We start from the raw sequence: 60,948 nt of genomic DNA on the forward strand, positions 1-60,948 counted from the left end.
CTGATATTATCAGGCATTATTGGCCTTACAGCTAATCTCTCTGAATATTTGGATAATATATTACAAAGATATATGTAGGGAGCTTTGGAATACATTAAAGATACCAAAACTATCCTACAGTGTTTAAAAACTATTAAGTCGGAATCACACTACATCATGGGAACATTGGATATAACATCTTTGCATACAATTATAGATAATAAAAAAGTAGCAAAGCTGTGGAGTTTTTTCTAAAAAGAGAGAAGGATGACCTAAAAATACCATTTGAGCAAATAAACTGTTATGCACACGCCCGGGCTGACTGGCATGTGCGTGATTTAGTGATTCCACTGTGCCATGAACCGGAGAGTGCCTGGAGGGGCGTAACTAAGTATCTACCCGATCTGACCAAGGTCGCACGACGGCTAACGACGCCGTGCACCAGGGAGGAACCGAGCAGAGGGACCAGGTGCTACTCCAGGCCAGACCCCGGACACGGCTGTTGACCCACACCAGGGAATACAGGAACAGGCAGGTTAGGCTGGCACACAGACAGGTGGGTATTGGCTGGCATGCAGACAGGTGGGCACTGGCAGGCACGGCTGGAGTGCAGACAGGAGGGTACTGACAAGTACGGCTGGCGTGCAGACGGGGAGGTACTAGCAGGTTGGAGCACAGGCTGGATAGGGTCCAGTACAGACTGGGATTCAGGAACAGAACCGTAGATGCGGTAGACAAGCAAAGCAGAGAGGAACCGCTGGAGCGGTGGGCAAGGCGGCGCAGAGAGGTACCACCGGAGCGATGAGCAAGCAGAGCAGGGAGAAACCGCAGGAGCGGTGAGCAAGGCAGAGCAGGCAGGAACCGCCGGAGCGGTGAGCACGGCAGAGCAGGCAGGAACCGCCGGAGCGGTGAGCAAGGCAGAGCAGGCAGGAACCGCCGGAGCGGTGAGCAAGGCAGAGCAGGCAGGAACCGCCGGAGCGGTGAGCAAGGCAGAGCAGGCAGGAACCACCGGAGCGGTGAGCAAGGCAGAGCAGGCAGGAACCGCCGGAGCGGTGAGCAAGGCAATGCAGGCAGGAACCGCCGGAGCGGTGCGCAAGGCAGAGCTGGCAGGAACCGCCGGAGCGGTGAGCAAGGCAGAGCAAGCAGGTACCGCCGGAGCGGTGAGCAAGCAGAGCAGGGAGAAACCGCCGGAGCGGTGAGCAAGGCAGAGCAGGCAGGAACCGCCGGAGCGGTGAGCAAGGCAGAGCAGGCAGGAACCGCCAGAGCGGTGAGCAAGGCAGAGCAGGCAGGAACCGCCGGAGCGGTGAGCAGGGCAGAGAGGACAGGGCTCTGTTCACACTGAACAGACTGGAAGGGAAAAGCAGAACCAGATACACACAAGGTACTTGCAATGAAGTAGCGAGTGGACTCTAAACTCACAAACGGAAGTACAGCGACAACGAGTAGGAGTTAGGTGCAGGTTCAGACTCTGCAGAAAAAGGGAAGGTACGGTCATAGAGAAAAACAGGTAACAGGCTAGGAGAGTGTTCAGACAGGAACTGAGTGTTCAGACAGGAACTGACACTGCAGCGAGATACAGGAGCGAGTCTGGGTATGCGGCCCCCAGAATGGCTGACAAACAGGCTAGAAGACACAGATACCAGGTCTGGGAATGCGGTCCCCAGAAGGCGGGACGAACAGGCTAGGAGCGTGTTCAGACAGGCCTGGGAATACAGCCTCCAGGAAGGCGGACAGGCAGGAAAAACAGAACAGGACCTGGCACATCAGAGGCAAGAAGCCCTCTGAGGATAAGAGTTGCTCAGGCACCAGCTTCAAGGTGGAGCTGGTTTAAATATTCAGTGACAGACAGCAATAGGCTGAGGACGCATTAGGGGTGTGCCCACAGCAGCTACAAAAAACAGGAAGTAACCGGGCCGCCGCCCTAAGCAGTCAGAGCAGAGACAGACAGCATGAATAGAAGCCAGGCTGGCAGACTGGACTGAAGATCAAGTTTGCGATCTTGCATAGTTAGAGATTGTGCACCATGCAAGCCCACCACCAGGTATGTTACATAAACTACATTAAAAAAGCCATCAATTTTATTCTCACACACAATTATTTTAAATACGGAGAGCAGTTCTACCTACAGACATGGGGGACTGCGACGGGAACCAGATTCGCACCGAGTTTCGCTAATCTGTACATGGGTAGGTGGAAGGATATGTTCCTCCCTCCCCACCAGGGGCTCGGTGCGAATCTGGTCCTCTGAAAACATTTTATAGATGATATTTTTTTATTTGGTCTGGGGGAGAAAGATCACTTGAAGGGTTTATAAATATCATCTGTCGGAAAAATATTAAGAAAATATTAACAATTTCTCTCAAACCCCTCTTCCCTCCTCCCCTATAGTAATTGTCAAAAGGGAAGAGCTGACACTTGGCCAGTGGCATCTATGCAAATTAACACACACATGAGAAGTGCATTGTAAGCAAATGCTAGCCCAAAAGTACCATACAGCACGCCCCATTCCTAGATTGGACGGCAGAATTGTCATTCACTGCGTCCAGACACTCAAGATGAATTGTGACAACCCCATTTGTTTATGTAGACTAGTTGGCCCTGTGCTATATCATTAAATGTGGCAAGGCCATGTCCATGACATCGCTATGCTGTAAATTGAGGTGCTGTACAAAATATCTGCACTCAGTACTGCCTCATCTTTGGATTCTTCACTATAACCATATGCATCAGAAAGTCCCAAAATCATCCCCATTGCATCCACTGGGTTCCACCTGTATGGTCTAGAAAATGATTCTATTCTGAAAACATCATCTTGTCCTGAAAAAAAACAAGCCACCATATAGCTCCATCAGCAGAAAAATTAGCACCAAAACATAAAAAAACTATATAAATGTGGTATCGCTGTAATTATACTGACCCAAAGAATAAAGCTGCCTTATCAATTTTACCACACGTGGAACATAAAAATAAAAAACAAATTCCTGACTTGCTGGTTTTTGTTTATACTGCCTCCCAAAAATCAAAATAGAAAGTGATCAAAAAATGTCATGTGCCCGAAAATAATACCATAAAACATCAACTTGTCCTGCACAAAAAAAGTCACTCAGGTCCGTCATCTGCTATCGGAAATATACGGGGCTTCCATGTTACTGGTAGCACAAATGCTCTGAAACAGCACTATGAATCCTTGCCCCCCAAAAGAAATTCAGCAAATTCTGCGCTCCCAAATCCAAATGCCCCCTTCCCTTCTGAGCCCCAGTGTGCCTAAACCACATTTAGTATCCATATGTTTGGCAATTCTGTAGTGATGAGAGCCCGCCTAACTTACTGGTGCGTGTCTCCAGAAGCATGAGCTGGGCACTGCAAAGTACTGTTCACTACAACGACAATTTGCAGTTTTTACTCAGGAACATCCACTGCTGCTGATTCCTGGAAAACACCCATAAAGTCAAAATCGTCACTACACCTGTAGATAAACAGGGGATTCCTCCACTGTGGGGTCCATGCATGGCACTACACTATGCCTAAGTTGGGCATGGTATTCCTTAACCACACTTTGTATTTGTAGCATCATGCCTTATTTTGTGATCATTCACTATTTGTCCCTTTGTGGTTTGATGTTTCACAATCTTTGTGGTCTGTAGACTAATATGGTCATTTGTGGACCTATGGCTGTATATAATTGAGTGTACATTTGTGTGTGCTATGCATTGACCTCTTTTTGTATCCACCTTTCTGGTTCCACAAATAAGCTGTGAAAATTATATATCATCACTTGATTAAAAATATCTAAAATTGCACACCTTCTCTCCTCTTTCTTCGTTTTCTTGTTGTTATTCCCAAAAGGTATAATTCCCCAAATGGGGTCATATGAAATGGAGTCTGCGAACTATTCTAGGAAAATCTGTGCTCCAGGAGGCAAATAGTGCTTCGTCCCTCTCAAGTCTTGCCTTATGGCTAAGCAGTACTGTATAGCCACATATGGGGTATTTCTACATTCAACAAAAATATTTTACCCTTTTCCCAGGGTGAAAATGTAAAATCTGGGGCTAAAACTAAATTTTGGTGGTAAAAATGTAATTATTTTTTTCTTCACTGCACTGCCAAATGGTATAAAATTTTGTGACCCACCTGTGGTGTCAACAGGATCATTGCACCCCTAGAAGAATTCATTGAGGGTCTAGTTTCCAAAATGATGTAACTTGAGGGGGTTTTCCACTGTTAAGACACACCAGTGGCTCTCCAAACGTAACATGACACCCGCAGACTATTCCATCAAGTCTGCGTTCCAAAATGTCACTCCTTCCTTTCTGAGCCCTGCCGTGTGTACAGTAGTTTTCCCTTACATATTGGGTATCGGCCTAATCAGGAGAAATTGCACAACAAATTTTGGGGTTCATTTTGTCCTGTTACCCTTATAAAAATAAAAAATTGGGCTAAAAGAACATTTTTGTGGGAAACATTTTTTTTATTTTTACGGCTCTATGTTACACACTTCTGTGAAGTTCAAAGTCCTCAAAACATCTAGATAGGGGTCTAGTTTCCAAAATGGTGTCACTTGTGGGGGGTTTCCACTGTTTAGGCGCATCAAATGTGACATGGCGTCCGCTAATTATTCCAGCAAATTTTACATTCAAAAAGTCAAATGGCGCTTCTTCCCAGCCGAGCCCTGCCGTGCGCCCAAACAGTAGTTTTCCCCCAGATATGGGGTGTCATGAAAGTTAGCCGCCATCTTAGGTATGATACGTCATACCTGAAGATATTCCCTATTGTCATTTCTAAAAATCCCTCACACAGCTCCTACCATGTCACATCTCTCCAGCCCCTGGTAAATAGAGCAATTCGCCCCCCACCTCTGGAGATCAGTCTCCAGGAACTTCTTTGATATGGTAAATAGATGGGCCAGCTTTGTTGTGTCCAAGCAGGACAGTCAGCGAGACCCTAGGAGTTAATTAACACCTTGATGTCACTTGAAACCAGAAGCAAACCATTTGTGCAAGCTTGAAAACCTCTCCATTGTCTCAAGAAACCATGTGCTTTCTTTGTGGAAAATGGCCGCCAAAAGCTACAGATATACCATCAATTCATAACCACACGATACAAGTTAGGGAACCCGAATAAAATGTATCATGTGGGGAAGGTGCCCGCGGACACAATCATGGGACTTATAAATCCATGAGTGGCCTGGAAAGCAAGATATTTAGAAGAACCATATACAAGGTCCCAGGGGAGGCATGTGTAGAGTCAATGGCTTCCCCAGAAGAGTAGGATCACGACGAGACCTCTGGTGATACGATGAGATCACCCCATTGAAAGTTATGGGTACTTTTCTCAAATGGAGCCAAAATTGGCATTGGTTGTGGGGGCGGGGCTTAGTAAACTGACATCACCAAGAGTGGGCGTGACAGGACTCTAGTATAGCCGACAGCCAGAAACCCCCTTCAGTTTTGACCCAGGAGATGATGTGAACAACTTCTAACGTCGGGTCCAGGTCTCTGAGTGGGAGGAGCACCTTTGCCATGTGCTGCTGAGGCCTGGACGACTGCAACTAAACTTAAACTTGTGGGATAGCAAAGCCTCCCTTGCACCACAAGAACGGTAACTGATTTATCGTTGTTATTCCTGTGCTATTTATTTCTAATTGTTATATCTCTTATTCTGGCCAAATACCGTTGTATAGTTAATTGTATAGCATTGTAATCTTGTGTATTCTTATAATCGATTAAATCATAAATTAATCGTGGGCTGTATCCTTTACTCTGCATATACGAATCCATTGGTCCGGAAACGCTTGGCTGAAACGCTACTGGGTTGGTTCCTGACCTGATACAAGTCTATTAATTGACCGGGCTTGTATCAAACAAGAACTGGTGGCAGCATACCATCTGGGGGATTTGAGAAAGGCTGGCAGTGATGGTCGGAGGTGTGGATATATATTACTGGCGCAGCCAGGGAAATATATATACCGCCCTCACTGCAGAGGGCCTCAAATACCCAGTGGGCTACAGGACGGCCTCTCCGTTGACCACTCACTCTAGGTGCAGTACCTTGAATGACCTGAGAGGCAAGGGGGCGCCAGATAGTTGTGCCTGTATCGTGACGTCACGGATTGGTGACGTGTAAGGGACAACACACCACCGTGTTTTCCCCCCGCTGGTAGCAGCTTCCTGGCACTACTTACTCTAGGTGCAGTACCTTGACTCACCTGAGAGGTAAGGGGGCGCCAGAGAGCTGCACCCACCGGCCGGCATTTCATCACATTGGTGGCAGAGCGGTGGGATTGCAGAGTATAGTTTACGTGGGATCCCTACTCACAGACACTAAAGACTGCCAGTGGTAATTTCCAATGCTGGAGTCTTAAGGTCAGCCCAACACTAGACGGTCAGAGTAAAATTATAACAAGGTGTGTGCAAACTCAGGGTTGCAGCGGTGTCAGTGACCCAAGGTTACCAAGATGGCGGAAGGCACCAGGAACAAGTTGAAGGAGAAGACCAATGCTTTGGTCGGTGAGCAGGTGGGGGAGGACAATGTTACTCATGGCGGGGAGGAGCTCCGCTCGGGCACCTCAAGGAGCCAGTCCCCAGTATTCGGTCCCGCAGTGGACTGCCCACTACCTGCCCACCACAGTCTGTCCAGCATGGATGCCGTCCTGCAATCGGCCCTGGCCAGTCAGCGGTCTGGGGACACCGCCACTTTTCGGCTCCTCATGGATGAACGCATCAACTGGACCTGGCTCAGTGTGGATTCTTTCCGGCACCTCCAGCACAGCAGGAGGCGAAGACCTGTAAAGTCCGAGCCGAGGACTTCCCCCTGCTTGAGAAAGATGGAGACCTGGACTCCTTTCTGTTGGCATTCGAAAGGACCTGCCTTCAACACCAACTGGCCCGGGATCAGTGGGCAAGATACCTGACCCCCCGTTTGAGGGGTAAGTCCCTGGATGCCTTGGGGGACTTACCTGCCGGGGAGGTACAGGACTACGACAGCATCAAGCAGGCCCTGATCCTGCAGTACAACCTCATTCCGGAGTCGTACCGCCATAAGTTCCGGAGCCTGCTGCGTGGCCCCAAGGACACCTGGACCGATCATATGCGGGCGCTGTTGAGAGCCGCAGAGCACTGGACCTCGGGTCTAGTGCTTACTACCCGCCAGGAGATCCAGGAACTATTCGCCATGGAGCAGTTCTTGTGGAACTGCCCGGAGGACCTACGACAGTTCCTCCGTGACCGAAAACCAACGGGGGCTTCTGCTACAGCCGCCCTGGCAGATGAGTATGCCAATAATAGGGCGCCTGAGCCGAAGAAGTCTGACAGCAGCACCTGGAGAGGGGGTAAGCCCAATCCTGCCCTTTTCCCCCAGCCCCACAACACAAGGGGTGTATCCCCCTGTTGCCCTCTCCAGGCAAGGAACAGACGTAAGACGTTGTCATCATTGCAACAAGCCAGGACACTTTAGGGCTGAGTGTCCCCAGCGCCAAAAGGCCCCATCCCAGTCCCAGAGAGCGCCCAATGTTCTGTGTGTGGGAGGGGGTGGTGGTAGGTCCCTGGACAATATCCAACCCGTCACCATAGGCCGTTCTGCGGTCATGGGACTGCGGGACACTGGCACTGAACAAACCCTGGTACGGCCTGAGATGGTGTCCCCTCAAGATTTTGTACCGGGAAAGACCCTTTCCATCTCCGGGATTGGAGGCGTGGAGCTGGCGCTTCCCGTTGCCATGGTGTATTTGGATTGGGGTGCCGGGAGGGGGATGCTGGAGGTGGGAGTAACACCAAATATTCCCGCAAATGTTTTATTAGGGACCGACTTGGGGCGGCTAGTGTCGCAGTATGTACCCACTGAACCCCCAAGTTCGGCTCCCCCAGAATGTCTTGATTTATCTGCTTCTAACGCCAATGATGTTGTATGGAGTGTGTCTCCTGCGGAGGAGGAGGGAGTGGAACCTGAGAGTAACACACACACAGACACAACACAAACAGGGTTGTTAGTGAGAGCAGGTGAGGAAGGTGAGGTTGGCCCCAGAGGTGCTCAGCCAGCGCACGGGGACCTCTTGTTCTCCGGTGAGGGAGGAGGGGGGCAGGATCCTGTAGAGGGAGGCTCAGGGATGGAGAGGAAGGTTGCTACCGGCAGTGTAGGGCTTCCAGGAGAATCCAGGCGGCTGAGTCTAGGGCCTCTGCAGGGAAGGAAGTGAGCCATGGGGGGTGGGGGTGTCCCAGGAGAGGAACCGCCAGGTAAGACCCCAGAACAGGAGTTCCCCACGTCCGGGATGTCGACAGGCCTAGGAAGCATGCCTGATCTGGCGGCTTGGTCAGAAACCGAGGGGAAGAGGGCACTACCCACGGTCACAGCGGTCATAGCCGCTGTCACCAGGAGTGGGAGCGCCAGAGCCCATGGAGCCTCGCAAAGGTCCAAAGGCTTCCCCATTTCTGACCAAGTGGCAGCTGGGTCAGACAGCGGCCAGTAGACATGTCCGGAGGTGCTGACGGAAGATGTGGCAGTTTCTTCGATTCCTGCCCCATTGAGTCAGGAGTTTGGGGCTGCGTTGGAAGCCGACGACAGCCTGAAAGCGCTCAAGGAGCGGGCGGCACAGCCTCCCCAGGACTCAGACGGCGAGCATGAGGCCTGGGACCAGGGACGGCTGTACCGGATGACGGTCCAGCAGGGTTCACCGAAGGCGTGGCCCAGGGACCGACAGTTAGTGGTACCCTATCCGTTCAGGGCGGAATTGTTGCGGCTCGCACACGAGATTCCGATGGCCGGACACCTGGGGATCGCTAAAACCAAGGCCAGGATAGCTCAGCATTTCTACTGGCCTGGGATGGGAGCCGAGGCGACGGCCTACTGCAAGTCGTGTGTCACCTGTCAGAGGGTGGGGAAGTCGGGGCGGCGCTCCAAAGCCCCACTGATACCTCTGCCAATCATTGGAGAGCCTTTCTCGAGGGTGGCTGTGGATCTCGTGGGACCCCTGCCCACTGGCCCCCGCGGGAAATGCTTCATACTGACTGTAGTAGACTACGCCACCCGGTACCCGGAAGCGGTAGTTTTGTCGTCCACTAAGGCCGACAAAGTGGCAACCGCCTTATTGGAGATTTTCTCCAGAGTAGGATTTCCCCAGGAAATGCTCACCGATCAGGGGACCCAGTTCATGTCGGAGCTGATGGAGTCCCTATGTTAGCAAATACAGGTGCAACACCTGGTGGCCAGCCCGTATCACCCACAGACTAATGGCCTGTGTGAGCGGTTCAATGGCACCTTGAAACAGAAGCTTAAGATGTTCGCCGACTCCTACGGGAGCGACTGGGAACGTCTTCTCCCGAACCTGCTATTTGCTTACCGGGAGGCTCCGCAGGCCTCAACGGGGTTCTCCCACTTTGAGCTCCTGTACGGGGAACCCTGGCTCTGGTGAAGGAAGCATGGAAAGGGGATTTAGCCACCTCGGAGGTGTCGGTCATCGAGTATGTCGCGCCACCGGGACAGGATGATGGCCTTGGCAAAGCTGGTGCAGGACAATATGGCCCAGACCCAGGCCGATCAGAAGCGGTGGTACGACCAGAATGCTTGTGAGAGGACCTACCAGGTGGGTCAAAAAGTGTGGGTACTAGTCCCCTTACCACAGAACAAGCTTCAAGCAGCCTGGGAAGGTCCATACCTCGTGCACCAGAAACTCAACGCCGTCACCTATCTGGTCACCCTGGACCACGCCCGTGGAAGGAGGAAGGCCTTCCACGTGAACATGATGAAGGCTCATCATGAGCGGGAAGAGTATGCCCACCCAGTGTGCAACCTTCCCGAGGAGGGAGAGGTAGAAACCCTCCTGGATCTGCTCACCCAAGCCAAGGCGGGTGGAACCATCGAGGATGTGAAGGTTGGCCACCAGCTCACGGAGGACCAACGGTCCCAGCTGGAGCCCACCCTGCACTCCTTCCGGGAGCTGATCAGCAGCCTGCCCGGAAGGACTGAGATGGCTGTTCACAACGTGGTCACCGGCGATCAACCCCCGATCCGGCGTTCAGCATATCGGGTCTCTTTCGAGGTGCAGGAAAACCTGCGCCAAGAGATAGACGAGATGCTGAAGCTGGGGATGATCCAGGCATCCAACAGCGCGTGGGCCTCACCTGTAGTCCTCGTTCTTAAAAAGGACCGAACTACGCAGTTCTGCGTGGACTACCGGGGGCTCAACGCAGTGACGGTCCCCGATGTGTTTCCCATACCACGCATCGATGACCTGCTCGATCGTATGGCCGGGGCCATGTACCCGACCATCATGGATCTGAGCCGAGGATACTGGCAGATTCCCCTGACCTCCGTGGCAAGGGAAAGCTCTGCCTTTATCACCCCTTTTGGACTATACGAGTCCACGGTGATGCCATTCCACATGAGGAATGCCCCTCCCACTTTTCAGCGGATGGTCAATACGCTGCTTGAGGGACTTGGAGGGTATACGGCTGCGTACTTGGACGATATTGCAGTCTTCAGTCCCACCTGGGAGGATCACCTAGAGCACCTGCGGCAGGTGCTCGGTCGGATCCACCGGGCAGGCTTGACCATCAAGCCGGAAAAGTGCCAGCTGGGCATGAGTGAGTTCCTCTACCTGGGTCACCGGGTAGGCGGGGGTTTTCTGAAGCCAGAACCTGGAAAAGTGGATGCCATCGCATCCTGGCCCACCCCCAGGACCAAAAAGCAGGTGCTGTCCTTCTTGGGGACTGCCGGGTACTACAGGAGGTTCGTTCCACACTATAGCACCTTGGCCGAGCCCCTGACCTCACCAAGAAGAAGCTGCCTGTCGCAGTCGACTGGACTGTCGCCTGCGAGACAGCCTTCAGGGCACTCAAGACCGCCCTAAGTAGCTCCCCTGTACTTCAAGATGCCGACTTCGACCGGCCATTTGTGGTACAGACCGAAGCCAGTGACTTTGGCCTCGGTGCTGTGCTAAGTCAGGTCAACACGACAGGCCAGGAACATCCTGTCTTGTACCTGAGCAAGAAGCTACTGCCAAGGGAGGTGGCCTACTCCACGGTGTAAAAGGAATGCCTGGCAATTGTATGGGCCCTGCAGCGTCTGCAGCCCTACTTGTACGGGAGCCATTTCACCGTGGAGACGGACCACAACCCCCTCAGCTGGTTACACACGGTCTCTGGGTCGAATGGAAGGTTGCTACGCTGGAGCCTCGCTCTCCAGCAGTATCACTTCTCCAGAGTCAATTGTTTCCTCAGAAGAGTAGGATCACGGCGAGACCTCTGGTGATACGATGAGATCACCCCAGGGAAAGTTATGGGTACTTTTCTGAAATGGAGCCAAAACTGGCATTGGTTGTGGGGGCGGGGCTTAGTAAACTGACATCACCAAGAGTGGGCGTGACAGGACTCTAGTATAGCCGAGAGCCAGAAACCCCCTTCAGTTTTGACCCAGGAGATGATGTGAACAACTCCTAACGTCGGGTCCAGGTCTCTGAGTGGGAGGAGCACCTTTGCCATGTGCTGCTGAGGCCTGGACGACTGCAACCAAGCTTGAACCTGTGGGATAGCAACGCCTCCCTTGCACCACAAGAACGGTAACTGATTTATCGTTGTTATTCCTGTGTTTTGTATTTCTAATTGTTATATCTCTTATTCTGGCCAAATACCGTTGTATAGTTAATTGTATAGCCTTGTAAGCTAGTGTATTCTTATAATCGATTAAATCATAAATTAATCGTGGGCTGTATCCTTTACTCTGCATATACGAATCCATTGGTCCGGAAACGCTTGGCTGAAACGCTACTGGGTTGGTTCCTGACCCGATACAAGTCTATTAACGGACCGGGCTTGTATCAAACGAGAACTGGTGGCAGCATTCCATCTGCGGGATTTGAGGAAGGCTGGCAGTGACGGTCGGAGGTGTGGATATATATTACTGGCGCAGCCAGGGAAATATATATACCGCCCTCACTGCAGAGGGCCTCAAATACCCAGTGGGCTACAGGACGGCCTCTCCGTTGACCACTCACTCTAGGTGCAGTACCTTGACTGACCTGAGAGGCAAGGGGGCGCCAGATAGTTGTGCCTGTATCGTGGCGTCACGGATTGGTGACGTGTAAGGGACAACACACCACCGTGTTTTCCCCCGCTGGTAGCAGCTTCCTGGCACTGCTTACTCTAGGTGCAGTACCTTGACTCACCTGAGAGGTAAGGGGGCGCCAGAGAGCTGCACCCACCGGCCGGCATTTCATCACATGGGGTATCAGTCTGCTCAGGAAAAATTGCACAACCAATGTTGGGGTCCATTTTCTCCTGCTTACCCTTGTGAAAGAAAAAAAATTGGGTCTAAAGAAACATTTTTGTGAAAAAAGTTAAATGTTTATTATTTCTTTCCACATTCCATTATTTCCTGTGAAGCACCTGAAGGATTAATAAACTTATTGCATGTGATTTTGAGCATCTTGAGCAGAGCAGTTTTTAGAATGATGTCACTGTTGGGTATTTTCTGTCAAATAGACTCTTCAAAGTCACTTCAAATGTGATGTGATCCCTAAAAAAATGGTTTTGTTGATTTTGTAGGAAAAATAAGAAATCAATAGTCAACTTTTAACCCTTATACCTTCCTAATAAAAAATTATGTTTAAAAAATTGCGCTGATGTAAAGTAGACACGTGGGAAATTTTATTTATTAACTATTTTGTGTGACATAACTCAGGGCATAAAAATTTAAAGTTTGAAAATTGCTAAATTTTTCCAAATTTTTGCCAAATTTCTGTTTTTTTTTTTCACAAATAAATGCAAGTCATATCGAACAAATTTTACCACTAATATGAAGTACAAAATGTCACAAAAAAAACAATCTCAGAATCAATAGAATCAATAGGATTTGTTGAAGCATTACGTCATAAAGTGACAGTGGTCAGAATTGTAAAATTTGGCCTAGTCATGAAGGTGCAAACAGCCTTGGGAGGTAAAGGGGTTAAAAGGTGAGTGTGGATCACACTGCAAGGGTGATTAATCCTAGAATTTGGTGTCTCTCAGAGTAAAAAATATCTGCTTGAAATAACAGTGCTGGACTACATGATTTAAGCAGTCCGTGATTCTGTTAGCAGCAATCAGATTTTCTTTACCTCTATTTTAATTTACGGGTACAATTACAGCGACATCAAACTTATACAGAATTATTTTACTCCTTTTCTGGTATGTCAGTTATGTCTCTATATTCTGAGAACCACAACTTTGAAATGTTTCTTTCACCATAGATGTTAGAGAAGCTTATTTTTTTTCCATTTTTTTGCAGAATGAGCCAGCATTTTAATTTGTACCTTGTTGAGGTACATATGTCTAAAAGCTTTTAAGTGCTTTTAAAATGAGATGAAGAAAAATGAACACTCTGTAAAAAAAAATGTAACATTATTTACTTTGCTGTTTAAACAATGTGATTATACTATGGGTTGGGACATCACAATACTAACGTACTTTTTCTTTTCTGGCTTAATAATGTATTTTTAAGAAGTAAATAAGGTTTTGGTGGTATTTCATATGTATTCAAAATTTATCTTAGGTCTCTGTGTCGACACGGCATTTAATCTTAATTATCTAGACATCTATTTTTAGTAGGACAGGATACACTGTCATATTTTCTGAATATGTTGACACTTGAGATGATGTTTGCTAATATGTTGATTACCATTGTATAAGTCTGTGAGGCTTGTTGACCTGCAGAGCAGTGGGAGACAAACTATGCAAATTGATTAAATGCTCAAACAATGAAAGTTGAGCCCCTGCCATCTTCCACCTGACCTGTGGATGATGACATGAACCACAGATGTGGATATGAAAAGGATCCCTATCCTTCTGAGAGAGATACTCTACAAAAGAACAGACAGGACACCATGGCTTCATCCAGGGGAACTTTACAAATCCACAGAGACTCTACAGAATGTCAGCTTAGGGGACCACGGCCTCAGTAGGAAGAACACAGATCTGCTCCGTTGACCATCACTGACCCCCATGGATATGTTCAAAGAAACCAGGTTGGGACCATCGGTCGCCTGGCCCCATAGAGATGTTTGGTGAAGCCAGGATTGTGACCCTCTGGTCAGCTGGCCCCATGGATTTGTTCGGAGAAGCCAGGTTGGGACCATCCTGTCGCCTGGCCACGTGTCTCAATGGACTGTCAGCTTCCTAAGCTTGTGATTAGAGCCTCTCTGTGGGTGCCCGCCAAAAGCGGGCTGCCACTTGTGGGAGAAGTTGGCCCTGGAAGCCCCGAAGTTGCAGCTGCTCTAATCCCGGCAAGTCAGCAGAAAGAAGGGTGAGACTCTGTAATTTGCACCATCTTGAGTATTTGCTGGGACCATTTTATATATTTATTGTCTGTTTGGTGGTTCAATAAAGTATTGCCAGTGTTTTACCCTCACCCTGTGTTGTCTGAATTGTATTATGCCCACGGAAAAAGGAGAGTGGAAGTTCAGTGGGATGAGCGCTGGTAGATGTGGTCACGGCTCAGGCCAGAGCACACACACCCCTGCCCCCCCGTCTCCACAGTCTCATCCACACATCAGTTATTTTTCTCGTACGCAAAAAACTGTCCAAGTTTTTCATCAGGATTTTTGAATAGGGTCATCAGAGTTTGGTCAGAGAATTAGCTCTTAGTATTAGAGTTTCATCAATTTTCATACATGTAAAAAAAACTGTTGGAGGTTTCTCAAGCTTCTATTATCAAACAGTCCTTGAAAAATTAAAAACACAAAGATGACATCCGAGTGCTGTCCAATTTTTTCACAGCTCCAAAGACTTGAACTTGTGAGTTTGATTCAACACTCGGATCGATATTGGACAAGTCTCCCGTGGATTACTCAGTCAAAGGGTGCAGTCAGACTGTTATATTGCTCGCGCGAAGATGGCATCGCAATCCTCAGGACTGGCAGTCAGCTATATTCACCTGAGCGTGACAGCATGTATTTAACTGCTATTGCTATTTCCAATAGGTGGCACTAGAGTTCTAGTCCTCTTCCTCTCTGAATAGACAATTTTTATATTTCTAAGCAGCTATCACGCTCAGGTCAGGAGAGCCGACAGCCTGTCTGAGGATTGCGATGCGATACTCACGAGAGCAATACGGCAGTCTGACTGCACCCTAAAGAAAATAAATTGGACATGTGAAATTCTCCATTTGCTATCATAGATATCAGTGCAATTTGTGAAAAACATGGATAACGACTAGTGTTGAGCGATACCTTCCGATATCAGGAAATATCGGATCGGATTGGATCGGGCCGATACCCAAAAAGTATCGGATATCGCCGATTCCGATACCGGAAACCAATGCAAGTCAATGGGACACAAATATCGGAATGAAAATAAACCCTTTCTTTCCTTGTAGGTTAATTCTACATGAAGGAAAACAACTAAGAATAATGTAGAATGTATTGGGGGAGGTGGTTGCCCAAATCGATGAGAACAGTGCTCACAGTGAAACATGAAAAGCCGGCAATTCAGCAGCGGCATGCATCGGTACCCGACAATTTAGAACCGAAAGAATAGAGCTTCACACATAGATTAGATACATAGAAACATGTCAGTCACATATATATGAAGTACAGTGACAGTATTGCTTACTGTACTTGTCATTTAGCGTAAAGGATTTATTTAAAAAAATATTAGTGTTTTCATGCACCGTCTCTTTAAAAAAGCCGGCCGGAAATTCAGCAGCGGTACCCGACAATTTACAACAGAAAGAATAGAGCATCACACATATATTAGATAGATAGAAACATGTCAGTCACATATATAAGAAGTACAGTGACAGTGTTGGTTACTGTACTTGTCATTTAGTGTTAAAATAAAGGATTTATTTTAAAAAAATTGGCGTGGGGTTCCCCATAATTTTAGTCTCTAGCGGAGGTTAAGCCGACGGCTGGGGCAGATGTTTGAAGCCTGGGAAGAGGGTAATACCCACGGAGCTTCCCAGGCTACTAATATCAGCCCCCAGCTGAATACCTAGCCTTTACTAGCTATTAAAATGGGAGACCCCCCCCCCCAAAAAAATGACGTGGGGTCCCCCCTATTTTAATAGCTAGCAAAGGCTAGGCAGACAGCTGGGGGCTGATATTAATAGCCCAGGAAGGGTGCCATGAATATTGGCCCCCTCCCAGGCTAGAAACACCAGCCGTCAGCTGCCCCAGAAATGGCGCATCCATAGGATGCGCCAATTCTGGCACTTAGCCTCGCTCTTCCACGCTGCCCTGGTGCGGTGGCAGGGGGTAATAGTGGTGGGGTTCATGTCAGCGCCAGCTGCCATGAAGCCCAGGTTAGTAATGATGGGCGTCTATAAGACACCCCGATTACTAACCTACAAAGTGTTAAAAAGAAAAAACACACACTACACCCAGAAAAAAATAATTTATTTGAAATAAAACACACCATTTTATTTAACTCTTAGTTTACTAAAAAAAAAAAGTTACCTGTCCACGTTCCTGCGCTGATCTCCCATGCACAGCTGTCACATCTGGAGATGGTGACAGCTGTGCATGGCTGCTGTAAGCTCACACTGCCGGGAACACGTCCGCTCCCGACAGCAGGAGCCACTGACTGAGGTCACCGGAGTGCATTCAGTCAGCGCAGCTCCGGAGACCTCCTTTACGGCACTGCTGTACCGTGGGAATTTCTCACGGTACAGCAGGGCCGTAAAGGAGCTCACCAGAGCAGCGCTGCCTGAACTCCGGTGAAACCGCTTATGCAATGACGGGGCTGCTTTACGGCCTCGTCATTCTAGCGGCGGCAGCGGTTTAGAGCGGTCACATTCTATGTGGCAGCTCTAAACTGGAGATCATCGTGGGACACTCGTGGACTACTACAGAGGGGTAAGGATAAGGTTGTGGTTTATTATTTTATATTTTATTACAGGAGATCGATGGCTTCGGGGAATTAGGTGTCTAGGTGAGTATAGGTGTATTTTTTTTATTTTTTACTTTATTTTAGGTGGCGATCGGCGGGGACAAGTAATGTATAAACTAATTTATTTTAGGTAACCACTGGCCACCAATGAAATGTATTTAAGATTTATTGGGGACCAAAAACAAAAAAATATATAGGGGGCCTAAAAAAATAAAACATGTGTATAGGGGCAAAAATAACATATTGGGCAGTTTAAATAGCAGGATCAGGCTGATGGGAACTACTGCTCCCATCGAGCTGATCCTGCTGGCACGAGTGGACAGGGGACAGACATAGGCCGATGGGAGTAGTAGTGTCACATCGGCTTATGTCTGCCTGCACGCACACACTAATCATGACAGGTCTGATGGTCTGGGAGGTGAGGCTGACCTGTGCGGCCATGGGAAAGTTCATGTGAGTTCATGCAGTGCAGTCAAGAATGAACTCACATGAACCCTCTGAGGGCACCGCGGCTACTTCACATGAACAGCTGATCGGCATCACCTGACACCTCAGCTGTTCATTTGAAATAACCGGCGAGAGAGCGCAGCACAGAACGGGAAAGCCGGCGGTGAAGTCTTTTCACTGCCGGCTTCCCCGCCCGGGTCCTTCGCTCCCCGCTCCTTGGTGCTGCGTTCCCCACCCGGTCCTAACTTACCATCGGGATGGGAGGTGGCGAGGGGAGCGGAGGATCGAGGTGGGAGGCTGCGGGGAAGCAGTATGGGGCTGTGTGATTGTTTAAAAGCCGGCGGCTTTTTACCGCCCGCTGGCTTTTAAACAATCAGGAGAATTCTTTCAAGCTGGGATGGCATTCTGATGACAGGCTGGATCGCAGCTGAGCGCTGCCATCCAGCTTGTCATCCTTCAGAGACACTGCAGAGCGCAGGTGTGGCACCCCAGGGGTCTGGTTTCCACAGTAACGGCAATGTTATGTCTGAGAGCAGGTGGGAGGTCTCTTGGTCAGGAATCCTATGCATGCCACACCTCCTGCCCAGTCCTGGGAGGGGAAGAACTTCCCCTATATAAACCTGGGGCTGAGGCAGGGTTAGTGAGTTCAGAGGGAGAGTTGAGCCAGGAGGGCTGACAGGGAGCTGTGGCTCCGGCTGGGCCCAGCTCCTGGGCCATGCCAGAAGTAGAGACAGAGAAGAGAAGCAGCTATGGGAAGAAACAACAGGAGCTCTGTGGGAGCAGTGTTACAAGGAGTCAGGGGCTGGCAGCTGCAGAGCTCGCCCTGACTGAGAAGATTTCTTACCGGACCCGGAGTCCGAGGCTGTGGGGACTAATCTTTACCCAGCAGCAGAATCCGTCAGGCAGGGGATTTCAGGTCCTCTGGCCAAGAAACCCGAAGGCACGGTCACACGCATGGGACCAGCACCGCCATCGTGGAGCGGAAGCCATTAGAAGGCCCCGAGTCACCGGCCATACGGGTGAGCACCACACGGTACACTCAGGGACGTGGGCTACTTTTACCCGCCTCTAGCAAGGTAGCCAGAAGAGTACAGTTAGTTGGGAGGCCTACAACTCCGCCTGGCCAGGGGAGATCCCATCTGCTCAAGGACTGACCAGGCCCCAATCGCTAGCCAGTACTCCGGGAGGGTCTATCTTTGTCACCAGTAAAGACCCTGAACTACACCGTACCGTCTCCGAGTGGTTCCTGCTACCCCCATCATCCACGTCGGCTGCCCTGAGGCCATACCCCTCCCGTTGGGGGTTATACCATCCCCGCTGCACCATCCTTCCACCGGCCTCAGCGGTCTGCTCTGCAGCGGCAGCTCCAAAGCTGCATTCAACGGGTGGCGTAGTCATCCAACATCTACCGCTGATACAGTGCCACTTAGTCTGACTCCCTGGGCACGGACCGGATCACCGCCACGAGACTACAACCCTAAAGAGATCCGGCTCCGGGTAAGCCCCCGTGCGCGCGATGCCGCACGACACAGCAGGCCCAGGGGCGCGTCAACTTTTGGCGTAGTCGGCAGGATCTCGTGCCCGCAACCACCGGGTACTGCGTGCCTGAAAAAGACTGTTCAAACTTACCAGTGGTGAAGATTCCCGCCATCCGGCGCCATCTTCAGCCTTCTTCCCGCCATCGGTGAAGATTCCCGCCATCCGGCGCCATTTTCAGCCTTCTTCCCGCCTTCCGTGGAGTTTTCCCGCCGTTGGACGCCATCTTGAGGACGCCACGCGGGAAGAAGAGGGGCGTGGACTCGGAAAGCGCGCGAGAACTGAAGCCCCGCCTCACGTCTGGACGTTGCGTAAGGTCCTGGAAGGAGCCCAGCAGACGCCGACGTCACAGGAGCGCGACGGAAGGTCCTCAACCCTGACGATCCACTGCGGAGCCGCGGCCTACGGAAGAGGATCACCGCAAGGTAGGCAACGGTCCACTAGGGGGGAGAAGGATGTCGGATACGGAGGAGAGCTTCACCGCTTCAACCCCCGCCAGCGCCACCGCTGTTGCGGTCATGCCTTTCACCATGCCCTATATCCCGGGGGCAGCCTGGCTACCCCAGTACTCAGGGGAGTCACATACCCTGCATGACTTTAGAGAAAAGCTGGATAGCCTCTTCCAGGTGTACCCCCTCACAGAGGAGCAAAAAGTGAGCATCCTGGTGGCCCAATTAACCGGGGCAGCCCAAAGGGAGGTAAAGTCCTGGCCACCTGGGAGGAGGACTGTCGCAGAGATACTAACCCAGCTAACCGAGGAGGAGCTGCAGTACTACCAATACGAGGAAAACCAAGAGGACCCGGACGGGTCTGAGGACTACCCTCAGGAGGGAGCACAAAGAGGACATAGCTACTGAAGGGAAGTAGCGTGAATAAAGAGCTGTACATAGTTACCCGTTAGGGTACAAGGACTGCTGCTAATTAAAATATGGTCCCCGTTGGGATTAGTGAATTGTTCCCCGTGTGTCCCTATCCCTTACCAGGCTGAGGACTGTGACCAGCCATCCCCTATCTTAAACCAGGCTGAGGACTGTGAGCAGCCATTCCTTATCCCCACTGGCCGAGGACTGAGAGCGGCCATATCCTGTAAATAATTATGTGTTTCTAGTAATTTATGGGAGTCTTTGGTGGATTTACCGGGAATCCTTTGTACATGGTTGGAGCGTAACCCAGGAATGGACTAAAGACTGTTAAGGACTCGGGGCAGGACAGACCCCTACCTGGTTACGTCTCCCTGTTTTGGTGAAATGGACACCTTGCTTTTCTTCAAAGACTGCACCCGGTTGCGGACACGCCGTAACCATCTTTATGTGTTTTTCTTATTGTATTATTATTGTTTATACCTTGTTATGTTTTTCTAAAAATATGTTTAGTCCCGGAGTACTAAATTTCACTAGGGGGGAATGTGGCACCCCAGGGGTCTGGTTTCCACAGTAACGGCAATGTTATGTCTGAGAGCAGGTGGAAGGTCTCTTGGTCAGGAATCCTATGCATGCCACACCTCCTGCCCAGTCCTGGGAGGGGAAGAACTTTCCCTATATAAACCTGGGGCTGAGGCAGGGTTAGTGAGTTCAGAGGGAGAATTGAGCCAGGAGGGCTGACAGGGAGCTGTGGCTCCGGCTGGGCCCAGCTCCTGGGCCATGCCAGAAGTAGAGACAGAGAAGAGAAGCAGCTATGGGAAGAAACAACAGGAGCTCTGTGGGAGCAGTGTTACAAGGAGTCAGGGGCTGGCAGCTGCAGAGCTCGCCCTGACTGAGAAGATTTCTTACCGGACCCGGAGTCCGAGGCTGTGGGGACTAATCTTTACCCAGCAGCAGAATCCGTCAGGCAGGGGATTTCAGGTCCTCTGGCCAAGAAACCCGAAGGCACGGTCACACGCGTGGGACCAGCACCGCCATCGTGGAGCGGAAGCCATTAGAAGGCCCCGAGTCACCGGCCATACGGGTGAGCACCACACGGTACACTCAGGGACGTGGGCTACTTTTACCCGCCTCTAGCAAGGTAGCCAGAAGAGTACAGTTAGTTGGGAGGCCTACAACTCCGCCTGGCCAGGGGAGATCCCATCTGCTCAAGGACTGACCAGGCCCCAATCGCTAGCCAGTACTCCGGGAGGGTCTATCTTTGTCACCAGTAAAGACCCTGAACTACACCGTACCGTCTCCGAGTGGTTCCTGCTACCCCCATCATCCACGTCGGCTGCCCTGAAGCCATACCCCTCCCGTTGGGGGTTATACCATCCCCGCTGCACCATCCTTCCACCGGCCTCAGCGGTCTGCTCTGCAGCGGCAGCTCCAAAGCTGCATTCAACGGGTGGCGTAGTCATCCAACATCTACCGCTGATACAGCGCCACTTAGTCTGACTCCCTGGGCACGGACCGGATCACCGCCACGAGACTACAACCCTAAAGAGATCCGGCTCCGGGTAAGCCCCCGTGCGCGCGATGCCGCACGACACAGCAGGCCCAGGGGCGCGTCACAGGCATTATGGGAACTTCCGATTCCGGTATTCGATATTGTAAAAGTATTGGAACTCAGTATCGGAACTCAGATACCGCGAATATCGGCCGATACCCGATATTACAGTATTGGAATGCTCAACACTAATAACGACTGTATGGGAAAAACTGAAGTCAAAATGAGTTGTTACATTAAATTTAACTATGAAACTTGACCATACAGTCGTTTCGTAATACATTGCAATACTTCTGTATTGTAAGGACTCAGGCTGCACTAAAGATTCATCGGCACCCCAGTAGTGAGGTTTGTGATCACGTTCTAATTTTACCTAGAAAAACGCAGCATTTTACTGTCCCAGCTAAGTGAATGAGATTTCTGAGCTCTCATGCACACGCTTATTTTTCCTTGCAGCCCTGAAGCTGCAATAATAATAATAATCGGTATAGTTACATAATTATATATTATAATTGATCTGCAGCAAGTCAATTCTTTCATCTTTTTTGCAGCATTTCTAGAATTCAGTTTTCTGGCAATTTTCTCTTTACCGGTGATTTTAGTATTTCCACATTTCTCTCAGTTTTGTTACATTTATTAAGTTGTCTTTCTTGTTTAATTCTATTTGTATTTGTCTTAACCCCTTAGTGAACGGACCAATTTTTTTAAATCTGACCAGTATCACTTTATGTAGTAATAACTCTGGAATGCTTCAACATGTCCAATTGATTTGAGACTGTTTTTTTGTGACACATGATACTTTATAATAATGGTAAATTTAGGTTGATATGTTTTGCGTTCATTTATAAAAATATCAGTAATTTGACAAAAATGTTTTAAAAATTGCAATTTTCAAACTTTGAATGACGATCCCTTTAATCCCAATAGTCATACCACACAAAAACATTACTAGATAACATTTCCCTCATGTCTGCCTTACATCAGCACCATTTGTAAAGTCTTGTTTTATTTTGTCAGCATTTTAGAAGGTTTAAAAATGTAGCAGTAATTTTTTATTTTTTCAAGGAAATTTACAAAACTTATTTTTATAGGGACCTGTTCAGTTTTGAAGTGACTTTGGGGGTCCTATATGTTGGAAACTACCAAAAAGTGATACTATTTTAAAAACTGCACCCCTCAACGTAATTAAAATTGCTTTCAGGTAGTTCATTAACCCTTATGGTTCTTTTCAGGAAATAATGGAAAGTGACATGACAAGAATGAAAGTTTATTTTTACCACCTAAATTTTATAACTTCTGAACAGGCCGCTATAGCCAGCAGACTCTAAGGCCGTTATTTTCCCGTTACCTGCCATGGCAAATATCAGGACCACACAATCAAGATCTCAGGGTGCCTATGAGGTTAAAGACGGAGCCACCACACTCTTGTTAACTATTTAAATTCTGTAGTCACTATTGACTGCAGAATCTAAGGGGTTAAACGTACATGGTTGGTGCCAACACTGATCGTGGCTGATGCAGCAAGTTACAGGTGACAGTTACAGGATTCTCACCTGTCAGGGAACGCTAGTATCTTATAGAGCAGATCAGTAAAAAGACGTCTATTGGTCACGAAGGGATTAAACAACTTTGCTTATACGGATGTTTTTAGATCTAAAATTGGACTTTTCCAAAGTCAATTTTTTTGCTGCATCTCACTCAGTCGCCCCAGCAGTAAAGTGTCTGGTAGCTTTTTTTTTTATTTTGGAGATCAGTCTTCAAAGATATTTTAAGGGATTATGTAACTTTCTGAACTAAAATGGTTAAAGACTAGTGTTGAGCGATACCTTCCGATATCAGGAAATATCGTATCGGATTGGATCGGATCGATACCCAAAAAGTATCGGATATCGCCGATTCCGATACCGGAAACCAATGCAAGTCAATGGGACACAAATATCAGAATGAAAATAAACCCTTTCTTTCCTTGTAGGTTAATTCTACATGAAGTAAAACAACTAAGAATAATGTAGAATGTATTATGCGAAAAGCCGGCAATTCATCAGCGGCATATACCGGTACCCGACAATTTAGAACAGAAAGAATAGAGCTTCACACATAGATTAGAAAGATAGAAACATGTCAGTCACATATATATGAAGTACAGTGACAGTGTTGCTTACTGTACTTGTCATTTAGTGTAAAGGATTTATTTAAAAAAATAATTGTGTTTTCATGCACTGTCTCTTTAAAAAAGCCAGCCGGCAATTCAGCAGCGGTACCCGACAATTTATAACAGACAGAATAGAGCTTCACACATAGATTAGATAGATAGAAACATGTCAGTTACATATATATGAAGTACAGTGACAGTGTTGCTTACTGTACTTGTCATTTAGTGTTAAAATAAAGGATTTATTAAAAAAAAAATTGGCGTGGGGTTCCCCTTAATTTTAGTCTCTAGCGGAGGTTAAGCAGACGGCTGGGGCAGATGTTTGAAGCCTGGGAAGGGGGTAATACCCACGGAGCTCCCCAGGCTGCTAATATCAGCCCCCAGCTGAATGCCTAGCCTTTACTAGCTATTAAAATGGGGGACCCCCTCAAACAAATGACGTGGGGTCCCCCCTAATTTAATAGCTAGCAAAGGCTAGGCAGACAGCTGGGGGCTGACATTAATAGCCCAGGAAGGGTGCCATGAATATTGGCCCCCTCCCAGGCTAGAAACACCAGCCGTCAGCCGCCCCAGAAATGGCGCATCCATAGGATGCGCCAATTCTGGCACTTAGCCTCGCTCTTCCCACTGCCCTGTAGCGGTGGCAGTGGGGTAATAGGGCTGGGGTTGATGTCAGCTTATAATGCCAGCTGACATCAAGCCCAGGTTAGTAATGGAGAGGCGTCTATAAGACACCCCCATTACTAACCCCATAGTCAAAGTTAAAAAAAAAACCACAAACACCCAGAATAAAATCCTTTAATTGAAATAAACACACAATTCTTTATTGTTCTAAATTAAACCATACTTACCGTCACGCCCATTCCAGCTGAAGCCAACGATCTACTGCAATAAAAGAAAAATAATAAAGCAACCTCATCCTTACCTTTCCATGGTTCCCACGACAGCTTCAGCTCTGCTACATCGAGATGACAGGCTGGACCGCAGCAGAACGCTGCCATCCAGCCTGTCATCCCGCAGACACTGAGAAGCGCAGGCATGCTTGCGCTCCTCAGTGTCTCTCTGTGACGGCATAAAGATGAGCCGAGGTCATGTCCAATGAACTCGGCTCACCTCATGCACGTCACTGACAGCGTGGGAAAATTCTCCTGCACTCAGCGCTTCAGCGTGAGAATTTTCCCACGCTGTCAGTGACGTGAATGAGGTGAGGTCATGTCCAATGAACTCAGCTCACCTCATGCACGTCACTGACAGCGTGGGAGAATTCTCCTGCACTCAGCGCTTCAGCGTGAGAATTTTCCCACGCTGTCAGTAACCCCTTTATTACCCAGTGAGCCACCGCACCAGGGCCCTGGATGAGTTGGGTACAGCGCCAGAAGATGGCGCTTCTATGAACGCGCCATTTTCTGGGGTGGCTGCGGACTGCAATTTGCAGCGGGTGGGGCCCAGAAAGCTTGGGCCTCCCTGCGCTGCGGATTCCAGCCCCCATCTGCCTAGTTGTACCTGGCTGGACACAAAAATAGGGCGCAGCCCCACGTATTTTTTTTTTAATTATTTCATGAAATAATTAAGAAAAAAAGGGCTTCCCTATATTGTTGTGTCCAACCAGGTACAAATAGGCAGCTGGTGGTTGGGGGCAGCCCGTTCCTGCCTGCTGTACCTGGCTGGACACAAATATAGTGCAAAGCCCCACGTCAATTTTTTTAAAATTATTTCATGAAATAATTTTTAAAAAAAAGGGCTTCCCTATATTGTTGTGTCCGGCCAGGTACAAATAGGCAGCTGGTGGTTGGGCGCAGCCCGTTCCTGCCTGCTGTACCTGGCTGGACACAAATATAGGGCGAAGCCCCACATCAATTTTTTTTTAATTATTTCATGAATTTCCTGAAATAATTTAAAAAAAATTGACGTGGGGCTTCGCCCTATATTTGTGTCCAGCCAGGTACAGCAGGCAGGAACGGGCTGCGCCCAACCACCAGCTGCCTATTTGTTCCTGAAATAATTTAAAAAAAATTGACGTGGGGCTTCGCCCTATATTTGTGTCCAGCCAGGTACAGCAGGCAGGAACGGGCTGCGCCCAACCACCAGCTGCCTATTTGTACCTGGCCGGACACAACAATATAGGGAAGCCCTTTTTTTCTTTATTATTTCATGAATTTCATGAAATAATTAAAAAAAATACGTGGGGCTTCTCCCTATTTGTGTGCCCAGCCAGGTACAACTAGGCAGCTGGGGGCTGGAATCTGCAGCTCAGGGAGGCCCAAGCTTTCTGCCCCCCCCCACCCCCCCGGTGCAAATTGCAGTCCGCAGCCACCCCGGAAAATGGCGCGTTCATAGAAGCTGGATGCTGTACCTGGCTGGCATACAAAAATATGGCAAAGCCCACGTCAAAATTTTTGGGAAAAATTAATTAAAAAATAAATAATAATTTAGGGACTGCATCTTTATTAACTCCTCAAATGTCATTTAGTGTTAAAATAAAGGATTTATTTAAAAAAAAATTGGCGTGGGATCCCCCATAATTTTAGGCTCTAGCGGAGGTTAAGCAGACGGCTGGGGCAGATGTTTGAAGCCTGGGAAGTGGGTAATACCCACGGAGCTTCCCAGGCTACTAATATCAGCCCCCAGCTGAATACCTAGCCTTTAATAGCTATTAAAATGGGGGACCCCCCTCCAAAAAATGACGTGGGGTACCCCCTATTTAATAGCTAGCAAAGGCTAGGCGGACAGCTGGGGGCTGATATTAATAGCCCAGGAAGGGTGCCATAAATATTGGCCCCCTCCCAGGCTAGAAACACCAGCCGTCAGCCGCCCCAGAAATGGCGCATCCATAGGATGCGCCAATTATGGCACTTAGCCTCGCTCTTCCACGCTGCCCTGGTGCGGTGGCAGGGGGTAATAGTGGTGGGGTTCATGTCAGCGCCAGCTGCCATGAAGCCCTGGTTAGAAATGATGGGCGTCTATAAGACACCCCCATTACTAACCTACAAAGTGTTAAAAAGAAAAAACACACTACACCCAGAAAAAAATAATTTATTTGAAATAAAACACACAATTTTATTTAATTCTTAGTTTACTAAAAAAAAATAGTTACCTGTCCACGTTCCTGCGCTGATCTCCCATGCACAGCTGTCACATCTGGAAATGGTGACAGCTGTGCATGGCTGCTGTAAGCTCACACTGCCGGGAACACGTCCGCTCCCGGCAGCAGGAGCCACTGACTGAGGTCACCGGAGTGCATTCAGGCAGCGCAGCTCCGGGGACCTCCTTTACGGCACTGCTGTACCGTGGGAATTTCTCACGATACAGCAGGGCCGTAAAGGAGCTAACCGGAGCAGCGCTGCCTGAACTCCGGCGAACCCGCTTATGCAATGACGGGGCTGCTTTACGGCCCCGTCATTCTAGCGGCGGCGGCGGTTCAGAGCGGTCACATTCTATGTGGCTGCTCTAAACTGGAGATCATCGTGGGACACTCGTGGACTACTACGAAGGGGTAAGGATAAGGTTGTGGTTTATTATTTTATATTTTATTACAGGAGATCGATGGCTTCGGGGAATTAGGTGTCTAGGTGAGTATAGGTGTAGTTTTTTATTTTTTACTTTATTTTAGGTGGCGATCGGTGGGGACAGGTAATGTATAAACTAATTTATTTTAGGTAACCACTGGCCACCAATGAAATGTATTTAAAATTTATTGGGGACACAGTAGGGCAATTTAAATAGCAGGATCAGGCTGATGGGAACTACTGCTCCCATCGAGCTGATCCTGCTGGCACGAGTGGACGGGGGACAGACATAGGCCGATGGGAGTAGTAGTGTCACATCGGCCTATGTCTGCCTGCACGCACACACCCGCAGACATCGCACAGACACCGCACACACTCGCAGACACCGCGCACAGACACCTACACACACACCAATCATGACGGGCTGATCGTCTGGGAGGTGAGGCTGACCTGTGCCGCCGTGGGAAAGTTCATGTGAGTTCATGCAATGCAGTCAAGCATGAACTCACGTGAACCCTCTGAGGGCACCGCGGCGACTTCAAATGAACAGCTGATCAGCATCACCTGATACCTCAGCTGTTCATTTGAAATAACCGGAGGGAGAGCGCAGCACAGAACGGGAAAGCCGGCGGTGAAGTCTTTTCACTGCCGGCTTCCCCGCCCGGGTCCTTCGCTCCCCGCTCCTTGGTGCTGCGCTCCCCGCCCGGTCCTAACTTACGATCGGGATGGGAGGTGGCGAGGGGAGCGGGGTGGTAGGCTGCGGGGAAGCAGTATGGGGCTGTGTGATTGTTTAAAAGCCGGCGGCTTTTTACCGCCCGCCAGCTTTTAAACGATCAGGAGAATTCTCCCACGCTGGGATGGCATTCTGATGACAGGCTGGATCTCAGCTGAGCGCTGCCATCCAGCTTGTCATCCTTCAGAGACACTGCAGAGCGCAGGCATTATGGGAACTTCCGATTCCGGTATTCGATATTGTAAAAGTATCGGAATTCCGATACCGCGAATATCAGCCGTTACCCGATATTTTAGTATCGGAATGCTCAACACTATTAAAGACGTAAATAGCTCTCATTTCATCTTCTGCCAAATTCTTTAACCACGTGTGCCATTTTGGTGAATTTGATGACAAAAAAAACTCAATGAAGGCTACAAGATAGAAAAAAAAAAAAAAAAGCATCTTTAACCCCTTTACAGCCTGTGCCGTTTTAGTACGCACAGGCTGTAATCCCCCGGTTCAGTGAGGGCTCCGGCGCTGAGCCCGCACTGAACCTGGCACATGTCAGCTGATTATTACAGCTGACATGTGCCCGTAACAGCCGCTGCTAACATTAAATGCCGCTGTCAATCTCTGACAGCGGCATTTAGCAGCGCCGCGCTGGAAGCCCATCACTTACCCTGCCCATCGGTGACCCGGTCAAGTGATCGTGGGTCACAGATGGGTGGGCATTAGTGTTGAGCTAGTATGTTCTATTAACCCTTTCGCCAAGTATGCTCAGGCCGAGCTCCGAGTATTTATAGCTGCTCGGTGATTAGGTTAAATTGCTCCCGTGTGCATGATTTGCAACTGTTTGACAGTTTTATTACATGGGAGGAATGTCTATTTCTTACACATTCCTCACATGTAATAAAGTTGTCAAACAGTTGCAAATCATGCACACAGGAGCGATTTAACCTTATCACCGAGCAGCTGTAAATACTCGGAGCTTGGCCCGAGCATACTCGGACAAAACATACTCGCTCAACCCTAGTGGGCATGACAACCCAGAGTCTGCAGCAGACGCCTGTGGTTGTCATGAGCTGGTCGCTATAAGAGCCACCTAGTGGTGGGCGCTCATAGCACAGGACCATTTCTGCTACATACAGGTGATCTGCTGATCATCTGTATGTAGCAGAGGCGATCAGACAAGTGCTGCTTCTAGTCTCCTACGGAGACTATAGAAGCAAGCAAAAAGTGAAAAAAAAAAAGTTTTTAAAAATATTAAAAAAATATAATTTAAATCATGCCCCAGTCAAAATAAAATAATTAAAAAAAAACAACCTACATACACATATTTGGTATTGCCGCATTCAGAATCGCCCGATCTATCAGTATAAAAAAGAATTAATCCGATCGGTAAACGGCGTAACGAGAAAAAAATTCTAAATGCCAGAATTACGTTTTTTGGTCGCCGCAACATTGCAATAAAATGCAATAACGGGCGATCAAAACATCGGATCTACCCCAAAATAGTATCAATAAAAACATCAGCTTGGCGCATAAAAAATAAGCCCTCACCCGGCCCCAGATCCCGAAAAATGGAGACGCTACGGGTCTTAGAAAATTGCGCTATATATATATATATTTTTTACCAAACTTTGGAATTTTTTTTCACCACTTAAATATAAGAGAACCTATACATGTTTGGTGTCTACGAACTCGTAATGACCTGGAGAATCATAATGGCAGGTCAGTTTTAGCATTCAGTGAACGTGGTAAAAATAAAAACATGGTATTGCACTTTTTTTGCAATTTCACCGCACTTGGAATTTTTTTCCCCGTATATGATATGGTAAATCTAGTAATGTCGTTCAAAAGTACAACTAGTCCCGCAAAATATAAGCCCTCACACGGCCATATTGACCAAAAAATAAAAACGCTATGGCTCTGGGAACAAGGGGAGCAAAAAACGAAAATGCAAAAACGGAAAATCTCAGGGCTGCGAAGGGGTTAAAAAAATTGCACATGCGGCCTTTGGCCTCAGGCTGCAGCGCCACACATGTACAATGGCCGGTGCTTTCCATTACAGCTGATGTGGTCACAGCTGCCTCATGGAGCACAACATTGTACACGCACGGAATCACAGGCTTTGTAACCGGGCCTTAATCCGCGCAGTAGCCACATAACATGGAGCTCATAGCTGAGGTGAACGTGTACGGGTCACTGCTACAATTACAGAATACAGCTCTGGTCGTATCCTACTCCATAACATCCGCTGTGGACCGAACACCATGTACAGACATGGCGCGTCTGCGGCGGAGAATGAGTGGAAAACATAAACGTTTGCGACAAACGCAGAGCGAGCATTGATCACCCAACGCGGTTGGAGCCGACTGGCAGCTCTCATAGCGCAGACACAGCGTGACCAAGCGGGGTCACATGACTCTTCCCGCCAGAAGCAAGGCGGAGAGAGGAGCAGCGCTGGTCACTTGTACGGGCTGCGGCACGTACTAATACCACCGCTGTACTGTCTGCGGGGAGCGACGCCGCTGAGGAAGGGGGCGTGGTCACACAGACGTAAGGGAAAGAAAGTGTCGTGCACTGTCCTGTCTACACCGGTAAGTCTCCTCTGAATAACGATAAAAAATATTGTGAGAACTGCCTTAAGTCATTTGGGCTTAGCCATATTCCAGGGGCGGGGCTTCTGTCTGGCTAATTTGCATACTTGTGTGTTTGTTTAGTCTTCTTTCATGGTGCCTTTTGACAGTTATTATTAAGGGAGGGGAGTGTCTAATACTGTGTACAGGCTGGAGTGGTTTAGGGGACATCTTACTGCTTGTCAGTATTTGTACAGGTACACTCGCTGGCACTATTATTCCAGAAAGAACTTCTGAATGACCCCCACCCCCTCCTTACACTGCTCTCAAAGCAGGCATGACCCATTAGAGGACGCTCGCGGACCCTGCTCGCAGGGGATCGCGGCCCTTGGAGGACGCTCGCGGACCCTGCTCGCAGGGGATCGCGGCCCTTGGAGGACGCCGGCAGACTCTTCTCATATGGCAATGATGGCAGCAGTGGGTTTCTGCAGATTCTTTGTAATAATTGCACTCCGGCCCCAGTTCATCCTGACTGGCTTTTTGTCTGTCAGTCTTATGACGGGAGCGCAGCAGGGGTAAGATGCACCCAATTCATTAGGAGGTGTACACCACTTACTGAATTACAGAAAAAACAATATTCTCCAGTGATTGAAAAATGAGGTACGTATAAAGCTTTACATTTATTTACAAATTTTAAAATCTGGTATTTTCAGCAAACCACAGATAATCCAATAAACCAACACGTTTTGGCATGAAGCTTTTATCATGGTATGGTATAGAAATCCCATGCCCACTATGATTCTATATAACGGTGTGTAAACTCACTGGTGGTGCGGCTTTATGAGCCGCAGCATGTCAGTTTGTTGCAGAGACACAAGTCTCCGCAACAGAAATTCCCCCAATAGAATGTATTGGATGCAGTAACGCCATGTGTTCACATGAACACAAGCGGATTTAACTGCGTGATCGGATGCAGTGGTTTCGCTGCATCTAAAGCGCTGTTACAGCCTGATCATGGGCACATAGACTAAGTTGCAAACAAGAAGCCCGTTAGGAATGAATGCCAGACAAGATCTCATGCTATGCTCGTACATAGCATGTTTCACTGAAGTGTGTTCAATTGATTTTATGTTTTGTTAGGAGCGAGTTATACATGTGATTTGTAGGATTAGGTGTTTAAGGACGGCATTATTCTTTTAAAACATACCATGATTAAGGCTTAACGCTGAAACGCATTGGTTTATTGGATTCTGTGGTTTGCCAAAAATACCGGACTTTAAAGTTTTTAAACAAGTGTGAAGTTTTAGAAGTACCTAATTTTTCATCGCTGAAGAATCTCTTGTTTTTTCTGCATTTCCACATCAACCTGGATTAGGGTGGCTGAGTGTGATGTTTCCTGTCCCAAACAAGGTGCAACCAGTTCTGGTGAGCCGACTCTCCCCTTTCCTTTCCTTACTGAAGTAGGTGATTCTTAAAAGCGCCACCACCTGGATTATTATCTCAGCCAGGAACTGGCACACAGTTTTGGCCTAATTAGGCCACTTTGTACACTTTGGTGTAAGTTATTATGACTTTGTCAGAGGGGCTTGGTCACATCAGTTTTCTCCACTTTACAAGAAGTTCTCAACATTGTCCTGGACAAAGTCACAATTTTGAGTTGCACAAAAAAAATCACAATTCAAGTAGTTCTACAATCCAAATATGGCTGAAGAGTCGGGGCCTACATAGGGAATCCATGAATGACCCTGCTCCTGTTTTCTGGTATGAAAAAGTAACAAGGTTTCACTCAACCTTGGACAAAGTGATTATTGTTGGTTTTATTACTTTGTATGTGTACAGAAAGCCGATTGGTTTGAAAAACAAATGTTCATGAAAGAACCCTTTAAGCAAGTATCCCACAACGTGATTTCTTTCTATATATTCCAGGTAACTCAACTGACAGAACGATGGCCCCGAAACGACAAATCACCAAGGTCACATTTGAAAGGACTGTGAAGCCGAGCAGTGATACACGAGTAAGTCTTTCTCTGTTACTTCAGAAGCTGCGCTAACATATTGTACATACAGATCTGCAATAAGTGAGTTCAGTATTAGATTTCTGGGCTCAGGAATGGCCATCTAAATTTAACATTCAGGTGGGAGATTGTGACAAGTGATATGTGCAGTGTAATGTAAATCGTGCTTGGATGCGCAAATAAATGTGGCTTGAGTAAATCAATTAATTATTCTGTTGCTGACACAGCTGTAATTTTTTCACACTAAACCACCAGGTAAATTGAACCTGTCATGTCCTGTGTACTATGTAAACTGCCCCCATTGCATTGTTAGTGATGCAATGTGCGCTGTGACGAGTGTCTCCCCATGCGTGCACAGTGAAGCTGTGTAGCTCCCAGCTTCACTATGTGCTCCATATGAATCTCTCTGGAATAAGACCTCAGATCAGATCTGATATCAATGTATCATTTTATTCAGCATCCTATGACCTGCATGCCAATATATACCGCTTTGGAGAGTTGATCTTACTGACAGATTCCCATTAAAGAGAACAAGAACGTGCACCACACACAATTTTCCCATATACATTACATTTATGCAATGCGTGACGTATGGCATTTCACTCAAATAGTATATAATGAAATATCCAGACAAAACTGAAGACATAAAGGCTACAGTACCGATCTGACAAAACATCACAAGGAAGGACACTCCGTAATTGATATCCATGCATTCTAGACTTCAGGCAATCACTGACTGCAAAGTATTGTCATCCATATATTAAAATAATTAAAATGCTTTTTATTTCTAACTGCTAGTTTGTATAATTAATTTCAAGTCTTTCAAAGTGGAGGAACTACTCAATGTAAAAAAAAAAAAGTAGTATAACTGTTAGTGAATTTTTAATTTCTGCGAAACCCCTTGAATTAAAGGTGGTGGTCTATAATTCACACATCTTAAAATCTGTTACTGTCAAAATAATTCTGGACTCAACTGTATATATGAGGTGACATTTATGGAAGCCATTCAGCGGTCATGCTCTGTTGGCTCAGTGAGTCTGGTAGTGCTCTGATGTGAGCCTGAAAAATGCTTCTGCTGTTTCAAATGTGTGTGATGTTGATTTGCTGCCATTTTACACCAATTAAAATGTTACTGGTATATGTATAAAGCCGTCCGGTGTTGCAAGATGCAGAAATCAATGACTGCAGCATGGGGGTGCTGTGTGTAAGCTTATCAGGACAAAGTAATTAACCTGATTGAGAATATGTGCAGCAGGTATCAGACATTAGCTGTATGATTTCAGTCATGTTTGTTTGACTCTGAAACGTTGTGGCATTTAAAGAAAATCATACTTTAAAAGCTGCTGGGAACCAAGCCACATGGGTGACAAGTCTGATAGGCTTGCTGCTTCACCCCACCCACTGCCATTGACTGACAGGACTCCCCCCTATACAGGCATGCAGGGAGAGAGCCGCCAGGGACCTTTTCTACTAGTCTTCCATGCAGCTTTTAAAGTGTTTTTCTCTGAAACACTGGTTTGTTTCAGAGTCAAACATACATGGATGAAATCATACAGCCAGTGCCTGATACATGCTGCCTATTGATCTGGCAGTATTTATTCACTCTCCAGTTCCCTTTAAGAGGACTATTGCTTTGACCTGGTAATCTTGCACGTAGTGCCCCCCTGCTGCGGGCATTGATCCTGTCACTGGGCTGCATCTTGCTACACTGGAGGGATTATTAGGTGTCAGTAGTTCATTGATTCATTGAAATAAGAACTTATTTTTTACCCACAGGTCAAAAATCGTAATACACAAGGTGTAGAAGAACAAACTTCTGGGAAAAGACAACGTAAATGACAAAACGCGTCATTATTCCTGGCACAACTACTTATCTTGTATGTATTCACTAGTGTTGGGATTAGGTTTCACACTGACTTATATTTGTGATCTGCATACAGGTAGTAATTCATCTAAGGACAAGGATGTGTGGCTGATAAAAAGGCAAAATGCAGGTCCTCTTCACACTGCGGTTTTACAGTACATTGAGGCTTGTTTGAACGTTGCAGAGATGTAAGTTGTATTTCTCCATTAATATTCTATATTGTGCACTGTTCCATGTGTCCTAAAGATGGTTGTGACTAAGTTTTAGAGGAGGAAAATAGGGGGAAAAAAATTTTAAGCAAAAAATGTTGTAAAATGATTTAATAACCTGTCTGCTGACACTGTTATGACGGAGATTTGCTGCTGGAGGGCCACAGGTTGTGCAACACTCCTGTATGGGGACAGCAGTTTTTCACAAGCTGTTTGGATCTGCAGCTTTTGCCAAACTACAGCTCCCATAATCCCAAAGTGTTCAAGCATGATAGGAGTTGTAGTTTGGCAACAGCTGCTGTGGCCCCTCCGCATTTGTATGAGCCTCCCTTTTTTTTTTTGCAGTTGGCAGCTCTTGTGCACATTCATTTCCCAGCGGTCTCCAGCAAAATGGCGTTGGGGGCGATCTCCAGCAAAATGATGATGGTAACTCCACATGCGCAGATGGGGATCTCGGCTCAATGACTAGCTAAGATTTCGATCTTAGCATGCGACTTAATTTTGCTGGAGACTGCCACCGGCTAACTGCTCCACCTCTGCCGTCCCAACACCCCCACTCTGCCCCACAGCTAGGTAAGCTACACTTGGACTATAAGGCGAACTCCCATTTTCCTCCCAAACTTGAGGGCGAATTGTGTTTTTATAGTCCGAAAAATACGGTCCGTGTCACATCAGAGGTAGTTGTGAAATGATTTCTGATCCACTGCTATTTTTAAGTTAAAGAGGTTGACTCCTTTTTCAAAATCTTGGTCCCTAGGCGAAGTTCGTTATAAAAAAACAAACAAAAGCAAAACATTCTTTACCCACCATCCCTGGGTCCATCATTGAGACTCTGGTGCTCCCGGTGTCCAGTAACGGCTGCCGCGCTGATGTCACATTGGCTGCTCGTCTGTCTATCAGTGAGCTGCCCCCTCAGAGCCGCTGAGCTCACTGATTGGCTGCCGCACTTTCGTCAACGTGATATCGGCACCGGAGCCAATAGCGTACACTGGGAGCATCCAGAGACTCGTTGCTGGGCTTGGACGGTGAGTAAACTGCGATTTGTTTGTTTTTCTTATAGCAAACAGGTCTGGGGTCCAAGCTTTTCTGAAAGGGGACGACCACTTTTAAGCATTGAATATACCAGTATTCTGGCTTAGTTTTACATTAATCTGTCCTGAAGAAAAGCAGTGCAATGACTGCAGGAAATGAACGAGAAATCCCTTCTATTTGATTTATTGGCCATGTGAAGTGTTTGGAAAGCTGCATGACAGTCCTTGTGGACAGATTAAGGACTGGCTGTTACCTGTGTAGGAGGGCATAATTCAGAAATAGCTGAGCAGTATATTAGTAATAAAAGGATGTTTGCCATTCAGGTAACCGCTTTGTTAGATACTGTTCACACAGCAATTTGCAGTGCACACATGTCTCCGTTCAGGCTTTCAGTATGAGTCTCTGAGAAACTGGACTTAGACTTGCCCTTGATGTTTTTTTTTTTTTTTAATTAAATAAAGCAAACAGAGTTCAAAGTTTGAACAATTGCTCTCCTTTCCAGCAGTGTCTGTAAATAGGAGTGTGACCAGGTCCCTTTAGAGTCGAGCAGCACTTTCTTTGTCTCTGTAGTTGCCACAGCACATCTGTGCTTTCTGAAAGGAAAAGAAACACAGGCGGGCTGCTTCTACCACCACTAAGAGGGAATTTTCAGAGGAACTTTCTAATGGAAAAGGGTTTTCTGAACAACATAACGCCTACTAAAATGACTTTCTGCCTTACCATATTTGAGAAATGTGGTGTTGGGTTTGTTATTTGTGATAGAGTATGGCAGGACTGCTTCAAAGCACATCTGTCACCAGCTTTCACAATGCAAATCGCATGAAGGGACCGTCCCACCCAAGTTTTTACTTTGGATGGAAAGTTGTCTTCTCTTCTGGGACTTTTTGCCATGAATAATACCTGGGTCCGAAAGATCATTTCTGGATAGAAGATAAATGTCCTACCCCACCCCTCTACCAATACAACCATTGTTTCCAGTTCTGCCATCACCAATCTCTTTTTGCTGCAGGTTTCAACTGAGCCATTCACTAATTCCTTAATTCAAGAGTTGATGCAATTGAATAAGGAATATGGTGATTCCGAATCTGCACTGCCAATGGTCCAAAGTATGATCAAAGACAAAGAGGAGGCATGAATGCACTTTATTTGATCAATGTGTTTCAAGGTTTTTCTAACCTCTACATCAGGACAAAACCACAAGGATTTAAATAGCAGTAAATTTTAAATAACGTGTTAAAGTGCACTGAAGAATAGTGTAACAATATTCTGGTATCTTATCAAATATTAAATCAGTAATAAAGTATATTAGAATCTGAATGAGTATTAAGTGTCTAGAGAGAAGCAAAGCAACATCCTTGAGTGGCGATACCCACAATGCACCACGCATATCGCCACTCAAGGATGTGGCTTCATCAGGGATAGTAGTATCATTAATAGGTATACTACTTTTACGTGTACCTAACACTTAATACTCATTCAGATTCTAATATACCTTATTATAGATTTAATATTTGATAAGATATCAGAATATTGTTACACTATTTTTCAGTGCACTTTAACACGTTATTTAAAATTTACTGCTATTTAAAGTGATTTATAATCTCTAGAAAACAATGTATATACAATACTATGCTGTATCTGCAGTAGACTTTCCTGTATAATTCTCAGACGAATGGTTTAAGACTCCAGCACCACTGTACAGTTGTATGTTCTATTGTTATAGGCTATTTTGTGCCTTTTTAGTCTTTTTAAATACTTGTCAGTGTTGATCTGTAAACATTCAATAACATTATTTATTTTATACATCTATGGTGTGCATACCTCCTTTCTCTTTTACTTTAACACTAGAATCATGCTACTGTTAGATTACGTGCCAAAAACCTGCTGACTGATTCCCTTTAAAATGATAAATACTATGAAGGCACCAAACCACATTGTAAGGTGATAGGGACTGTTATGTGTTGTATGAATGAACCAGCTCTGCACCATGTGTGTGACATAATGTGTTCCACTAGTAGTTCATCTAATTTCTAAATTCCACTAAAGAATACTTCAGCATCATTGAGGGTTCTTGATGTGTATGTATATTCTTATATATTTAGAACCGCCATTTGTAATGTTTTAACAAAACTAACTGCCTTTTTATAAAGGCTTTTCTAACTGAAAATTTTACTTATTGTGTCCTAGGTCAGTATTGGGCTGGAAAAAAATTGCAGCCATTAAATCTCCACAACATCTCTCTCGTCTTAAGCAAAGGTAATCCCCATTGCGCTCCTTGGGGCGAGTCAGTCATGGCTGCCATCTGTCTGATCTTAAAGGATGCTGTTAATCATTGTTGCCTCACTATGATCATTGTGCTGTGTGTATACATACATACATACGGTATCTGTCATATACATATAATGACCCCTCTAGGGAACAAACAGTGACATCTACTTGTGACTGACAATGATCTTGGAAATGATGTCCCATTCTTTCCCCAGTGTACTTATTTTTGGAGCTAGTGTATGTATTTTATGAATATGGTGCAGGTTCTCTTATAAAATCTTGCTGGTAATTACGGCTTGGTGTTTCATGGTTGGTTTAGGCTTCTAAAGTTCTGTAAGAAAATCAGATTACCAGTAACTAAAGTACACAAGTTGAAAAACCTGGCCAAAGACATTCTGGAAGAGCAGCATAAGATGAAGGTGTATGAAGAGACTCTGGAGTCTCTTAAGGTTGGTGCTGCATTTTCTGAATTGTTTTTTTAGCTTTATCCATTTGATTGCTGATGGTAATTGATCGGTAACTTATTTGGATCAATGTAATTGTATGGGAATTCCATGAACATTAAAGCTTGGAGATGTCTGCAATTTCGCAGTTAAACTTTAAAGGGTTTGCCTTATCAAATACATTGGTGGCTTATTGCTCTGGTGTACCACCCAGGGCTGTGGAGTCGGAGTCTGAGTCGGTATAAAATGGACCGACTCTTAACTCCTAAAATGTATAATAAATTGGGTACAGTAGTTCAATGCAGTTTGTGGGGAATATTTTTTTCATGAGAATTTTGGAAAGTTATGAAATGTCCTATTCCTGATCTAAGGGTCTAGATTTTTAGCTGAGATTAATCTGTGCTACAGTAAATTTATCACTTAAACATATGCCATGTATGAGGGAGTAATGGAGTCTGAGTTGGAGTCGGTGTCATGGAAATTGAGGAGTCTGAGTTTGGCTTACCGACTCCACAGCTCGTAATACCACCAATGTGCAGTTGGCTGGATGTGGTGGTGGAGGGTGGCTTCTCTGATCCTCACCAAAAATTATAATTACAGTTGGTCACATTCATCTTTTCAGGGCATATAGACAGACCTAATGACTGCAGAAGTGGCAAGCAGTGCATGTTGTATAACTTTTTCTTTCTCCTTAGCATGAAATTAACGAAACTGTGGAGACTACATACAAGATACATGACTCTATAGTGGCTTTAGAAGGAAAGGTTGAGGCCATGAAAGAACATGCATCCAAAACTTCCCAGTTCCAGGTATATACCATTCACCGTTAAGAAGCAAAAATCAGGGTATCAAGGGAGCTTATGGATGTAGCAGCGTTGCGGGTGTTATGTCAAGCAATGTTTTGCATCTTCCAAAGCCTGAAGACTTACGGAAAATGACTAACTTCACCCCATCCCACAATATGACATAGATGTGCATCATCAATAGGAGATTATTCCTGAATGGCATCGTACATGAATGTCCCAGTGTTTGCATGGGCAGTAATGTATTGTGATATAGTATATATGAGATTTTGTTTAAAAGATTCGGAATGGTATTAACAAAAGGAAAAAAAATACATTCAATTTATAATTTAAAAAATTTTCACAATGAAAGTCTTTTTTTATTAAATAAGTTATTAGTAAATCATTTTTTTTAAATGTACTATACCAGTTCTCCATGAGGAAATGTAAAATAAAATTACATTGTCTATTAAACGGTAGTAATAATAATAGAAAAAAATTGTTTCTCAAATGCTTTTTTATGCATTCTGTATTAGCAGGTCCATATCCATGAGTCCTTTTTTTCATCCTTTTGGATACAGCTTTAGATTAGGGCTTGCTGTAGTATCTTTCCTATCCCTATTGACAAGGCATGGCGCAGGCGGTCCGCAGTGGCAGGTAGCCCTATCCCTCCAGATGCATTAGATGCTGCTCATGCTGCCACACCAGGTGTCATAAGTGTCACTGTTGGACCTGCCTTTCATTCATGATTTGCCCTGAATCTTGTTCGTGTTGTCCAGCTTGATTACTTGTGTCTGAGTTTGCTGCATGTTTCATCACATTATTTCTAATTTTCAGGATCAAATCTTATCAAATATAGACCCCCTGGAACTTCCACAAGGGACATTTGAGGCTCCAACAATGCAAGTATGTAGGTCTTTATCATTTAAAAAAAAAAAACACGCGTTTAATCATATCCTATTTATAGGAAAATAATTTTGTTGCGTACTTGTTGAAATGCAAACCCAGCCGGTAGCAGTAAAAACCTCATATTGATTTTACATGATTGACATGTGGTGGACAGTGGCTTTCATCCTATAATTGCATGATATAATGAAATAATTAGTTTGATGTAAAATGGGAGGATTCTTTTTCACAGTAGTATGTTCTTATAAAATTGGGGTACAAAAAATTGGACAACCCCTTTCTGTAGTCCTCCTAAGTAAAAATCTAAATAACCTTCTATTAAACCTTCTGCACCAGCGCCATTCCAGTGATGTTGGGCCGGACCTCCTGACGCTCGAATGACCTTCGTTAAAACACGTGAGCGCTGCAGCCAATCCACGGGTGCTAATAAGCTGCCTCGCTCACTCTTGCCTTGGATGTCTGGGAGAGATGTGAGCACCAATTGGGGAAGGGAGTATAAGGTCTTTTTTTTTTTTTTTTTATTTTACACTGGGGACTACAGCATTTAAGAAATGGTGGTCAAAGTAGCTCAGATCCCCTTTATTGTGAGTAAACTACACACTATTTTTCTCGGTGCTGAGGCCGCTGTAGCCACAGGATTTTAATTAGCATGTCTCTTTTTTTAAAGACACCCACAACTCCTGCTGTTTGAGGTACTTAAAGGGGTTGTCCACTACTTGGACAACCCCTTCTTAAACTAAATATTTGGACCGGTAAAAATAATAAAGCGTATACTCTCCTCCCATAACAGTGCTGTTGCACCAGTGTCAGCACTCGCAGTCCCACGGCTGTGATGCCCGGTGCCCAATCGGCGCTGGCGTCACTGTCCTCGCCTTCGGACAACTAAACATGAAGAGGAAGTCTGGGATCAGCTGCAGCCCTGACTTCCTCTTCATGTTCAGTTCGTATGAATACGGGGACAGTGACGCCAGCGCTGATTGGGCATCACGTATCATTCCACCGCATCACAGCCCTGGGACCACGAGTGCTGACACTGCTGGAAGCAGCTACCACGGGGGTGAGTATAGGCTTTCTTATTTTTATCAGGGCCAAACATTTAGTTTAAGAAGGGGTTGTCCTGGTAGTGGACAACCCTTTTAATATATTTGCCAATAACTTGCTAACTGCATCTGTTCTTGAAGTTTAGATTAGAACAAAGTAATTAAAGTACTGCAGTAATTCATGTGCCTTCCTACATGGCACACAGTGAAATAAATGGCCGTTTTCTGCCTGCATGTGGACACTCATAAATTTTATTTATTTTTATTTTAGTCTTGAAATATGTGCATATCCTGAGTGGTTTATAAATGGATTACCTGAGTATGCTTTTGTTTACCTCTCCTGCTCCTTTTAAGATTTGAAACTGCTTTGCTCCACAATTTACTGTGTTTTCAGACTATAAGACGCACCAGACCATAAGACTCACCTAGGTTTTAGAGGAGGAAAATAGAAAAAAAAAAAATGTGGTCATGAAGCACTGTTAAGGGGGAGGGAGTATGCTGCTGACACTGGTATAAGGGTAATATCCCCCATCCTGGTATGCATGGCACCCCCTGATCCTTCTTCCTCGTATGCTTGGCACACCTCATCCCTCTTCCTGGTATGCATGGCACAGCAATCCCCAATCCTGGTATGCTTGGCACCCCCCATCCCATGCTGCACACAAAAAAAATAAACACTTCTACTCGCCTTTCTTTCCGGCGCTGCGTCCTGGTCTGCTGTCCGCACTGATCTCCGTGTGAGCCGCTCACCACCATGCGCCCTCACAAGGTGAGATCAGCTGCCGGAATAATCACTGCTCGGGACTGTGTGCGTGGGGAGCAGTGACCATTCATTCTCCCTAATAGCGCGCACACTGTACCTGCAGCGCGGCTCCTGCAGCAGCCGGCGGTCAGTGTGCCCGCTATTAAAGTGCATGAATATTCACCCCTCTCCACTCCCATGGGAGTGGGTTGTAGTGAATATTCATGGACTTTAATAGCAGCTCACTTACCTCTGGACGCTGCTGGAGCCGCACTGCAGGTACAGTGTGCACGCTATTAAGGAAAATGAATATTCACTGCTCCCCATGGCCGTGGGGAGCAGTAAATGTTAATTTTCTTTAATAGTGGGCAAAGTGTAGGCTGCAGCAGGTAGCCCCCCCCAACCACCCACATACATTCGGACTATGAAACGCATCCCCCACTTTCCTCCAAAATTTGAGGAAAAAAGTGCGTCTTGTAGTCTGAAAAAATACGGTAGTTGCCCTTTGATCAGATATTACTAAAGTTTTTTTTTTTTTTTTCCTGAAACATTGCCACTGTTCTCAAAGGACCCATTACTTTGAATATTGAACTTCAATATTAGACACTTTCCATAGGACGGCACTGTTTCTCGGGAGATAAAAAAATGACCTTTTTACTTAAATCTCAATCAGTATGGTATAAAATGTTAGAGTAAAAACTCAAATGTCATGTTTGTTACATACGCATGAACCATACATTAGGACAAATGTTTTCTATAAGAGTGGGAGGTGAGGTACAGTTTTATTTTACTTTAATTAAAGGCTTTCAGCTTCTCTATAATCTGCTCTCTCCTCTCCAGGATATGGCAAAAAAGCTGAAACATCCTAAGCTATTTCAGAAGGCACTCTCTCAGGTCCAAACACATCGGATCTATAAAAATGCACTGAATCTTCTCCAGATGTCTTATGCTGAGACCTCCACCTTGTGACCTGCTTCATGAGGAGGGGACATGGCTGTCTTTATTTTGGCTACATTCCTCAAATGGACTCCTGCAGAAAGCTGAAAGTGGATTCGGATCCACTTTTACTTTTGCTATTTATTCTAAAAATATTTACATTTTGTTACTTTTTGAATGTTATTCAGTTGGTTGTATAATTATGATGATCCACACAGCCCTCCGTAAGTACTAATATTTTAAAAATAAAACTACTAACCTCTTCCTGTTTTTACATTGCTCTGGTCTGTGCAGTGTGCGGACTAAGGGTTCGCTCACATTAGCATATAAAAAAATAGCTCCAATGTTGCTCGTGAAAAGATGGACAAGTGGAATCCTTGTGGTTTGACTTACAGTGGGGAAAATAAGTATTTGATGCAAAATCGGCAGTGTAAGTTTTCCCACCAACAAAGAATGAAGTGGTCTGCAATTTTTATCGTTGGTTCTCTTCAACTGTGAGAGACAGAATTTAAATTAAAATCCAGAAAATCACATAATATGATTTTTTTTTTTTTATACATTTAATTTGCACTTCCTTCCATGAAATAAGTATTTGATACAAAGAAAAGAAAAGCTGAACTTAATATCTGATCCAGAAACCTTTGTTTGCAATTACACAGGTCAGACTTTCCCTTTAGTTCTTGACCAAGTTTGCACACACTGCAGCAAGGAATTTGGCTCACTCCTCCATACAGATCTTTCAGGTTTCAGGTCTGGAGACTGGCTAGCCACTCCATGACCTTGAAAGAGGGATTTTTGGTACTCACCGTAAAATCTCTTTCTTGGAGCCTTCATTGGGGGACACAGGACCATGGGTGTATGCTGCTGTCGCTAGGAGGTTGACACTAGGCAAAAAAAGGAAAATAGCTCCTCCTCCGCAGTATACACCTGTCTACAGGCACCAAGCTCACCAGTTAGTGGCTAGAGCAGTAGGAGAAGCATAAAATAACCAACTATGCAATGCCCAACGGGGCACAACCGTAAAAACTAAATGAGATGCCCAACAGGGCCAACTGGACATATGTCCAAACACAGGGACGGTGCTGTGTCCCCCAATGTAGGCTCCAAGAAAGAGATTTTACGGTGAGTACCAAAAATCCCTCTTTCTCTATCCCTTCATTGGGGGACACAGGACCATGGGACGTCCCAAAGCAGTCCCCTGGGTGGGAGAACAGAAGATAGTCACAGAATAGGTCAGACTGCGGCAACTGCCGCCTGCAGGACCTTCCGTCCAAGACTGGCATGAGCCGAAGAATAAGTGTGGACCTTGTAAAACCTTGAAAAGGTGTGAAGAGAAGACCACGTTGCGGCCTTACAGATTTGAGAGGCCGAAGCTTGATGGCGGACCGCCCAAGAGGCCCCCACCGCCCTGGTGGAGTGAGCCCTTACTCCGGGAGGGGGAGGTTTGCCCGAGATGCGATGTGCCTCCAAGATGGTCGAACGTATCCAACGGGCGATGGTTGACTTGGAAGCATGGAGACCCTTGCGATGCCCCTCAGGGATGACAAAAAGGGCATCCGAGCGCCGAAGGGAGGCCCTTCTAGAAATGTACACACGTAGAGCTCTGACCAGGTCCAGTTTGTGCAGGGACTTCTCCCGTGGATGCACTGGAGCAGGGCAAAGGGAAGGCAAAACGATGTCTTCATTAATGTGAAAAGCGGAAACCACCTTTGGCAAAAAAGGAAGGCACCGGCCTGAGCACTACTTTGTCTTGATGGAATACCAGAAAAGGCGACCGACGAGAGGGCTGCGAGTTCTGCGACCCTTCTAATAGAGGTAACAGCCACCAGAAAAGCCACCTTCCAGGAAAGGAGAGAGGCTGGAATGTCCTGAATGGGTTCAAAAGGAGGCTGTTGTAGGACGCTTAGGACCATATTAAGGTCCCATGGTTCCACTGGAGGGCGATAGGGGGGCGCCAGGTGGGCCACCCCTTGTAGAAACGTCCTGACCTGAGGACGGCTAGCTAAGTTACGTTGGAATAGCATGGACTAGGCCGAAACTTGGCCCTTGAGAGAGAGTCCCGCCTCTAGGCCAGACTGAAGAAAAGCCAAAATGACTGGCAAAGAAAAAGACATAGGAGTCAGCTGATCCTGTTCGCAGTGACGAAAAAAGGCTCTCCAAGTTCTGTGGTATATGCGCGAGGTAGCGGGTTTTCTGGCGTTAATTAGGGTCTGAATGACATTGTCGGTAAAGCCCGCCGTCTTCAACACCGCGGCCTCAACGGCCATACCATTAAATTCAGAGAACGAGAACTCTGATGAAGAACAGGACCCTGAGAGAGGAGGTCCGGATGGTCTGGTAGTCTCCAGGGGGAGTCGACAAGCAGATTTACCAGATCTGCGTACCAGACGCATCTGGGGTTACTAGGAGAACTGGTACTCCCTCTGTCTTGACCTTTTTGATGACTCGAGAGATCAAAGGTAGAGGTGGAAAGAGATAGGGCAGTTGGAACTGTGACCATGATATGACTAGCGTGTCCTGAGCGATTGCTAGCGGATCGCAGGACCGAGCTACAAAGGACGGAACTTTGTGGTTTCACCAGGACGCCATGAGGTCGACGTCCGGCGTGCCCCACCGTAAGCAGATTTGGTGAAACACCTCGGGATGGAGAGACCATTCTCCTGAGGCGAGGCCCTGCCGACTGAGGAAGTCGGCTGCCCAATTGTTGACCCCTGGAATGTGGACTGCTGAGATTGCCGGGACCGTCTTCTCGGCCCAAAGTAGCACTTTTGCCACCTCTTTTAAAACGGGCTTGCTGCGCTTTCCTCCCTGATGGTTTATGTATGCCACGGCCGTGGCATTGTCCAATTGTACACGGACTGGGAACCCTGCCAGGATCTTCTGCCAGTGATGCAGTGCCAGGTAAATCGCCCTTATCTCCAGAATGTTGATGGGAAGGGAGACTTCGTGGGGACTCCACCGGCCCTGGACCGTGTGTTGTAGAAAAACTGCCCCCCAACCGATGAGACTGGCATCGGTCGTGACCACCTGCCAGCGAAGCAGAAGGAATGATCTTCCTGGTCTGAAGGAAGAAGGGCGGGACCACCAGGTTAGCGACCGTCTTACTTGACGAGGTAACTTGATGCGTCGATCTAGAGATGACTGATTCTTGTCCCAAGCTGAGAGAAGGGCTAGTTGAAGAGACCGGGTATGGAACTGGGCAAACGGAACTGCCTCCATGGCTGCTACCATCTTTCCCAGGACACTCATGCATAGGCGAAGGGAGTGTGGACTTGGGTCGGAGAGGATGTGGATTCCTTGTCGTAGAGAGTTTATCTTTTCCCTCGGAAGGAGGACCCAGGCACAGGTCGTGTCGAACTGCATCCCTAGGAAGGTTAAGCGTTGGGATGGGACCAGGGAGGATTTGTCTGTGTTGATCAGCCAGCCTAGCCGGGAGAGTGTGTTCAAGGTGATCTGGAGACTGTGGAGACAGTCCCTGAGCGTGGGGCCTTTGATTAACAGGTCGTCGAGGTAGGGGATGATTACAATTCCCCTTGTTCGAAGAATGGCCATAACTGTCGCCATCACCTTCGTGAAAACCCTCGGGGCTGTGGCGAGGCCGAAGGGGAGGGCAGTGAACTGGTAATGCGCGTTCCTGAAGGAGAAGCGAAGGAACTTCTGATGTGACGCGCAGATTGGGATGTGAAGGTATGCATCCTGAATGTCCACTGAACATAGATATTCCCCGGCCTCCATCGAGGCGATTACCGACCTGAGGGACTCCATCCTGAACTGTCGGATGCGTACATGTCGGTTTAGCTGTTTGAGGTCCAGAATCGGACGCAGTGAGCCGTCCTTTTTTGGGACGACAAGATTTGAGTAAAAACCGGAAAACCTTTCCTGAAAGGGAACCGGGACTATGACTCCTGAACGCAGAAGGGAGGTGATGGCTTGAAGTAAACCAGGAAGCAGAGATGGTTGTGGGGGGTGGGACCTGAGAAAACATGATCGTGGGCTGGAGTCGAACTCGATTTTGTAGCCGGAAGTCACAATTTCTTTGACCCAGGCATCTTCTATTGCCAGGAGCCAAGAATCTGTGAACAGAAGGAGACGGCCGCCCACCCTGGGAGAAGTCCCAGGTGGGAGTGACCCGTCATGCTGAGGAAAACCTGTTGGATCGTGATCGTGATCCAAAGGACTTGGAGGAGCGACTCTTTGGGCGCCAGTTAGGCGTGGGCCTAAAGGAGGGCTTACGACTGTCGCGCTGTGCTGGAGTACGGTCCTGTCGAGAGGAGGGGTTCGGTTGAGCGAACGGACGAAAGGACTAGAACTGAAGGGGGCGTCTCCTAGGAAAAGGGCGTTTGGGTCTGGGCTGGGGGAGAGAGGTACTCTTACCCCCAGTAGCATCAGAGATGATCTGGTCTAGCTTGGATCCAGCAGCCTGGAACCTTGAAAAGGAAGATTAGTTAGAGATCTTTTGGAAGCCGGGTCGGCGTTCCAGGCTTTAAGCTAAAGAATTCTACGTAAGGCAACGAGATTACTGGAAACCCAGGCTGAGCATGCAGCGGAGTCGAGGGACGCCGTAAGTAGATATTTTCCAGCGTGGCCGATTTGATCAGCTAAGTCGGCCAGATCGTCCGGGGAAGCCCCTGCTAGGATGCCCTGTTTGAGCTGTTTGGCCCATGCGGACACCGATTTTGATACCCAAGTTGAGGCGAAGGAAGGGCAAAGCGAGGTGCCCGCGGCCTCAAAGGCTGACTTAGTGAGGGCCTCAACCTGTCTATCCGTGGTATCCTTAAGGGAGGAACCATCCGGAAGAGACAGTACTGTCTTGGCGGAAAGGCGAGAGATGGGAGGGTCCACAGATGGGGACTCCGTCCATTTGCTGACAAGGTCATGGTTAAAGGGGTATAGGACGTTTAACTGTTTCTTTCCTGTAAAGCGCTTTTCTGGATGCTCCCACTGCTTTTGAAAAACACTGTCAAATTCTGCATGGTTAGAAAAAGTGCGTGCAGGACGCTTAATCCTTTTGAAGGAAACTGAGTAATCCCGGGAAGGGCTCTCGTCTTCTGTAACATGCAGAGTCTGATTGACAGCCGTTATAAGTCTGTCTATCATGTCCTGGATCTTGGAATACTGGTCTGCGTCGGAACCAGAGTCTGAATCTGAAGCAGAGTTAGATCCCGGGGCGACCTCCGGGGAAGAGGTGTGAGACGCAGGGAGCATCTTGGAGTCTGGAGAGCTGGAGGATGAGCTTGTGTGAGTCCGTTTCTGAGAACGTGCCGTCAGTCTGCCCCTGTGAGGAGGGGGCAGGGGTGCCTGCGAATCGTCTGTGGGGACGTTCGGAGCGCTGGTGGCCGTGGATAGCATAGGCAAACGTTCTGGCAAGCGTTCTAAGACCTGCACCAGAGATTGAGAAACCTTGGTGAGGTCAGAGACAGACTGTGACATAGCAACAGCCCACTCCGGAGGGGAGGGGGTTACCATGTCCTGAGCGGCTGGGGGGATCTTGGGGTGCCAGCATGGCGGGATGTTTGCAGGTCGAGCAGAAGGCCGTAGTGAGACCTGCGGGCCACTTAGTACCGCAAAGAGCACAGGCGTAGTATGTGACAATGTGAGAGGGACGGACTGAGCTCCCTGGGTTTGGGCATATGTGCCTGACCAGGGATGCTGCAGAGGAGGACGCCTGTGGGCAGGGAAGTGTGGGGGGTTGGTGTCAGGACGGAGCCTACCCGATCCTGCAGAGAAGCGGTCCCGTGTCCCCCTGAAAGGCTCCGAAGGTGAGGCTGGAGCGGGTCACAGTAGGTGCCGACGGAGTAGGGAGCTGCGTGCGGCAGAGTGATGGCGTCGGTGTAAGGGGAGGAGCAGAGGACGCTGCGTTGATGACGGAGCGCGTCGAGGCTCCGATAGGCGGATGGGAAGGGGGGCGGGCTTGAAGGCCCCCCGTTGATAGGTCCGCAAAAGGCTCGAGGGCGTGACGGAAGCGTCACTATGCTCCTCGGCCCTGGTTGGTCAAATAGGAGGGGGCGTATAGCCGTCGAAGCGGGACCGCCCACCGGACACGCCCCTCCGGCGGAGAAAAGCGCGGCAGGTTTGCCGCGCATAAAGAAGAAGGAAGAGGTGGCCCAGGGAAGCGCTGTTAAGCGCCATGTTTGGGGGGAGGGGGGAGAAAGGCAGGTAACGCCGGGGGACTGGGACCTACAGCTGAATGATAGGGAAGTACCTGTCTTAGTGGGTCCGGGAATCGTCTCTTCCTTTCTCCTTTTTGAGGATGGTCTCAGGATGCCTTCCTGGATACGGGGGGATCCTGGCTTTTCCTCCTTCCTGCACTGTCCGGTCCTGGACAGTTCAGGAGACGGTGTCAACCCCAGAAAACTGGGGGAAGGTCACCCGCAGGGACCACCGTCTCCCAGGCCACTCCGAGGAGGGGGCTGGGGTGGGGAACAGGCTAGAACTGGCCACCGAAATCACCCTGAGACACCCTAAGGTGACAGGGGATAAGTCCTGCCCAGCGGGTCCGAGACTGGGCGATGTGGGGGTAGACACATTGCTCTCTCGGTCGCTAGTGGGTTAACAGGGGACGCAGTATCTGAAGGAGAAAAACAAGGATTAATAAACACAACCAGGTTGGATCTGTGAAGATCCAGGTCTACTTCCTACAGACACTAAGCTTAAACTGGTGAGCTTGGTGCCTGTAGATGGGTGTATACTGCGGAGGAGGAGCTATTTTCCTTTTTTTGCCTAGTGTCAACCTCCTAGCGACAGCTGCATATGACGCGCCCCCTGGGCCATGTTCAGGGGATACCCGGAGCCGGATCTGGATAGGGGTAGTAGTCCTTGTGGCGGTGACCCGGTCCGTGCCCAGGGTGTCAAACTAAGTGGCAGTCTATGGCAGTAGATGTTAACTTGATCGACTACGCCACCCGTTGAGTGCGGCTTTGAAGCCGCCGCTGCAGAACAGTCCACTGAGGCCAGGTGTATAAGGATGTGCAGCGTGGTGGTATAACCCCCAACGGGAGGGGTATGGCCTCAGGGCAGCAGAAGAAGATGAAGGGGGTTGTGACGGTGCAGTAAGAAGAGTCGGAGTCAGGAGATGCAGTTTCAGGGGTTTTACTCACAAGTGTTCTCTCAGTCACTCTGGCCTTGAGTGACCACCCGAGCCGTGCTGCGTCCACCAGGTCCTGGACTCGGCTAACCCCCAGGCAGTTCTGGAGCGTGGTCCTGAGCTCCCTTCTCCCTCTCTGTCTCTGGCCATTCCCACCAGGGATCCACCTTTGGCCGGCTCCCTCGGGTCTCTTAGTGGTCAAACCTCCTCTGGGTTCCCTGACCCTATGCTTGGTGTGCCTTTCTGGTGGATTTGGTGAGGGTCGTGGCAAATCTTGACCACGACCTCCGGTTCCTGGCTGAGGATAAGTGGCCTCCACCAGTTCGGGTTCCGGTACCCGTGTCCGCCAACCCTTCACCCTTTTTGGTCTGATTCTGGGTTCTTAGGGTTCCCTCTGGTCTTCCACTCTGGGCCTTTCTTTCTCCTCTCTCCTCTGCAGGCTTGGCTCTGGAGCTGGGCCCAGCCGGAGCCACAGCTCCCTGTCAGCCCTCCTGGCTGAGCTCCTCTGCTCTGCTCCTCCTCAGACTGACTGACTAAAAAAAGACCCTGTCCTAAGATGGTGCCCACCTTATATACTCCCTCTATGTGTGAGCCCAGGTGACTAGCACCCAATGAGCTCCTAGCTTTACCCAGAGTACTCCCCCCTATCTGCCCCTACACTACTGGGATGTTCCACCCCCCTCCCACTCCAGCCAGGGACAGACGCTGTCGTACCTGCACATATACTTGGTGGGAGTACCGTAGTTCTGTCCCCCGGAAATGGGATGTATGTAGTGCATGCAGCCTACTGAGCTCAGTCCCACACTCCATCCTTACCCGGGAGTGGAATACCACACCTCTGGTTCGAGGTGCAATACCCCTGTAGCAGCCGAGCCCTCAGGGTGCTACATTCCCCCCTGGTAAATCACAGCACGTCCTCGGGCTGTAAAAGAATAAAATATCCAAAAACATACAATTTTTTTCAAAACATACAAGAACATATAAAACATTAAACATCAGATTTAAACAAGATAAAGTTTTTCTTTCATATAAAACTCTTTCATAATAATGTTCTTTGAGTTACTGGCCACTGTGCGCTTGTGACCAGGTAAAAGTGCAACAGTCAGTTTAAGAAAAAAAAACAGTTTTCCTATAAAACCAGTAGGGGGCGCCTTAGAAAGCGCAACTATATACAAGGGGAGGTGGCCGCTCTCAGTCCTCGGCCAGTGGGGAAAAGGAATGGCTGTTCACAGTCCTCAGCCTGTTAAGGGATAGGGACACACGGGTAACAGTTCGCTGGTCCCAACGGGGACTATATTTTAACTAGCAGCAGTACTTATAACAGTTCTCTTACCCCGACGGGTAACTATATACAGTTCTTTTTTACCGTACTCTAATAACGGCGTCCTCCTGATGCTTCCTCCCTGTATTCTTCAGACCCGTCCGGGTCCTCTTGCTCCTCCTGACACCTCAGCTCTTCCTCTGTCAACCGGTGTACATGAAGGGCATAGGGTCCTTTGGCACATTGGTGCCGGGTAAAGGTGACCTCGTCACCCAGGTATAGGTCACGACCTCTGTGTCCCTCCGGCAGGTGGGACTCGACATCTCTGCGGGTCACGAAGACGTCGCCTGGCGTGTGGTGATCCCGGATGAAGCCCCAACCGTGCTGCAGTTGGAATTTGATTACAGTCCCGGTGGCACGGGGACCGTGAGCTGCACGGGGGTTCCGTCGGGTCCGGCTCTTCTGCTCTGCACTCTTCACTTGCAGCCGCTCCTCGCGGACCCGCCTCTCTCGCCGTTCCCGGTCGAAAACCTCTAACTGCTGCCGGCAGCACTCTGCACGCTCCGCTGCAGCCGCCCGGGTCTCTTGAGTGAACCCGATGAGGTCTCCTCCAGTGGGGTCCCACGCAAACTGCGCTTCCTCCAGCGAGAGTGGGGTGATCTTGGCGGGCGCCGGAGCCGGGATCAGGGGCTCATCCAGGGGCCTTTCCTTCCGGAGTCGGGGATGGTAGTACTCCGGTGGCCACTCAAAAGGCTGCCCATCCGGGCAAATATGCTGGGTTACCCAGTCTTCACCCAGGTGCGGCACTGTGGAGGTTGAGGGCGCGGTGGTGGCAGCGGCACCCGGGATCACTAGGCCTTGCGACCAGGCTTGGGGTACCCTGAAGGTAAAGGGCACCGTGAAGACGGCGGCGCCCGGGGGTACTTGACTTTGCGACCAGGCCGGTGGCTCAGTAGAGGGCGCTGTTGGTACTGCGGCGCCCGGGGGCACTCGGCCCTGCGACCAGGCCGGTGGCGTCTCCTGCTTGGCCGCGCTCAGGGTTGAGGCGCGTGATGTCACAAGGGGCGTGGTCGCGGCTCCTGCTTGGGGCCTAGTCTGGAGCGGTAGCGGTGCGGCAACGGGCACGATCGGTGGGATTTCGGGCTCTGCGACGGGGAGCGGGGGTAGGCTTACGGTGGCTGGGCTTGGGGTAGTGACGTCCCCTTTACTTGCCTCCTTCTCTTCAGCTCCCTCTGCGGCGTCGTCTCCGGCCTCCGTCCCTTCTGCATCCTCTTCAGGGGCAGGCGTGCTCCTCGTTGCGGGTGCTGTGCTTCGCTGGCGGGTTCCAGCCTGCTGGGCCATCTCCCTGCTCCACTCCGTCAGCGTTTCTCGCTGCACCTGGGCCATCCTCCGTGCGAGGCCCTCCAGCGCGGTCTGTGCACGCTCCTGGTCTCGGGGGAGCTGTGCCAGGATCTCCACCAGGTCTTGTGGAGTGGTAGCTTGCAACAGGCTCCTGACCACAGGGTCGGTGCTGCCTGCCTCTCCCTCCATCTCCGGGTACGGCTCCTCCAGACTCCTCCAGGCTGCACCCATCTTCGCTCTTTTGTTCTGTATCCGCCCCCATTGAGGGCGGTCCTGGGGCAACTTGGTGATTGTCAGTTCCAGGGGCAGACCCCCCACGCTGATGGACATCTCAATCATTGCAGTCTCTGCTGGTGGGGGCGGTCTTCGTTTTTGGCGCCATTCTTGGTCCTGGCCCACGATGGGAGGTGGCCTCTTGCCACCCTCTGGCACGCCCATAATGGCGTCCGCTCTGCCAGGGCGGGAAATCTTCCCAGATGGCGGGAATCGTCTCCCAGTGGCGGGAAACTCTGTGGATGGCGGGAAAAAGCTGCAGATGGCGGGCAACCGGCGGGAAACGACCCGTGATGGCGTCCGATGGCGGGGACCCTCCGGAATTGGCGGGAGACTTCTTTTTACGGTAAATATGAACTTTTCTTCAGGCACGCAGTACCCGGTGGTTGCGGGCACGTTATCCTGCCGACTACGCCAAAGTTGACGCGCCCCCTGGGCCATGTTCAGGGGATACCCGGAGCCGGATCTGGATAGGGGTAGTAGTCCTTGTGGCGGTGACCCGGTCCGTGCCCAGGGTGTCAAACTAAGTGGCAGTCTATGGCAGTAGATGTTAACTTGATCGACTACGCCACCCGTTGAGTGCGGCTTTGAAGCCGCCGCTGCAGAACAGTCCACTGAGGCCAGGTGTATAAGGATGTGCAGCGTGGTGGTATAACCCCCAACGGGAGGGGTATGGCCTCAGGGCAGCAGAAGAAGATGAAGGGGGTTGTGACGGTGCAGTAAGAAGAGTCAGAGTCAGGAGATGCAGTTTCAGGGGTTTTACTCACAAGTGTTCTCTCAGTCACTCTGGCCTTGAGTGACCACCCGAGCCGTGCTGCGTCCACCAGGTCCTGGACTCGGCTAACCCCCAGGCAGTTCTGGAGCGTGGTCCTGAGCTCCCTTCTCCCTCTCTGTCTCTGGCCATTCCCACCAGGGATCCACCTTTGGCCGGCTCCCTCGGGTCTCTTAGTGGTCAAACCTCCTCTGGGTTCCCTGACCCTATGCTTGGTGTGCCTTTCTGGTGGATTTGGTGAGGGTCGTGGCAAATCTTGACCACGACCTCCGGTTCCTGGCTGAGGATAAGTGGCCTCCACCAGTTCGGGTTCCGGTACCCGTGTCCGCCAACCCTTCACCCTTTTTGGTCTGATTCTGGGTTCTTAGGGTTCCCTCTGGTCTTCCACTCTGGGCCTTTCTTTCTCCTCTCTCCTCTGCAGGCTTGGCTCTGGAGCTGGGCCCAGCCGGAGCCACAGCTCCCTGTCAGCCCTCCTGGCTGAGCTCCTCTGCTCTGCTCCTCCTCAGACTGACTGACTAAAAAAATACCCTGTCCTAAGATGGTGCCCACCTTATATACTCCCTCTATGTGTGAGCCCAGGTGACTAGCACCCAATGAGCTCCTAGCTTTACCCAGAGTACTCCCCCTATCTGCCCCTACACTACTGGGATGTTCCACCCCCCTCCCACTCCAGCCAGGGACAGACGCTGTTGTACCTGCACATATACTTGGTGGGAGTACCGTAGTTCTGTCCCCCGGAAATGGGATGTATGTAGTGCATGCAGCCTACTGAGCTCAGTCCCACACTCCATCCTTACCCGGGAGTGGAATACCACACCTCTGGTTCGAGGTGCAATACCCCTGTAGCAGCCGAGCCCTCAGGGTGCTACACATACACCCATGGTCCTGTGTCCTGCAATGAAGCGATGGAGAAATGCTTCTTACAGAGCCACTCCCTAGTTGCCCTGGCTGTGTGTTTCGGGTCATTGTCATGCTGGAAGACCCAGCCACGACCCATCTTCAATGATCTTACTGAGGGAAGGAGGTTGTTGGCCGAAATCTCGCAATACATGACCCCATCCATCCTCCCTTTAATATGGTGCAGTTGTCCTGTCCCCTTTTCAGAAAAGCACCCCCAGAGTATGTTTCCCTCACCATGTTTCATGGTTGGGATGGTCTTCTTGGGGTTGTACTCGTCCTTTTTTCTCCAAAGCAGGGGGACCCTTTGTGCCCTGCAGGATTTTAATCCATGACGGCATAGAGTGTTTCTAACTGTAATGTTTGAGACTGTGATCCCAGCTCTCTTCAGGTCATTGACCTGGTCCTCCCGTGTAGTTCTGGGCTGATTCTTGACCTTTCTCAGAATAATCCTTACCCCACGAGGCGAGATCTTGCATGGAGCCCCTGATGAGGAAGATTGACAGTCATTTTATGTTTTCCATTTTCTAATAATTGTGCCAACAGTTGTTGCCTTCTCTCCAAGCTGTTGCCTATTGTCCTGTAGCCCATCCCAGCCTTGTTCAGGTCTACAATTTTGTCCCCGGTGTCCTTAGACAGCTCTTTGATCTTGGCTATAGTGGAGAGGTTACAGTGTGATTGAGTGTGTGGACAGGTGTCTTATGTAAGTAACAAGTTCAAACAGGCACAATTAATACAGGTAATGAGTGCAGAGTAGGAGGGCTTCTTAAAGAAAAACTAACAGGTCTGTGAGCCCCAGAATTCTTGCTGGTTGGTAGGTGGTCAAATACTCTTTTCATGCAATTTAATTATTTAAAAATCATACACCGTGATTTTCATTTTTAGATTCTGTCTCTAACAATTTAAGTGTACCTACGATAAAAATTACAGAACTCTCCATTCTTTGTAAGGTGGGAAAACTTGCAAAAATTGGCAGTGTATAAAATACATATTTTCACTTGTGTATGTTATGCGAGTTTGTCATTTTTTTTCCCCTCCCCTAGCATTGGTATGACTTGCATACGCAGTGTTTTTAACAACTTTTACATACTGTAATTCTCCATGTAATTTAAAGCTATTTTTCACACTAATAAAGCAATCTTTTATATACAGAGATATATAGAATAGATGCAGTAATAAACTTTCACCTTTCAGTGCCTTTCATGAGACACTAAAGAATGTTTAGCCTTATTTAACCTATTAAATAATGACATGGGGTTCCACCTATTCTTGATAACCAGCCAAGGTAAAACAGACAGCTGTGGGCCTTATATTATCAGGCTGGGAAAGTCCCAGGTTATTGGACCCTTCCCAGCCTAAAAATATAAGCCCGCAGCTGCCCCAAAAGTGGCTTATCACATGAGATGCGCCTTTTCCGGTGCTTGGCTGGGCTCTTCCTCGTTGCCCTGGTGCCAAGGCAATTGGGGTAATGGTTTATTGGGTTGATGTCAGCTTTGTAATGTCAACTGCCATAAAGCCCGGTGGTTAGTTATGGAGAGGCGTCTATCAGACACCCCCATTACTAACACAGTAAATTAAAAAAACAAATTTTTGGTATTGCCGCGTCCAGAGCGACCAAATCTGTAAGTGTCACACTAGTGACTGCCGTAAAAAGAAAAGTGGCAAGCCATCCTTTTTCAGCATACCAATGAAAAAAAAAAGTGAAATAAAACTCGATCAAAAAGACGAATGTAGATAAAAATGGCATCTTTGAAAATTTCATCTTGTCCTGCAAAAAACAAGCGTACATACATCTCCATAAGCGGAAAAAGTTGCAACTTTCAGAATATAGCAATGCAAAAATAATTAGTTTTTATTGTGTAAAAAGCACAAAAACATAAAAAAAATGACAATGGAGGTACGCTGTAATCGTACTGAGCCGAAGAATAAAGCTGCCTTATTTAATTTTACCACATGCCGAACTGCATAAAAAAATAATTCCTGAATTGCTGGTTTTTGTTCATTGTGCCTCCCAAAAATCGGAATAGAAAGCGATCAAAAAATGTTATGTGCCCGAAAATAGCACCAATAAAAACGTTAACTCGTTCCGCCAAAAAAAAAGCCATCACATGACGAAATATGGAATACTTATAGCTCTCAAAATATGGCGATGCGCAAAAAAGTGTGTCTTTTAGTGTGTGACAGCAGCCAAACATAAAAAAAACAATAAAAATCTGGAGTCTCTGTAATCGCACTCACCCGAAGAATAAAGTCATCTAATCACTTGTACCGCACAAGGAATTGCGTAATAATTAAATAAAATCAATTCTTCACCTGCTGTTGATTTGTTCATTCTATGTACCAAAGATCACAGAAAGGCTCGGCTCACTGCTATCCTGCACTCTACGCTGAGCGCTTACACCGGGATTTCTGTGTAAATTTCTGAACCCCCCAGAAGAAGATTCCCTATAATGAGGCAGAAGGAGGCACTGTGGACGCAGTCTGGCCTATGATCCGGCGGAGACCGTATTCTTAGGCACGCATGAAAGCGCAGTCCGCCACAGTTTTGTGCACTTCCTAAAAGAAGGACACCGTTGAACAGAGGCCAGACGGAGTCCAGATTAACTCTGCTGCCTCATTATAGGGAATTAATCCCTCTGGGGTTTCATCTGAGTCACATCACTCAGAGATTTAGATGGAAACTCTGATGTAATTGCTCAGCGTAGAGCGCTGGATAAATATGATCCCAAACTTTAAGTTCAAAACTTTTATTGGGAACATTTTACATAATAAAAAAAGCAAGTCCCCACTCAGGTCTGTCATCTGTTAATGAAAATATAGGGGGCTTCGATGTTACTGGTAGTATAAAGGCTCTGAAAAAGAACTATGGCTCTTCGTCCCCCAAAAGTGATCCAATGACTTCAGCGCTCCCAAATCCCCCTTCCCTTCTGAGCCCCAGTGTGCCTAAGCCACATTTGGCATCCACATGTTTGGCAGGGGTATAATTTCCAAAATGGGGTCACTTGAGGGGTGGTATTCTGCTCTTCTAGCACTTAGGAGCTCTGTATAAGAAGTCTGGCAACTATTTTAGGAAAATCTGGGCAAATAGTGCTTCTTCCTTTCCGAGTCTCACTGTATGGCTAAGCAGTACTGTACAGCCACATATGGGGTATTTTCAAGTCCCCAGAAATTGTGTGACAAATTTTGGTGCCATTTGTACCCATTTCCCTGTGTGAAAATGTAAAATTTGGGACTTAGGCTATGTGCCCACATGGCGTTCTTGTAGCGTTTTTACGGCTGCGAAAACGCTTGTAAAACCGTCTGCCATGCAAAGCAATGTGAATTTGGATGTGCTGTGCACATGATGCGCTAATTAGCATGCCGAAGCATAACCATGCCATACATCTAATACATAAGATGTGGCAGAAAATCAAGCAGATTAGGGGGGCAACTCACTTCACTAAGTTTTCACCTATCTGGGATAACATCTATTTTCAGGAGTTCAGTAATATGAAGGGGTTTGGTGAGTGGAAAGAAATGGGTATTGGCCTGATCTATCAGTTGATTTACAGAGGGAAGCTTAAATCATATGAAATGTTGCAGGAAGAATTTCAATTCCCAAGGCTAAACCTCTTTCAATATAGACAGGTTCAGCATGCATTTCAGACCCAAAGCAGAAGAGGGCCTATTGGAATACAAATAGATCTGATGTTAGATTTTATACTTAAAAACAGAGGAACGAAAGGGGCAATATCTGAAGTGTATAGAGACCAGCTGCACGCCTTTCTTGGAGGACACCCTATCAAAGTTAGAAGGAAGTGGGAGACAGACTTGGGAGAGATAAACGACGATAGATGGGAGTCTATTCTAGAATATATGCCCAAGTTATCCATGAGTGAGCCTGGGAAAATGTCACAGCTGTATGTGATCCACAGGGCGTATAGAATCCCTGATAAGTTATTTAAAGCAGGGTTGAAGTCTAACTGACTGCCCAAGGTGCTCACAATCTCAGGCAGACATACTGCATATGCTTTTGCATTGTCCTAGATTGTCCTCCTTTTGGATCGTAGTGTTGAACCGTATTGGAATGGTTTATAGGTATATTGTCCCTAGGGACCCACTGACATGTATATTAGGGTACGTTGAGGAAATAAAAACAGACAACATGACCAAAATAGCAATTGCGAAATTATTGTTTATTGCCAGAAAATTTATTGCAAAATATTGGATTAGAGGAGCCCCCGTCCAGATGCTAATTCATTGCCCAAACGCACTATATAATTCAACTTGAAAAAAGTATTTACACCAAGAGGAATAAGCAGGAATACTTCCATAAACTATGACAGCCATGGTTGGATAGGATTAATTAGAGTAACACCTATATATATATACTACCGTAGAGTAAAACTCTTGGTAAACTGCATGGTGGAGTGGAGAGGGAAGAAGGAAAGAAGAAAAGGGGAAGAGAAGGAAAGGGAGTAGGGGAAGGAAAGAAAAGGAGTAAAGTAAGGAAGAATAAAATAAAGAGAAAGAAAGGTCTCCATGGAGTGGTAAGGGAAGGGGGGGGGGGACTTACTGTAATATTGTAAAATGAATATTGTCATGTAATATCTGTTCCAAGTTTTGTTATGTTTAATAAAAATTTACCTGATTAAAAAAAAAAAAATAGCGTGCCGAATTCGCATTGCGTTGCAAAACGCAGCATGACCATTTCTACCCCGATTACGCCACTAATTCGCGGCCATTGAGGAACATTGAAACGCAGCAAACCCGCAGATATATGTGGATTTGCTGCGTTTCAATTAAATTCAATGGCCGCGAATTTGCGGCGTAATCGCGGTGCGTGTGGTACCCAGGATGAAGAGGAGACTACAACTCCTCTTCATCCCGGCTACCACGCGGTGAAAAAAATAAATAAAAAAGTTAAAAATAAAAAAAACCTGTATACTCACCTCCCCGGTCTCCTCCCGACCGCGTCTTCTCTCCTCGGCATCCCGCGGTGTACTGGCAGGACCTGCGGTGACGTAATTTAATCAGCTGATGGTCATGCGACTGCTGACGTCAGCGGTCAGGTGATGGTCGTGTGACCATCAGCTGACTAAATGACGTCACCGCAGGTCCTGCGAGTACACCGCAGGACGCCGAGGAGAGAGGACGCGGCCGGGAGGAGACCGGAGAGGTGAGTATACAGGTTTTTTTTTGTTTTTAACTTTTTAATTCTCTTTTTTTTTTTTACTATAGATGCAGCATTTAAAGCATCTAAGTTGGTCACACAATATAAATCCATACCAGTTGCATGGATTTATATTGTGTGACCAACTTGTCAAGCACTTTTCCACGTGATGCTCAAAATCGCTTGGAAAAGTGCTTGCAAAAACGCATGTAAAAACGCTGAAAAAAAGCTTCTCCCTGGCAGAAAATACGCATGTAAATCTGCATGCGTTTTTTTCTGCCAGAGAGAGGCAAAAACGCACTGCATCAAATCTGCTACGTGGGCACTAACTCTAAAACACATTTTTTGTGGTAAAAATGTAATTATTTTCTCATCACTGCCCGATGGTATAAAATTCTGTGACACATCCGTGATGTCAATATGATCATTGCACCCTTAGATTAATTCATTGAGATGTGTAGTTTGTAAAATTGCGTCACTTATAGGGAGTTCTGCTGTTCTCAGAGGATCTTCCAGTGGGTCATGGCACCTGCAAACCATAACAGTAAAATCTGCTTTATAATATGGCGCTCCTTCCTTTCTGAGCTTTGCACTGTGGCAGAAAAGTATTTCCTAATTATATGTAGGGTATTGTGTACTCAGGAGAAATTGCACAACAAACTGTGAGGTCCATTTTTTTCTATTGGCCCTTATAAAAATTAAAAATTTGGGGCTATAACATTTTAGTGGTAAAAGGCCACGGCCCCACTATCAGTATTTGGTCAGTATTCAGTCAGTATTTTTTCTCAGGAGCGGGAGCCAAAACCAGGAGTGGGTGATAAATGCAGAATTGGTGACTTGTTTCTATTATACCTTTTCTCTGATTGTCCCTCACCTGGTTTTGGCTCCCACTCCTGAGAAAAAATACTGACCGAATACTGACCAAATACTGATAGTGAGGCTGTGGCCAAAATATAATTATTCTTTCTTCACCGCCCAATGGTATAAATTTCTGTGAGGCACCTGTGGTGTCAGCATGCACACTGCACCCCTAGATGAATTAATTGAGAGGTGTAGTTTGTAAAATGATGTCACCTATAGGGGGTTTCTGCTGTTCTGGCACCTCAGGGGCTCTGCCAATGTGACATGGCATCCTCAAAACATTTCAGCTAAATCTGAACTCCAATATGACACTTCTTCCCTTCTGAGTTTGCACTGTGCAGGTTTCCGTCCACACATGGGGTATTGGTGCGCTCAAGAGAAATTACACAACAAATTTTGGGGTCCATTTTCTCCTGTTACCTTTGTGAAAATAAAAAATTGGGCCTAAAAGAAATTTTCACCAAATTTCCAATATTTTCATAAATGCAAGTCATATCGAACAAAGTTTACCACTAACCTGAAGTACAATAGGTCACGAAAAAACAGTCTCCGAATCAGTGGGATCCGTTGAAGCGTTCCAGAGTTCTAACCTCATAAAGTGACACTGGTCAGATTTAAAAAATGAGGCTTGGTCTTTAACCCCTTTACAACCCAAGGTGGTTTGCACGTTAATGACCAGGCCAATTTTTCCAATTCTGACCACTGTCACTTTATGAGGTAATTACTCTGGAACGCTTCAACGGATCTCCCTGTTTCTGAGATTATTTTTTCGTGACATATTGTACTTCATAGAAAAAAGAGAGGGGTCGCTCACTGGTCTATTCGGGTGCTCTGAAGAAAAAAGTAATCTAAATTGCAAAAAGAACTTCGGCACTCCATACATGAATATAT

At 47.6% G+C, this 60,948-nt stretch overlaps 1 protein-coding gene across 2 annotated transcripts; it reads left to right on the forward strand.

The window, feature by feature from the left end:
* The first annotated feature begins 29,904 nt into the window (after positions 1 to 29,904).
* On the forward strand, positions 29,905 to 42,680 carry LOC141273037 (centromere protein Q-like). 2 transcript variants are annotated; one of them, XM_073684360.1, is made up of 9 exons: positions 29,905 to 30,200; positions 32,106 to 32,194; positions 33,971 to 34,012; positions 34,134 to 34,246; positions 37,487 to 37,555; positions 37,887 to 38,016; positions 38,706 to 38,819; positions 39,630 to 39,698; positions 42,321 to 42,680. In XM_073684360.1, the coding sequence occupies exons 2-9, from the start codon at positions 32,126 to 32,128 to the stop codon at positions 42,447 to 42,449; spliced, it is 735 nt and encodes a 244-aa protein (XP_073540461.1). In that variant the 5' UTR covers positions 29,905 to 30,200; positions 32,106 to 32,125; the 3' UTR covers positions 42,450 to 42,680. The 2 variants fall into 2 exon arrangements, with proteins under 2 accessions (XP_073540461.1, XP_073540460.1); XM_073684359.1 differs by having other exon boundaries at positions 29,938 to 30,200; positions 33,971 to 34,025; positions 34,135 to 34,246.
* Positions 42,681 to 60,948: the final 18,268 nt, after the last annotated feature.

Source organism: Phyllobates terribilis, unplaced genomic scaffold (genome assembly GCF_046119375.1).
Source record: "Phyllobates terribilis strain yellow unplaced genomic scaffold, ASM4611937v1 Scaffold_5__5_contigs__length_657084704, whole genome shotgun sequence".
NCBI lineage: Eukaryota > Metazoa > Chordata > Amphibia > Anura > Dendrobatidae > Phyllobates > Phyllobates terribilis.

Coding starts and splice junctions, on each gene's coding strand:
- LOC141273037 (XM_073684359.1), top strand. CDS start 32,126: ATGGCCCCGAAACGACAAATCACCAAGGTCACATTTGAAAGGACTGTG. Junction 34,026..34,134: donor AACTTCTGGGAAAAGACAAC/GTAAATGACAAA, acceptor ATCTGCATACAG/GTAGTAATTCATCTAAGGAC. Junction 38,017..38,705: donor AGACTCTGGAGTCTCTTAAG/GTTGGTGCTGCA, acceptor CTTTCTCCTTAG/CATGAAATTAACGAAACTGT.